The sequence below is a fragment of the Juglans microcarpa x Juglans regia genome, chromosome 8D (assembly GCF_004785595.1).
Source record: "Juglans microcarpa x Juglans regia isolate MS1-56 chromosome 8D, Jm3101_v1.0, whole genome shotgun sequence".
In the NCBI taxonomy this organism is placed as follows: Eukaryota; Viridiplantae; Streptophyta; class Magnoliopsida; order Fagales; family Juglandaceae; genus Juglans; species Juglans microcarpa x Juglans regia.
The window spans coordinates 30,422,188-30,483,135 of NC_054608.1; the positions used below are offsets into that span (position 1 = coordinate 30,422,188).

General features: G+C 32.8%; 6 protein-coding genes across 18 annotated transcripts; 3 read left to right on the forward strand and 3 right to left on the reverse strand.

The window, feature by feature from the left end:
• Positions 1 to 16,110: 16,110 nt before the first annotated feature.
• LOC121243482 (putative nuclease HARBI1) lies at positions 16,111 to 23,558 on the forward strand. Of its 3 annotated transcripts, none has more exons than XR_005936150.1 (5): positions 16,111 to 16,381; positions 21,309 to 21,751; positions 21,831 to 22,056; positions 22,234 to 22,918; positions 23,053 to 23,558. XR_005936150.1 is itself a non-coding variant. In XM_041141594.1 (5 exons), the coding sequence occupies exons 3-5, from the start codon at positions 21,323 to 21,325 to the stop codon at positions 22,743 to 22,745; spliced, it is 1,167 nt and encodes a 388-aa protein (XP_040997528.1). In that variant the 5' UTR covers positions 16,111 to 16,381; positions 16,858 to 17,033; positions 21,309 to 21,322; the 3' UTR covers positions 22,746 to 23,008. The 3 variants fall into 3 exon arrangements, 2 of the variants coding, with proteins under 2 accessions (XP_040997528.1, XP_040997527.1); XM_041141594.1 differs by lacking the exon at positions 23,053 to 23,558 and adding an exon at positions 16,858 to 17,033 and having other exon boundaries at positions 22,234 to 23,008; XM_041141593.1 differs by lacking the exon at positions 23,053 to 23,558 and having other exon boundaries at positions 22,234 to 23,008.
• A 2,557-nt stretch (positions 23,559 to 26,115) lies between these two features.
• On the forward strand, positions 26,116 to 27,171 carry LOC121241811 (uncharacterized protein At3g17950-like). Its single transcript, XM_041139653.1, has 2 exons — positions 26,116 to 26,404; positions 26,547 to 27,171. The coding sequence occupies exons 1-2, from the start codon at positions 26,321 to 26,323 to the stop codon at positions 27,072 to 27,074; spliced, it is 612 nt and encodes a 203-aa protein (XP_040995587.1). The 5' UTR covers positions 26,116 to 26,320; the 3' UTR covers positions 27,075 to 27,171.
• A 1,857-nt stretch (positions 27,172 to 29,028) lies between these two features.
• On the reverse strand, positions 29,029 to 31,832 carry LOC121243449 (putative pentatricopeptide repeat-containing protein At3g15130). Its single transcript, XM_041141564.1, has 2 exons — positions 31,289 to 31,832; positions 29,029 to 31,170 (listed from the first exon to the last, which is right to left on the reverse strand). Exon 2 carries the CDS (start codon positions 31,130 to 31,132, stop codon positions 29,339 to 29,341), a length of 1,794 nt encoding a protein of 597 aa, XP_040997498.1. The 5' UTR covers positions 31,133 to 31,170; positions 31,289 to 31,832; the 3' UTR covers positions 29,029 to 29,338.
• A 675-nt stretch (positions 31,833 to 32,507) lies between these two features.
• Positions 32,508 to 33,364, reverse strand: LOC121243246. Its single transcript, XM_041141341.1, has one exon. The coding sequence runs from the start codon at positions 33,180 to 33,182 to the stop codon at positions 32,664 to 32,666; it is 519 nt and encodes a 172-aa protein (XP_040997275.1). The 5' UTR covers positions 33,183 to 33,364; the 3' UTR covers positions 32,508 to 32,663.
• A 12,238-nt stretch (positions 33,365 to 45,602) lies between these two features.
• Positions 45,603 to 47,128, reverse strand: LOC121241918. The gene is made up of 3 exons (XM_041139776.1): positions 47,022 to 47,128; positions 45,767 to 46,076; positions 45,603 to 45,656 (listed from the first exon to the last, which is right to left on the reverse strand). The coding sequence occupies exons 1-3, from the start codon at positions 47,062 to 47,064 to the stop codon at positions 45,653 to 45,655; spliced, it is 357 nt and encodes a 118-aa protein (XP_040995710.1). The 5' UTR covers positions 47,065 to 47,128; the 3' UTR covers positions 45,603 to 45,652.
• Positions 47,129 to 51,916: 4,788 nt separating this feature from the next.
• On the forward strand, positions 51,917 to 60,397 carry LOC121241976. 11 transcript variants are annotated; one of them, XR_005935859.1, is made up of 11 exons: positions 51,917 to 52,617; positions 53,278 to 53,535; positions 54,555 to 54,797; positions 54,991 to 55,143; positions 55,456 to 56,858; positions 57,480 to 57,570; positions 57,667 to 57,755; positions 57,828 to 57,953; positions 58,118 to 58,224; positions 59,168 to 59,414; positions 60,090 to 60,211. XR_005935859.1 is itself a non-coding variant. In XM_041139841.1 (11 exons), exons 1-11 carry the CDS (start codon positions 52,177 to 52,179, stop codon positions 60,327 to 60,329), a joined length of 3,309 nt encoding a protein of 1,102 aa, XP_040995775.1. In that variant the 5' UTR covers positions 51,918 to 52,176; the 3' UTR covers positions 60,330 to 60,397. The 11 variants fall into 11 exon arrangements, 7 of the variants coding, with proteins under 7 accessions (XP_040995779.1, XP_040995781.1, XP_040995775.1 ...); XM_041139841.1 differs by having other exon boundaries at positions 51,918 to 52,617; positions 59,168 to 59,325; positions 60,090 to 60,397; XM_041139842.1 differs by having other exon boundaries at positions 51,918 to 52,617; positions 57,480 to 57,559; positions 57,674 to 57,755; positions 59,168 to 59,325; positions 60,090 to 60,397.
• The last annotated feature ends 551 nt before the right edge of the window (positions 60,398 to 60,948 follow it).

Sequence of the window (60,948 nt, forward strand, 5' to 3'; positions counted from 1 at the left end):
TTTCCTATATTATGAAAATCGGACGGATCTGATCCGGTTTCGGTTTCGTAATTTTCGGTACCAAATCAAATCGAACCGGACCGATTGGAAAAAACATATATATATAAATTAATTTTATATATTATACAAAATATTGATATATATAAATATTATATATAATATATAATTATATAGTAAATTTGTATATATATCATATATGAAATAATTTCATATTATAATTTATAAATTATAACATAAAATATTAATCTTAAATATGAACATTTGTAATTTATTTGATCATATGTTACTAATATAATTGTATATAAGATAATGTTATTATAATTTATAAAATAAAAGTTGAATCTTAAAGATGAAAATTTAATTGATCATATGCTTTAAACATAATATATATATTAAATTATTAATAACATTTTATCATAAGAAGTAACACTTTATTATATATTTTTTACATTTTAAAAAAATTAAAAAACCGGACCAGACCGGAAACCGGTAAAACCGGAAGTACCAGTTTAGGAGGGTAACCGAGGCGTGATCAATTTTGAAAAATGCAAAACCGGAACATACCGGTTCAGTCCTAGATTTTGACCAAAATCAAACCGGTTACACCCCTACCCCCAGCCCTCTCTCTCTTTCCTCTAGTTTTTCTCTCAGACCCTCTATCCCTCTCGTCGAGACTGCATCCTCCTCTCCTCCTCCTCCTTTTCTTCTCATCCCCCTTCTCGGCTTCATCCTCCACTTTTTTGTCTCCTCCTTCTTGAAGCACTCGTGGTAGTTCCACCATAGAAACCCACTGCCAATTAAGGACATTCGTAACCATGGTTTTGCAAATGATTTTTACTCGTGTAGGATTTTTTTTTTTTTTGTTCGATTTGTTGTATATTTTGTCGTGAATTTTATATAGTTTTATTTTTATTTTTATGTTTTCTTGATTTTTATTTCACCCTCCAACAACCGGACAAGGGGCTTCGGCCTAAGTGTGCGGGGATTCCAGGGGCAAGGTGTGGGAAGGGGCAACCCCACCCCAGAGGTGCTAATAGCATCCCTAATAGCTAAAGTATTTTTCATAAAATAATAGTTTTCAAAATTTTACTGGGAATATATGTGTTAAAAATTAGAAATGATATTTACAATCTTAAAATGTGTAATTTTTTTTACACTTTTTTTTTAAAAAAATAGAAAAATCTAATATCCACATAAAAATCATTTTGCACATCAATTTATAGATAAAGTTTTTCATAGTTTTTGGTCAAAAAAGTAATATTAAAGCATAATAATAAAATGAAGAAAATAGTTAAAATGCAGCGGAAGCAAGCAGCGTAAAAATTATTATGGGATTTGAAAATGTTCAGAAGAGATATTTTATTAACAGTTAAATAAAATATTATTATAATATAAGTTTTTAATATAATTTTAATTTTAATATTTAAAAAATTAAATTATTTATTATATTTTATATAAAAATTTAAAATAATTATATACGATAAAGTGAGATAGTTTAATTTTATTACGTCGGTGCGCAGCTGCATAATCGTAAACACGTGTAAAATGCTAGACCGTCTCTGAAAACGACATATGATCGATCACTAGAGAGCAATCATAACATATTCGAAAAAGCGTGGTTGAGACGTAATTCTCATTGGCAATCGGTGAAATTGAAGATTGATTTTTGTAAATTCCTTCCCTTCTCGTTTTGGTCCTTTCCATTTTAAGAATAAATTTATTATACTTCAGTCGCTATTTATTTTTATATTTCATATTTATAATTTTTTATAAAATATAAAAAAAATTTCATAAAATATAAAGTGTTTTTTATAAAATATAAATATAAAATAGTAAATAATAATTGATAAGAATAATTTTTCTTTTAAGAATGAAACCATTCATACCTATCGATCATGTCTGTAGCATCACCACTCACCAATTGACAAGTTAATGCGAAGCATCCATCTTGAAGTTGATGGGTTAACACAATTTATAGTGTGATATATTATAATTTTTAAAAAAAAAAAACACTAACTATGTTTTAACATAGAAAAATGCTAGGGAGTCTGATTTGGACTCTCATTTTTTTTGTCCGATTGGATATTTTATTTTATATTTTAATTTTTTTTACTTAGTGATTAAGAAAATATCGTTTAATATTATTGTGAATTTTTCTATTTTTTTAACAATATTTAAAAATATTAAAAAAATGATGTGAAAATAAAAATAAAAAATTCTTTAAAATTCTTTAAAAAAATAAAAAATGATGTGAGTATGGACCAAACCTTTGGTTCCTCATTTTCATTCTATGCGTCGAGTTGTCAATATTCTAGATTCTATTTTAGTCCATTTGATGCTTAAAAAGAAAAGAAGAAAGGAGACATTTCAAAGAGGTGGAAACTTCATAGAAATTGTTAAAAACAAGGAGGAGGAAAGTTCATGCAAAAATGAAAGGGGGCTAAAGCCTAAAATGCTAGAAAACAAGGGTGGAAATTTCACTAATGTTACTGCAAATATTCGGAAACTTTCTTGGCTCCGGCTTCTCCCACTCAACTCTCACATCACATGGACCATTTTCTTTGCACTCGAATAAAGCTCTGATACTTTTAAACCTATGGCCTTTCGACTTAATGGTGGGGCCGCCCCCCACATGCTTGACATTATTAATATATAGTACTAATAGCACCCCACGTGCTTCTTACCCACGTGCTTCTTATGTTTTTTTAATTTTTCTACATCGAGATCCGAGTTTTAAGTTTTATTGCAGTTCTTTATAAATAATAGTGAATTGAAATTATGAGATGAGTTCTATGAGTCTCAACTAATATGAAGTTAAATGTATTTAGATCTTAAAATAAATTTAAATGTATGTATAAAAAATTAAAAAATATTGTAAATCTCACGTATAAAAAAGTTTTGAGTTAAGATAAATTTAATGATTTAAAAAATTAGATATTTAAATATTAGAAGAAGTCTAAATCTGAACTGAACTTCATAAACAACCAAGGGTAAAAACATGAGTGTCTTAATATATAATTTTATTACATCTCTTATACATGACAGGTTGTTTTATCTACGATGTTTTGTACCTAAAGTAATTTTATAGAAGTAACATGACTTTATGTATTTTGTTTGATGTATTGTATAATAAAATTAATTTTACAATTTAATATGTCATATAAAATTACGCCAATTTGAGAATTTTTTTTTTTGAAATCATTTTGTGGTTAAAACATTTCTCATTCAGACATTTTGGAGGGAGTGATTCATTATGGTATTTCGATTCACTATCCGAATTGTATAATAAAAGAGTCCTACTAAGTTCATAAAGAGATCTTACCAAAATAACTTCACAAATTAATGTAATTAGATGTTACATTTTTAGATTTATTTTATAATAAAAATATTTTTACAATCTAATATACAACAACCAGACGCATTAGTTTCCCCTTTTTATTTTGTGAGATCCATTTGTAAACTTAATATTTCTTATATTAAAAGGCTCAATAAATATTTAAGGGTCACATTATGTGTGTCGTTCTAGCTTTAGAATTATGATAAAAATGTCTAGGAAATTTGAATCCATAATTTAAATCCATCAACTTTACATACAACCAACGGTAAAAACATGAGTTGTGTAACATATAATGAAATTATTACTTGTTCTAAAAACTTAGATCGGTAGGAATGAGTAGATTTTGCCTCGTTTATTTTTACAGATGAAATAAAATGAGTTGAAATTAAAGTTAAAAGTTGAATAAAATATTATTATAATATATTTTTTAATATTATTTTTATTTTAAAATTTAAAAAAGTTAAAATTGTTTATTTTATTTTATGTGAAAATTTTAAAAAATTATAATAATTAAATGAGATAAGATAAAATAAGTTGAGAGGAATTATTAAAATAAACAAGATTTTAATTATTTATATAACCTTAAAATCCGAGTCATTTCCTTTTTAAATATATTATTGAAATCAAAACAATAATTGTATTGAAGTGATTATTTTTTATTTTTCACGTAAAATATAATAATTTATAGATATATATTTTTCACGGGTAGTAGATCTCGTTCCATTTTATAATATCCATGGAATATCTTGCTCCTCTCATGCAACCATAAGCACTTTTTTGTAATGCTCCTCTCACGCGTCTGACAATTTGTTGTCTTAGGCATGAAAAATCAGTTGATTATTTGCACACACAAAAATTAAAGAATCTCTAATGGGAATCTTTCTATTTTAAATAAAATATATAGTATTTACTTAATTTAAAATGTAAGACATCTTAAACATTTGAGTAATTTTACATATAACCGTAAAGTACGTAAACGCCACGTAATCATTTTGAAAAAGAGTAGTGTCCACTATTAAAAAATTAATTTTTTTCATGTGGGTCTCATATTTTATTCACTTTTTTTAAAACGATTACGCGGCGATTACACAATTAACAGTTACAAATATATTTTCTCTAAACATTTTAATCCATTCCATCTTGATGCCATATGAATAAGGCATCGTTTGAATAGTGAGATAAGATGAGATGATTTTAAATAAAAATTAAAAGTTAAATAAAATTTTGTTAGAATATTATTTTTTAATATTATTATTATTTTAAAATTTGAAAATGTTAAATTGTTTATTATATTTTGTGTAGAAATTTGAAAAAATTATAATGATGTGATGAGATAAAATCGTTTTTGTATCCAAACGGAGTTTAAAATCATCATTTAATTATTTTAAAAAATGCATACCTGATTTTTTTTATTTTTGGAATATCGAACTTCGAGTTTTGGCTTGAAATTGAAATTCAAGATCGTGACCCCAATTTTCGTCAATTTAAAAAATAATTATTTGTCACGTTCTATATATTTTGTTCGTATGAGTGAATAGTACATTGAGCTTGAGTGAACCCATCGTCTTTTTAATAAAAATGAGATAAAAATGTGGTATATAGTATTATAAATTTATAGTCTATTATTATATTAATTACCTGTAACCGGTAGGAAAATTTACTTCGATAGAAGGAATGATTTATTATAGTATTTTCCTTGGACCACAAAAACATAGTTTAGTATGTCTGGTTTGCCTTTAGAAAGTTTCCCAACTATGAAAAAAAAAAAAAAGAGAAGATATTTAACTAAATTTTGAATATTAATGTATTAATATTAGTGTTTTTTGAATGTTCTATTTATTATATAATGGGTCAAAGTATGCTAACATATATATATATATATATATATATCACTTTTCATTTAATAAATTGGCATAAATACACTCTAGACTTAAGAGTTTTGTACTTTACACTTTCAATTATCAAAGCTAGCTCACACTCACACTTTTAGCTTCACTCAAAACATGCATGTGCAATTGACGTACTATTTTATTGGGGGTGTAGAATGTCCCTTTTTAATAAGAAAAATGCTTGGTAGCAGCCACTGTTTGCTGCATTCAAATTGCACACATTACTTATCAAAATGCGGGGCTCCCACCATTTTGCACACATTTTGAATTTTCATTTCGTCCATTTCATTCATTTCCCCCCATCTCCCCGCCTTTACCTTTCTTCCTCCCTCCCTGTTTCTTTCTTCCTATTCTCTCCCCACCCCCCGAGCTTCCGAGAGAGACGACGCTGTGATTTCCAGAGTTCCTCTGCACTACACTGTGATTTCCCGAGTTCCTCTACACTACACTGAGATTTCGAGTTCCTCCCCCGAAGCCCTGAGCTCCTCTGCACTGCGATTTCGAGTTCGCAGGTGATCTTAACGATTTCTTCTTCTTCATTTTTCTTCTTCTTCTTTGAGATTTCTTCTTCTTCTTCTCTAAGATTTTTTCTTCTTTTATAAGGTTTCTTCTTCTTCTCTGCGAGTTCGACACACTCAGATTGAAGCCCTCAATCCACCGACGTGAAGCCCTATCGTTTCTTGTAAATAATCTTCTTCAAGTTTTTCTATGTATTACTCCTTTTTTCTCTGTGATTCTAGGGTTTAGTCATACATTTTTTTCTCTGTGTTTACAACATCTTTTTTTTCCTCTAGGGTTTAGTTATATGAGTTGTAAATTAATGGTATTTTGCTAGAAATTAATAAGGTTGTTTCTGGATGATGCATATCTAGTATTAGCTAGAGATTGGAGGTTGCATTCTATCCTGGCTAGTTTTAGTTTATTATTGAAGGTGGAAAAAAACTAAAACGAATTAGATTTTAGTGGAGGGTGGTGCAATGTAACCTCTTGGGTATGTTGTATATTATGATTTTGGTCATGTATATTTATATATATATATATATGCGCCGTACTGGACATATATTGCTTTGAATCACAAACGTAGGCGATGGATGGTGCATCACCATGGGACTCTAGTCGGGTTTGTTCAAATCAAAGTGTTTGTACAAAGTTTAAGGTAAGTGTTTGTTGAGATTTCTTTTGGAATTCATCTCTGATCCCATGTAGATCATTCTATTCTCACATTACCAATCATTATCTTTGAAAATTGAGGGAAACAATCTAATATATATACCTTCAAAATTTTAGGGTGTTGAGTAACTTTGGAGAGGCTCGGGAAGAAAGGTGCAACATCTTGAGTTAAATTTTAGTCTTGGACTTGCATCTAGAGGAAATATTTTCAAATTTCTAAATGTTTTCATCAATTATCATTTGCATAATGTTAATAAACTTTCAATTGTTGACCAAGGTGTGAGTTCACTTAGATATCATTATTCCAAGTTCAGGTTAAAGGGACAAAGTATCATCAAGTCCAAGTTCAGAGTTATATCGAGAAGAAGCGTGTTTTGTTAAAACATACAGACATGAGTATTTGAAATGGTTTACTCATTTTTACAAGTGCTTTACAAGTGCAGGAGTTCCAGACAGTAATAATTGTGACATGGTGGGAATAAAAACATCCTTTTGATAGGTACAAATGTTATGTTGACTCATGAAGAAGCGTGTTTTGTTATATCAATTATAATTAATTATAATCATAATATTTCCAGTTGAATTGCAGGACCAATCAGACTAAATCACTCAGAAAAGTTTATCAAAGTTCAACTGAAAAGGGACACAACATCATTAGTTACAAGTTCGTGATGATAAAGTGTTGTCCTAGACTTTTTTGCACGTTGTATGGATTAGATTTTGATGAAAATCTTGTAAATTCTATGTTGCTAAATCAACCTGTGTAATGAAAACAGGTTGTGCACTTCTCTGTTTTTTGAGAACTTTTGCCAAGTCTTATGTAGTTGATCGACTATGATCATTTAATTTATAATTAAAGCAACACAAGTCTATGTAGAATTTTTTTTTTGAGATTGTCACGCAAGGGGGGTTGAGGGCTCCTGTGGAGATTATTGGTGATCATTGAAATTATGCATTTATTAGATGTCTTATATAGTGGCCGAAATTTTGAGAAAGAAATAGGTTGTGTTCCCTCTTGTATTGACATTGCTCAACCTGTATAAAATATGACCCACTTGGGCGCACATAATAAACTTTATGTGATGTCGTATGCTACCATAGTTATTTGCCAAAGGGAATATCTGATTCCAAGTTTCCAACAGTCAAAAAAAAAAAATCTGAGTAAATACATACAATTCTTGCACTTATGTATACATACAATTCGGCAAGAAGAACAAGCAAATTATACTAAGCTTTCACTAAGCAAAGCTTTCATATGAATACGACTACCCTGTAGGTGTATCCAAATATATACCATCCATTCTCATTGGAATCAAATAAAACAGTAACAAAATTGCCTGCACTAAATCAACAACTCTAGTGCATACCATAAGCAACAAATATTTGTTCGTAATGTTATATTGGTCATGATGATGGCAAGATCAGCACATCTTGTGTTTGATTCTGTTTTATCTGGTTTTGTATCCAAGCAACAACCATCTCACAAGCAGGGCACATGGCATCACGAATTCTGCTAGAAACTTTGCCCCTGCTCTCATCCACTATAGTCTTGATGCCCGTACTGTGCAAAGACATTCACAAACCAACAGGTTCATCATCTAACAACCATGTCCAGGTAAGTATTATAAATAAATAAATAAATCAAAATGTGTATGAGTTTTACCCCAAAAAAATGAAAAAAAAAGAAAGAAAAAGAAACCATGAATAACCATAAGCATCGTAAGAGAGTGACAAAAACACAAGAATTATGTCAACATAAAATCTTTTGTGCTCAACCTAGCGATTGCCAACATGAGTACCATCAAAAGTTCATGATGCAGCAGGTAATAGGTAATGGAATTAAAATTATCAATAGGGATAATTATAAAAGCATTGCAGAGAATGTTGAAAAGCCAAAAGATTATAAGAATATTGGTTTGACCTAAAATCACGGGAACCATCAAAGGAGCACAAGCCAATCTGGGAGCAGATCTTCTTTGGGTTTGCATGTTATATAGAAATATGAAGGCTGGAAATCAATTTAATAGTAGAATAACAGGAATATTCTGCAAAGAGGTACATAAATTTTATCTGATAGGGAAACATAAATAAGAACATAATAAAATGCAAATATTTACCTCGGCTAAAAGCAAATCAATAATGGTTTGTCTATACTACTTGACAATTGCCTTGCATTGCCGACTAACAACTCCAGAGGCTCCAATTGCATGATTTATCATGGTAATCACAGTCTGCAAGAAAGACCACCATATATATAAAGTAGAAGCATGTATATATAATAATACAAGCCTTTAGGACAGCAATAACATATTTATGCATGTACAAGAACATATTTATGGTAAAGTTAAATAACATCTGGAGTAACTTTGATATAGTGTGAACAAAGCAGTGTATTTTATTTATATTATATTGAGGAGATAAAAGGGAAAAACAGAGGGAAAAATGACAAAAAGAAACTCACCATATGAGTAGAGGCATCATACCAGAAAATAGCGTGTACTGACACAGGGAATGAGAATCATAAGAACAAATACACCTAAATATACCAAGAAACATTAGAGGTCCAAAAAAGAGATTGGCCCAAATAATAACATGGGGAAAAAGTAGAAAAAGAAAAGAAACTTGCTGGTAAACACTTCATACCTACAATGTTTCATCTTGCAGCTAACTGTCCAAATAAAGATAACCAAGAGATTGGACGACTGTTAATGATAGCATGTAGGAAAGACCAGCTAATTAACAAAGAGGACAACCTCATACATCCTCTACAAAGACTAGCTAATTAATAAATGAAACAAGCAGCATCATCTAGAATTTCTGCTTGAATTTCACCAGCTCTTTTTCTGTACCCATAGAAGTTCTGCTAAAACATTTCACCAGCCCCACATCTATAGTCATATCAGTGTGCATGCATATAGAGTCCTCCTCCAATGGCTCACAGCCTGGACAACCATTTGAGATTTAGCCAAATTTACAACACCAAATCTAGAATTTAAAAAGCAAAATTGAAAGAAGTAGCAATGGAGTCAGTTCTAAACTAATGCTAAGACAGCTATCTCATGTCATGCAGTATGAATCCAACTCTCACTGGATTGATTTGCAGTATTTTTTATATCATTAACATATTTATTTACAAATCTCTGCTAAAACAAACAAGTTCCAATCATGTCTTCAAAACTCAAGTTGTTAAAAAATAATAGTTTACGGACCCTGTTTTTCTGGAAAGAACACTGATTTTCTTCAAGCTACAATATCCATCTCAGAAAACACAAAAATGAAATCTTTATATACACATGGAGAATAGTTTACAGACCCTATTTTTCTGGAAAGAACACTGATTTTCTCTATGCCCTAAGCCACAATACCCATTTCAGAAAACACAAAAATGAAATCTTTATGTACACATGAAGAACATAATAGTATGAAAGGAAAAATGGTACAATGTTTACCTACGAAGCTAAGCAAAAAAACAGAGCATGCTGTTGGAACCAATGTTTTGAATATCGTACCAGACACCGTACCGGTCAAGGCACTGGAACGAAATATTTCGGTACCGGTACCGTTTCGGGATAGCGTTTCGGGATAATGTTTCGGGATAGTCAATCTATAAATAAATTATATATATAAATATATATAAAAATTATATTCTAAAATAATAGTCTATATATATATAAATTATATACAAATACATATATATATAAATTATAAATAGTCTAGTCTGAATTGAGGGTTAAAAAATAAACTTGTAGTTTGAAAAAATGAAAAAAAAAATACAGGCCGAAATATCGGCCGGTACAGGCCGAAATTCAGGCTGGTACGGCCGGTACGGAACAGGTATAGTACTTGTACCGGCCGGACGGTCGAAACGAAAAATTTCGGCCGTACCGGCCGGTACGGTATGAAATTTAAAACTTTGGTTGGAACTTCTCGCTGGTTTGGTCCGTTGAATCAGCTCACGTGGAGTGGCGGCACTGGGCGGACGTAGGAGCGTCGCGGGGTTCGCCGCGAGGAAGCCGTCTCAAGGTGGCAGTGAGAAAACCTTTCCGACGCGGGTTGGTGGCGAGGAAGAAGGGTGATTTTGCGAGATTCAAGACTGGTTTCATCCGTTCAACGAGTTGGCGACGCTGGGCTGGGCAGATGGAGGAATGCCGCTCGATCGCATTGATGAGAGAGACGGCATCGCTGGGAGGCGCTGGGTAGAGGATGCTGAAGCGGGTTGGTGTCGAGGGAGGAGGGTGGTCTCGCGGGATGATTTCGAATAGGGATGAAAACTGGAACTAATTTTCAAATGGAGTCAAAATGCACATTTTGATTGGAAAAAAAAACAAAAAAAAAAAAAGAAAAAAAAGAAACAGCCACGTAGCGGCTGCATTTTGTGCACCGCTACAGTGGATGCTATATAGAAGAACTCTTTTAATAATTTTAGGATGTGATGGGCCAATTTTAACAGGTTAATGGTATTTTTACATCTCATTTACCATTAGTTTACTGCTTAGCTATCTCATTTACTATTAATTTACTGTTTAGCTATTATTTTTTCCTTTTGGTATTTGAATTTGGATTAAAAATTCATGAACATAATATTCTTGCATAATATAGAAGAAAATAAATTCAATCAACCAACTTATTCATATAATTTAATTAAAAATAAATTTGATTTTATAAAAATTGACTCAAAGAGCAAACGAACGTTAATTTTTATAAAATTAAATTTATTTTTAATTAAATTACATTATTACGTTGGTTGATTGAGTTTATTTTCTTCAAGATTATGCAAGAAGGTAATGTTCTTGAATTTTTAGTCCAGATTCAAATAGCAAAAGGAAAAAAAATAGCTAGACAATAAAGTAGTATTAAATGAGTTGTAAGGGTATCATTACCAAATAATTAAGATGCAAAGTATAAAATCTTTGATAAATTGATGGTGAAATATATTAAAAAGTAATAGACATGCCAATCTTTAGTCAAAATTTAATTAGGAAATTCTTTTTTTTTTCTCTAATTTAGCTAATTACTTTTTAACAATACCAAATAACAAACTCTTTAAATTTATCACTATTGTATTAAAATATTGATTTTGACATTTTCATTCATTTTAATCCTAATGGTAATTGAAATATTTATTCGTTATTAAAAAAAGTGCATATTAATTTTTTAACGTTCATATTATTCCAACGGATATAATTTTCTAACGGTCTTATTTTTTTAACGGTCAAATTCTTCCAACAGTCATATTTTTCTAATGGATATATTTTTTTAATGGTTATATTTCTCAAACGATTATATTCTTCCACTATAAAACATAATATTGAAACACAACTCTAGAAAAAAAAGGACCAAAACAAAAGAAAAAAATGAGAACATGGAGAAAAAACTAAGGAGTTGCATTGGTGCGAAAAATGGTATGAGCAGGAAGAATTTATTATTATGAAAAAATGATTTGGCCAATCAAAAACGTTGGAATTAAAATTACTCTGCATATGTTAAGTTTGATGTGGATGCATTTTAAGCAAACTAGCCAAACCTTGGCTAAATTTTGACCATGTCTAGTTCACTACTAATGCTAAAACAAATGCGACTTAATTATATCCTTTTAGTAATTGCCATATGCCAATTAATATGTTGGCATATTTAGGGTTGTAAAAAAAAAAAAAAAAAAAATCGATGAATCAGTAAAATCGACCGAACTAGACCAAATAGGTATAGTTCCTAATAATCAAAACTAGCTAGAAACTAGTCCGGTACCAGTTTTGATATTTAGAACACTGGTTCGAACCGAACTGGACCCGTAGATATATATTTTAATTTTTTTTATATTATATATAAAACAATTTGTATATTATATTATATGCTAATTAATATAACATTAAATCTTAATCTTATTATTCATGTTTATTAATCTTATAACATAATATTAATATAACATTTGATATAACATAAAATTAAACGTATAAATTTTAATATAATATTTGATTATGATATAACATTAATTAATCTTATAAGTTTTAATACGACATTTGAGTTTTGTTATAACGTATAAATTTTAATTTTATAACATAAAATTAATATAACATAAAATAAGGGATATGGGCCAATCACTTGCTAAAGTGTTTTTGGAGTATGATTTTGTTTATTCATAAAATTGGAAAAACCAGACTGGACTAGACTGAAATAGAAAAAATTGAAACTTTTAGTTTGGTGGTAAATCAGTCCAGTATCAATTTTTAAATTTTCAAAACCGCTGTATACTAATTCGGTTCTAAAAAATGTCTAAAACCAGACCGGTTACATCCCTAAGCATTTCTTACAATAAATTTAGTATAATTGAGTTTGATCATTTTATTCTTGGATTAATGTTGATATTGAGGCTATTGGGAAGGCCAAGCTCTAAGTTCTTTCCCAATTTCACCTTCTTACTCTTCTTCTTGTAATATATGTTTTTTTTTTTTTGGAGGGTGGGGAATTTTGAATCCAAATTTTCCATTTGAAGAACCAGATGATATACCATCATATTCTTGGCACTATTCTTCTTGTAATAGAGAGAGAGAAGAGCTATATTTAGCTGAAAGCTTGTATAACACTACATATTTATAGTAGATTTTATAATTCTTTAGTGTTAAATATTGGTGCCCTCCTTATTTTTATAAGGAATTTATTATGTATTAGTCACTATTTACTTTCACACTCCACACCTATAATTTTTTCATAAAATATGGAAATATTTTTCATAAAATATGAGAGTAATTTTTTTATAGAATATAGAGTGTAAAGTGTAAAGTAATAAATAGTGACCGATGAGAAATTGTTTTCTTAATGCACACCACTATTAACACCACTGTCTACAAGACATCCAACCAACTGTTCAATCATTGAAAAAATACATTAATTAACAATGTCAACTCAAAATTTGTCTTTTTTTGCCATTAGAAGACAAATCAAATCATTACAGATTGCCATAATCTGCCAACAGTTGCATTATGCTTAATTTATGGGTTACCCATTGTTTGTCGATAAAGAAACAAGCAGCATCAAATTTGAATTGCATATCATGCACTAGTTGGGTAACCAAATGATGGGGAAGGACATGCATAACACATGCTTCAACCTTAAGCCACCCAACTAAGGTACATGTTACAATATTATCGTAAGGAAAATAATGTTATGTTGCCTGAGTTTATTCCCTTAACTTGATCGTTCATATATTTTATTTATTTTTAATTTTTTTTATTTAGTAGTTAAGAAAGTAATTATTAGTATATTGATATTTTTTTTCAAAATGTTTAAAAAATATTGGAAAGAAAAAGTAAAAAAATAAAAAAGTGTAATTTGCACTAGAGGCACACCCAATGGTCAAACCTTGGCGGCATAGTAGCACTACCCATCATCATAATTAAAATATATTCATAATCTTCTAACATATGTATGATAATATGACTCATTTTCTACCATTACATTATAAAATCAATTAGGTTTTATTTACATACTAAGAATATCTCAAATGATCTATAAATAATAGTGAAATTATTTGTGAAATATTAATAAATAGTTTGTGAATAGTGGTGAAGTAGTCTAAGAATATACGAGAACAACTGTGTTCCCAAATAGGCACTTAGTATCGTTGATTTATTGTATTTCTATTATTTACCTGATCCCATTCACCTATAAATAGGGACAGATCTTACGCATTCAATAACATTTGATAATAGAAAGATGTAGCTCTCAAATGATCTCTCCTCAATCTCATTTTTCCATTATATTTTATTTTCTACCGTACTTATGTAGGGTTTCTACGTATAATACCTACGTTTGTATAATATTTTCTATGTGTATTACAATATATCTTAGTAAAATTACAAGTCGTGTTAGTCTGTATATGAGTTTGTTTGCAAATATCAGTCAATGAGTTTTATATTATTTAATAATCCACCAAAATTTCATATTATAGGGCAAATTACATACAGTATGGGCCTATTAAGCCCAACATGTCTCCTGTTTCCTATTGAGACCCAACAATCATTTTGGACTGGAAATTGTCACTGAACTCGGATTGTTAGACAAATTGGGCTAACTCTAGGTTGCCACTCGTTGCTAACCTTCTATTTAGAATGGTCAGAAATGGGCTGGTGTAACTTTCCAATAAAATGCCTCGCCTTGTTAGAAAATGATTTATGCATATTTAGACCCTGTTTAGATGTTGAATTGAGTTGTTGAGATGAGTTGAATTCTTTATAAATAATAGTAAGTTGAGATAGTAGAGTGAATACTGTAGGGTCCACCTAAGATGAGTTTAGATGTTAAGATGAGTTTATGTGTATTTATAAGAAGTTGAAAAAGATTGTAGGTCCCACATGTAAAGAGGTGTTGTGTTGAAAAAAGTTGTAGGTTCCATGTGTAAAGAGTTTTTGAGTTGAGATGAGTTTAGTGATTTGAGAATTGAGTGTTTGGATATTAGATTCAACTTAAAATTAAACTGAACTGAGTTGATCTTAATTCAGTCTAAGTTCCAAATAAGCCTAGCCTTTAGGGTATGCAACTTCCATGCAATTTTTTTGAAAAATTGATCAATTTTTTTTAAAAGAACTCATTTTTTATGGTAGGTTCAAATTTTTCAAAATGTTTATATAGGGTTTGTACAACCTAATCTTGTATCTAACTTTACTCATTTGTATTTTAAGAGTAGATTTTGGTATAGATATTAAAAAAAGTTTTACAATATGATGGATTACATTAAATCATATCAATGTATAAACTTTTTTGTGTAAAATCTTGGTGTAGACCAACCATTTTTGCAAGTTAATAGTGTTGTTCTTATAATGGGATTTTAGATGCTCTCAAAAGGAGCCAAGCAAGACACCCACTATGGGAGATGGTGTAAAAAATAATCTGATGGGAAAATCTACATAACCATGAGAAGTAACAAAATCCAAGCTTTTTCAATTGTGATAGATTAAACACAATATGTTAATCCCATAATAATTTATTTTTAGTGTGCTATAAGATTCATATGCTGTCTATCTTTCTACAATATTGATAAGGGATTTTTATTTTTTTGTTACAAACATACTTATTACCATTTGTTTTTATCAGTCCTCTTTACACAAATTTTCCATTATAATTGTATTGAAAATCAATCAATAAATAAATGCGTGTGTAGAATATAGAGAATGGATTGAATCATATGTATATACACTTTTCTCGAGAAAAGAAGCAAGAAAGATGTGTAGTTTATACAAAAAAATTATAAAAATAAACTTACAAATTGATATGTATTGATATTGTACGCCAAATTATAAAATAATTCTTTTATTATATGATAGATCTAATTATCATATCAAATCACATTTTTTGATAAATTTATTTTTAAAAAAATACTTTAGTCACAGAGAGATTACGTAAAAATAATTTCATAAATTGATGTAGCTTGATGTGATTCTTCAGATTATAAAGTTACTTTTATTATAAAGTAGATCTAACGAATCAGATGAATACATATTAATTTGTGTGATTACTTTTGTATAATTTATTTGTAAATGAAATAATACTTTTTTTTTTTTTTTTTTTTAGCCTTACACTTCTCCATAAAGTAATGGGCTTTCAATCTTGTGCTCCATTGTTTGTATGCCAAGAGGCCCTCTAAAAATCCAACCCATCCCAAAATTCCCACCCTCTCGCTCGCTGACCGGCAGGCTCGCATACCCTATAAATATACGAAAAGGAGTGCTTTTGGTGTAGAAAAATGAGAAAATCACAGACCCAGTCGCTGCTTTCTACACACAGCGGACGTTACAGCTACCTCTAATACGCCATTCATTGCGTTCTCTCTCCATCTCTCTCTCTCTGTGATCGTAGAAACCCTTTTTGCATTGAACTTCTCTCGGTCCTCTCCCGCCCTCTGCCTCGGTTTCTCAGAAGGAATCAGTTAAACGTCGTCTTCGTCGACTCCGAGCACCAAAGCGGCATAGAATACTGTTGGGGACTTTTTCAGGTATGGGTTTAAAGATTTTGAGTAGGCCGTTTGGTTGGCGACAAAAATGTGGGAAAAATATTTTGTTTTGAAAGGAGGATCCCGGATTTTGATTCTTAGATTCTTGGATTCTTTTTTATCCGGGGACTAGAGAGGACAGTAATGGCCGTACTCTACTGTGTGTAAAATGCGCCCTGCTGTTGCTTTCCGATGTTTTTTTTCACGGGTTTTTGGGGAACGAAGCGGAGGACCGTATTTTGCTTTCGGCCAAATGAAACTTTTGGCGTTACAATGTTTTGTTAGTGAATTCTTGTTTGTGTTAAAGGCTATTTCTTTTGACTTTTTTTTGTTCTTGTTAAAAAAAAAAAAAAGAATTTGGTAGATATTACTAATGAGAATCTATTTTTATGTTTAAAATAAAGTCTGTTTTGTGAATGCTTCTTTCTCTGCTATTTGATCGCTACATTCTGTTTCACTTTCTCGTTGGGTGTTTATAGTGGTGCTCGGTTTTTTTATTTGACCACCAATGCAAACCTATGATCACGGTACAATTTTGTCAGTCTTACATTTGCGTACTTCCTGTTGTCGTGCATAATGTTAAAGATGGTTTTGGCTAACCTTAAAGCCTTGGTTCGATGGAAATGAAAATGTTGGTTGGGTTACACTGATCAAGGCAAGTGGTTTTGAGTCATTCTTTTGATATATAAATAAATGAATGAATGAATTAAGTCTGTCCATTTGAACAAGTATTTGACAAGGAATGAGTTGGTTCTTAGTTAGTGGTTTTCATTGAAGGTTTTGTTTTGTTTTGTTTTGTTTTTCCACTCAAGTTTTCTGTCTCTCGTTCTATTCAAAATTCTCTGTTTTCTTTTAAATTTGGCAGCTATGTGGATGCCTACTTGTATTGAGGGTCTAGTTTATTTATTTTTTGGATATGTTTTTCCAATTAATAGGAGAAAGATTTATTAGGTATAATAAGTGGAAACTTTTTCTGTCCCTTTTGAAATACTTAGAACTTTTGACTATCATGAGAAGAGTTATCTTGTTCCTTGTTGATCAGTATCATATGGGAAAAATGGTAGGCTATTTACATTTGAATTGGAAAAGATTTGGGAACTCCAATTACTAACAGATTTAGGATCTCCAACAACTAACACATTTAGGAATGGTAGGTCCAACCTTTATACATGGTTCTCTAGAGCTTAATCCTATAACATGAAGTTATTGCAGCAGAAATCCTAGAGAAGCCTTTGGATATTCCTCTCATGTTCCGATCTTTCTGTTGCTCTCATTGCGACTCTCTCTTTTGTGTCTCTCTTTTTTTCATATTAACTACTAGGAATTTTTCAGACCTCTCAATCAATCGATTTCTGTCTTTTTTTGTTCTCCAAAACTTTGTGATTCCTCATAACCTAAGAATGAAAAAGCCCGTGACTCTTGAAGATTTGAAGGGCGACTCTCCTGCCCTAAATGACTCTTTCAACAGATTCAAAGAAGAGGTCAAAGCTGTGGCTAGGGATGAAGAAGAGGAACTTTTGTTGCTGACAGAAAGAGTTTTGAATGAGTTTATTGAATTCCAAGTGAGAAAAGCGCTTGAGGAGTCATATAGTAGAGAAGAGTCTGTTGGAAGTGTTAATTCCAAGCTGGATCTTGATGCGATTGATAAGGAGGATGTAACCAAGATAAAAGAAGAGGATGCCTAGAGTTATACGAACCACAGACTCTGTTTGGGATCAGCAGTGCCTTCCAATGTATCCATTAGGGAAGCTCTCATGGTTAAATCCTTTCAAATTACTGCATGAGAGCTCCTAACAATTTAATAGGAGAGTGATAGCTGTCGTATATATTTCTTTCAAGATTTTCTACATTGACATGCCCATCCATGTGCAAATTATTATGTCTTCATGTACCATTAGGTGATAATTTGACATTTGATTTCAATGTCTCTAGTAAGTAGTGAAAGTAGAAAATTCTCATGGAACACTATTGAGATAATAATTTTATGGGATTGAATTAATTCAAGTTGAGTTGTGTAGTATGATTTTAACCACTAACAAAGAGGTGTATAAGTACAGATTAAATATCTGGACATTACGTCATTGACCTTTTCAGAAGATTTCTGATTGGCTTTGTCTCAAAGACTTTGCAAGTATTGAGAAGGTTTTGAAATTTATATAAGAGAATTGAAACTGTTGTATGCTGTAATTATCTATTCTGAACTATTGTAATCACTGTTCAGTTGTTAGTTGCGTGTTGGAATGGCACAGACTAATTCTGGAGATTTTCAATTTCTTTTTGGATAATTTTTATCTCACTTAAGCTCACATCCATCTCGTAAAAACCTAGAAAGATGCCGTACACAACCACACACACACTGCCCCTCCTTCTTTCCCCGGCCACACATGCATGCTGAGTGTCCATGCATGGATGTGTACGTGCTTGCATATAATTCAATAGGCTTTCTGTATTTTGGTTGGGTTGCCAAACATTTTGGAGACGGAGTTTGGCTACAGCATCACACTGACATAACTGTGCTGCATGAGCTCAAATGAAGTGGCCTCGTAACTTGGTCTATGGCTGGTCTTAAAGTTTTAAATATTTGGTGCATCAGCCTTGGCTTGCAAACCACTGCATCAACCAAGTATACATGTATGTTTGACTCCATGGGACATTGCCTTTCTAGATTAAAGATCTTGCAAACCCTGAGGGGTAGCTCAGCTGGTCCGGCCTTGGGTTTGGTCCCCAATGGTCACTAGTTCGAGTCCTCTTAGGACCACTGGAGGTTTACCTAGTCGTTAACCTTAGGACCCCATGGGATTAGTCGAGGTGCACGCAAGCTGGCCCGGACACCCACGGTTATAAAAAAAAGAAGAAGATCTTATTCACGCTTTAAAATGAACATCCTGCATTACCCTACTGAGCACTAGATTAATCGAAAAAATCTATTTTTTGGTGAAGTATAATGAAAGAAAGTAATAACGGGAAACAAAACAGATATTTATGTAGAGCTGTGGGGGCATGAAAGCTCTTGAATTTTTCTCAATGGCCACTGTGTTTGCTCTCTTTCTCCTCATAATGCCACTCTCTTAGTTGCCTCCTTGCATATGATGGTCAATTCTAGCATGCGAATGAACTCTAGCATAAATGGCGCTTCATTCTCTCACAAGAATGGGGCAGGGGGTAGGTTGTGGGCTTAAGACGTATCAGGTGCATTTTTAAACTTGCTAATAAAGAAAAAATATGATTGACAGTTCATGTATTAGGAGATTAGAGTTAGAAACATTTTGTGTGTGTTTATTAAGGAAGATAGCTTGTATAGAGCAGTTGGGACATCTTGACCATGTTTGGTTAATATTTTTTTCAAATTTAATCCAAAAAAATCTTTCAATCTCAAAAAATTTTCAACTTTTCATTCCATTTGCTTAGATTTCGGGTGTGGATGGTAAGCAGGTCTATACTTCTTGGTTTCAGTAGGGACTCCTTACAAGCGTTGTTTATAGCCTGTCGTATTGGACTTATGATATACTTTCCTAAAAAAAATTATATTTAAACAAATTTTCAACTCTACACTTTCCCAAACCCCAACACAAAGCATATCTCAAGAAATAAATATTCAAGATTTCCTATCTACTTATAAAAAAAAAAAATGATTTCCTATCTACTTTCACAAAACCCAATAAACAATACATTTGGAAAAAATCCTCAAACATTCTCAAAATTTCTCTTAACCAGCTAGATGCCTTGAGGACCAACATTCCCAAAATTTCTCTTAACCAGCTAGATGCCTTGAGGACCAACATTATACTTCTCAACTTGATTTTTCGTAAAGGGTGGCAATGAAGCAATAATATTTGGGGTATTTTTTCCAGAATTGTTTGGAATGGGTGTGGGAAATTAATGTTGTGTGTCTGTGGAGAGAGTGAGATTATGAATGGTTAACTAGTATGATAGAGGTAGGGAGAAGATCTTGTGGATGCTAGTGATTCAAAATCTGAATACTTGGATTTAATTCTTTAAAAGGTATATATGCTGTTACAGAGTATCCTTATCTGCTTAATTGATAGTTCTCCACAATTTTTGCTTAGGGTATCTAGGGGTATTCAAGTAACCATCCATGGGGCTTTTTTAGTCAGTTATTGAACACATAATCCTCACTGCTTGATCTATGTTTGAAGAGATGTTAAGACTTATAGCCAGAAGTAGTAGTACTTTGGCTTGAATATAGGAAGGTCGTGAATTGGATATCACATTGCTTGGGACGGTGAAGTCTTGACCTTTTTGCCTAATCTTCTCTGGCTATCTTGGGGCCCAGATGTGGCTTGGGCATTGTGTCATTACGTCTCTGTAAACTGTAAATCTTCAAACATGATTTTATTGTCTGGGAGACAAAAGGATGCTTGACTATCTTTCCACTTGCATGGAAGGAGAGTTAGTGAGGGGTGATGAGTTGGCTGTCTCTGTTCTTCTTTAGTTTGTGGCCATTGGTTATGCTGGTCCATTATACATTGCTTCTTTCCTTGAAGGCTGGACTTCTGACCTTGGAGGGGGTGATGGAGTTAGCTGACTCCGTTTGTTCTTCTTCAAACATGTATGCTCTTAAGGAGAATCTTTATGGTTATTCATGGTACTAAGGTTGCTGTTGAGTTCTTTAGTGCATCCTAGATTGGCTGGTTTTGAGGCCAAAATTTCCATAAAGAGTAGCATCAGATCATTCTGCCTCTGAAGAGATGTATAGCCTTTTCTCAAAAAAGTTTTTTTTGGGGTTGTCTGCCTTTTTTGTTTAGCAAACTACTTAGCATAGAATTCCTCCTCAGGTAATGGCTCTGCATTTCCTTTTCTTCATTGTAATAGCTTCTCATCTTTCACTGTTTGTTGATCTCAAAGATGCAATTCTGGATTTCTGATCATCACCGTCGTTACTAATATATGAATGTGTTGTTGGGTGCAGAGGCTAGTTTTGCCATGGAGAGCTCTGATGATGAAAAAGATGGAATCCTTGGGAATTACATTCCAAAAGAACTGGCCCATGGTTTGGCATCTAGTGGAGCAAAATTTGTCGATGAAGTACTTAATAGCCAAAGTGAACACTGCTTGGAAAATTTTCGCATGGATAAGCATGTATTTTACAAGTTGTGTGATATTTTGCAAGCCAAAGGCTTGCTACGTCACACAAATCGAATCAAGATTGAGGAACAATTAGCCATTTTCATGTTCATAATTGGCCACAATCTACGTACAAGAGCTGTCCAAGAGTTATTCCGATATTCAGGAGAAACCATCAGTCGCCATTTCAATAATGTTTTGAATGCAATTATGGCAATTTCTTTAGACTTCTTTCAGCCTCCGGGTTCAGAGATCTTGGAAGATCCAAGATTCTATCCATACTTTCAGGTAACTTGGATTATTGAGTTTGATTGGGTTCTTTTTTTGTGCAATCTTTTTCCTCTCATTATTAGTAATTTTCTGGTAGGATTGTGTGGGAGCAGTTGATGGTATCCATATTCCAGTTATGGTAGGTGTAGATGAGCAAGGACCTTTCCGCAATAAGAATGGCATGCTTTCACAAAATGTTCTGGCAGCTTGCTCATTTGATCTCAAGTTCCATTATGTTCTAGCCGGCTGGGAAGGCTCAGCATCAGATTTGCAAGTCCTAAATTCTGCACTGACAAGGCGAAACAAACTGCTGGTCCCTGAAGGTAGGGTGTATATTGGAATCAGTTGTTTTAGCAGAATGATAGAATGTCATGTTTTGATTTTTGATTTTGATTTTGATTTTGATTTTGATTTTGATTATTTTTTTTTTTCTGGGGAGGGGGCGGTGGGATTTCTTACTTGCATTGCCGAGTATGAAATATTAATGTTGGTGTTGGCAGGTAAATACTACCTTGTAGACAACAAGTATGCAAATATGCCAGGTTTCATTGCCCCATATCCAGGTGTTCCATATTGCTTAAAGGAATATCCGAGTGGCTATCATCCACAAGATGCCAGAGAGCTATTTAATCAACGACACTCGTTGTTACGAAATGCCACTGATCGGATCTTTGGCGCTTTGAAGGCACGATTCCCAATATTGATGTCTGCTCCTCCATACCCATTACAAACACAGGTCAAGTTGGTTGTGGCAACATGTGCAATACACAATTACATCCGGAGGGAGAAACCAGATGATTGGATTTTTAGAAAGTATGAACAGGACAGCACGGCATTACAAATCGAGTCGTTGTTGCCCCCTTTAGAGGCGGAACAACCCATTATGCATATTGATACCCAAGCTCTGGACATTGGCGTTGAAGCAGAACAACTAGAAATCTCTTCACAATTGCGAGACTCCATTGCAACTGATATTTGGAATGACTACATCCATGATTTTTCAGCCATGTAAATCATCTTTGGTAACAGTTTCAGGTTAGGATTGAAATTATTTCAGGATCGAGAACCATATGAAGATTTTGGTTGTGATTCCATGCTGTACATTGGCCCTTCTGTTCATAGAAAGGAAAGATATGGGTAGATCATACATTTCAAACATTGCGTTGTCACATGGTTTCCTGAAAGGTAAAAGAAGTGTCCTTCGAAAAGGATGAAGTTGAGATATATATATATATATATAGATTTTTTTTTAATGTAAATATTTTATTGTATTTTTGGGGGGCTTTGATGCTTGAAATTTACCAAGTGAACAACTGCAGGTGGCGACTGAACAGGAAGTTGATCACAGACTACCTTTCATTACTTCTGAGAGGCCAACCAATCTGTTGATATTGATGCAAAAAGTTTGATCTTAAATTTCTAAGGATCGGTGATCTGTGTGATGTGGGCACGTTAGCCGGTTCGTGAATTTAATCAAGTAAAAGACATGTTTCGTTTGCACGTCTTGAGAATTTCTCGTCGCCCTCTCCGCTATCTTAAATTTTTGAGAAATACTTATAAAGATATTATAAAAAATAATCTCATGAACTGATGTGTCTTTATGTAATTTGTCAGATTATAAAATTATTTTTATTGTAAAATAGATCTAATGAATTTTATGAAGTTATGTAGATTATTTTTATATAATCTTTTTAGCTGGATCTCACCTCAGACCTACACATGATCCCCTAATCCCAATATAACGTCGCCAGAATGGAGTTGGGCCAGCTGTGTGTGGATTGCTCCTGTCCCTGACTGAACTGAACTGTTGAATGAATGCATATACCTCAAGGTTTGTATATACAAGCTACAGACTGAACGGCCAGCCCAAAAAACTCTGAAGTAGTTTACAGTTTACCCCAAGCAAAATCTCTCTCTCTCTCTCTCTCTCTCTCTCTCTCCCCAATGGCTCTTTGTCGGTTAATAGTAAATACAAAGAATCTGTCACTGAAGAATGCTGTGTACCATGTTCATAGGGACCCATTATACAAAAGAATACTGATCCGATCAGGGAACATTCTCATGAAAAGGAACACCTAAGGGGGGTCATGCATGATGAATAATGCCCTTTCTTACCAGGAGAAAGTGGCTTAACTTACAAGGGTTCTTGAATCAATCAGATAAAAGCTATCATGGATTCCTTGTACTTGAATTGATGCATTGTTTTGCATTTTGTGAGACCCATATGCTAGGTGCAGAAGTCCCAGATCACATATGCATTGCCCCACTATTTCAAGTCTTGAAGCTTTCTTGAACATCAAATCAAAATCCAGTTGAGCATGCTGGTCATTGTTGCCCTTACATGGTTCACAAAGGAGATACAACATATTAAAGAAATCTACATGTCGTATAGGGCGTCCCATACTCCATTCATACAGAAGGCGGGACGGGTGAGAAAGACGGTTTGCAAACTTGTATTTTTACTCATCCAATACACTATTGAAGTGAGTTCCACAATAATGAAAAAATATTAGCATTTTAATTTTTTTTTAGAACTATAATAAGCTCTACACCGAGTGGTATGTTGATACATCAAACTTGCAAATAGCAAAACCCTTAAAAATTGCAACACCATAAACTTGGATCATATTGATTTGTTGGGACTCCTCATGCAATGTCAATGAGTGCTAACATGGGCATCAAGCTTTTCACATGAATGGTAGCCCCCAGATTGAGCTGTAAAGTTTTGACATCCCCCTCCTACACGAGTATTGGTTGTTATCATCTCTCACCACACCCCTTATTCCTAAGTTTGGTAACCACCTTCCTTGAGATCACCTCCTTCCTAATGAGACTTTTTCTCTTCTTTTCATTTCAAATAGGACAAGGAATATCCGTTTGGAGCAACCATAAAGTATGTTTTAATATGAGATGGAATGCCACGAAAGAGGGGTGCCCAATGTATAACTTGCAAGTTTTTTCATACGAGTTTCAAATTGTTACTTTGGTTTTTCTACTTTAACAGATGCGGCTGAATACAAATTGAGGCTTAAAGTAAAATTTAAGTGAGTCATTCGTAATTATAATATAATAAAATATAAATTATTATATGGAATATTTTCAAACCTTTCAATAAAATGAGATTTTATTTAAAATCTTTAAATACAATTTTTGTGAATTTATATTTATAACAACAACTTAAAATGAGGTTTCAATGCAGATTTTGTACCTCAATTTAGTAAGATCTTTAAAAAATTGTTTAAAATATAAATAATTCATTGTATTAGTTATAATTAAAAATCATTGTATTAAATATTAAATTTAGTATTATGGAGCCTTGCACACATTGAAAATTTTAAAAATTATTTAAAATTTTATTTAATGAAATGGTTTTTATTTTTTAAAATAAAAATTAAAAAAAAAAACCTTATTTTTATTTTTGAAAGCCTTACATAGGATGAGAGTCTTAGGCAATGGCCTAAATGACCTTACCATTGAGCCGGCCTGATTCTACAAACGATAGAGAATTCATAATCTTCCATCTAAGAAACTTTATAGGAGCAAGTTTTATCACCATGCCAACCCTCTATGGATAATACTATAAAATTAAATTTATAAATTGATGTAATGTCATATGATATGTTAGATCTTTTTAAATATATCACATCATATTACGTCAATTTGTAGATTTATTTTTTTGAAATCTCTTTGTGGCTAAGTATTTCTCTTTTAATAATAACGACAAATAAATCCACACCATAATTTTTTTCCCTCGTTTGGCACCAAGAAAAAAAAAACTGTGATGCTTTTCTTGATATCACTGTTGGAAAAGAATCAAAACTGGTGTTGACTAATGAAGACTATCACAGCTCATAATCATATCTTTTAAATTGAAACCAATCAAGAGAACTAATCAAAAACAGATCCATAACCTTTGACTATGTAATTAGAGAGGTAAAAAATGACGGGGCCTTTTTCCAGCAAGTGGTGTCGGCAGTTTCCCAAAGAAAATACAAAGGATTACTGACTTTTCCAATCAATTATGATCAGTTCTATATAACATGAGAAAATTGTATCTAAATTTTCAGATGAATATTCAACATTTTTAAATTTCAAAGAGAGATAGAAATGATATTTTCCAAAACTGAAGGGACATTTTGAGATTTAAGTCTAGTTTATTTTCACAATTTTTTTATTCTTAATTCATCTTATCTCATTTAATCATTATAATTTTTTTAATTTTTTATACAAAAGAAAATAAATAATTTAATTTTTTTAAATCTTAAAATAAAAATAATATTAAAAAAATATATTCTAATAATATCTTATTCAAATTTTAACGTTAATCTCAACTCGCTCGTCCCATCCGTAAAACCAAAGACGCCGGGCAAAGTGAAAAACTGAACAACAACATTAATCATTTCAAACACAATCTTCTTTCCCAAATGAAACCCAACCATCACTTTTCTTTTTCAATTTTCCCCACAATCCTTGCAAATACTTCAACTACAATACTCCCACATTACATTTATCTTATGTAAAGAGTCACTCTCTGATCTCTCTCTCCCTGGGAGAAGAGAAGATACACATAGAAAGATAGAGAGAGAAATGTTGGATCCAGCAAACAACATGCTGCCTCCCCCCTCATCTCCATCTATCTCCTCCGTTTCTTCCTCCGATCTTGACACCGAGGTACCCCATTAACCAAAAATCTTCAAACCTTTTCAAAATCTCTTCTTTTTCTTTCATGTTGACCAATGCATTCAAATTTTTTCTCTGTAGATTTTGATTTGTTCAGGGTTTTTTTTTCTGTTTTGGGTTATGAATACTGCAGTCTACAGGGTCCTTTTTTCATGATAGAAGCACAACTCTGGGGACTCTAATGGGCGTGAGCTTCCCTGCCATTACCTTCAGAGCCCCATCTCAGCACCGGGACCCCCAAACGTCCGTTTCGGTGTCCGTTTCCGCGGTGTCCCGGAGGGCCAAGAAGCCCAGAAAGAACAAGAACAACGCTCAGCCACCTCAGGCGATGGTAGAGCGGCGGCGGAGGTGGTGGCAGCTTTGCAGGGACAGCGAGGCAAGGCCAGCCTCGCTGGGCGAGTTTCTCGAGGTGGAGCGGAGGTTCGGTGACGGAGCGTTCTTCGGTGCGGCCGCGGCAGAGCTCGAAGGCGTGGTGGTGCTGCAGCAACAGCAGCAGCATCAGCATCAGCATCAGCAGAGGAACGGGAACGGACGGCTGTTGTTCGCCGACGGAAGGGTTCTTCCGCCGGCCACCGATGGTGATGATGGGGCATCGACGGCTGGGGCGCTCTGCAGATTCCCGGTTTCACTCAGTGGGATCTGTAGTGGCGGGGCAGGATAAAATTTCTGTTTTTTTTTTTTTATCCTTTTTATTGGATCTTTTTGTTCATTGTTTTGGAGGGATTCTTCATTGATCGTTAATGATTTAAATATTCTCTTAGACTTTAGTTTATCCATCTCTGCCTCTGCTGCTTTTATATTTATTTGCCCAAAATAAATTACCCTATATATATATATATGTATGGTTTTGGCTTTTGAGGACTTTGCTTTTTGCTTTTTCTCCTTTGATCCTTTTTGGTTGGTTAGAATATTAGCAGTTGATGTTATCCTTTTAGCGTGTGTACACACACACATATATATATATAATATATTATATCACATACTGACACGCATATGTATGTGGCATTGACAAGCGATTTTTCAATGCCAACAGGTTTTTTTTTTTTTTTTTTTTTTTTTTTTTTTTTTTTTTTTTATCAATTATTATTCATTACTTCACATTTTATTTTTTATAAAAAAATCTTCATTTTATAAAAAATACTCTCACACTTTATAAAAAAATTATAAGTATAGAATGTGAGAATGAATAAATTAATGAGTAGAATTCCTCATTTACAAATGAGTACTAATTCATGGGCTCTTTAAAAAAAAAAAAAAAAAAAAAAAGACTTCCTTTTAAACTAGCTAATTTTCCTTACAATAGATAAATTGAGAGACTTTTTGGCTCCTTGGATTATCCTTAAATTTTTTAATAATATCTAAATAATAAGTGACACTTGGAGGTTTGGATACAAAAAATCTTTTAACTCATCTCATCTAATCATTATAATTTTTTCAAATTCTTATAAAATATAATAAATAATTTAATTTTTTTAAATTTTTAAATAATAATAATATTAAAAAATAATATTATAATAATATTTCATTCAACTTTTATCTTAACTCATCTTATCTCAATATACAAATCCCATCTTATAAAAAATTGGTTTCATGCAGGTCTGTACTGTAACAGTAATGGCTATCAAATTTGCTTAGAATAAAAGAAAAATATATATTTTTCAGCTTTTTAAATTAGTAACTGTGTTCAAGTTCCTGGAATTTAGCTCTACCCCAAGTTTGTGGTAGAGATGTCAAGTTTCACTTTCAGATATAATACCCATTGCTTTAGAGTAAAGCAGTGCGGATTTTGATTAAGTTTTTTTTACAAGGCTTTTATTTATTTATTTATTGGGTCTTGAACTTATCAATGCATTGCCAGTAAAGCAAATAACCCAATGTTCTTTTATATTAAACATATCTTTCTTTTGGAGAATGTTAATAAATTGTAAAATCCCCATTGCATAATATTTGGCATCAAAATCCCAAAAACTTGAATAATTGAGTTCAATCACATGATGATTCTTATCCTAAAAAAATTATATTAATCTAATAAAAAAGAAATGTACAAATCAAGGGTTCTTCAGCCTATGGCATCTCCACCTATCAAACTACCTAGCTATGGAGTAAAAGGGAAAAATACACTTTATCTCCTCAAATTATTAGGAATTTGGTACTTTTCATTATATAAACTATCCACATTACATTGTTCAACTAACAAAAAGTTGATGAAAAAATCTATTCATCATCTATTTTCTTATCATCCTATGATATAACATTAGATGATAGGTTCACAAGTGAAATATAATAAATAATTTCTAATCATCTAATACCATATTATAGGATGATGAGTAGCATTACTCAAAGTTGATACACTTAACACAATATCAAGTCAAATTTTAATGAAGAGTATAAAGTGCCAATTTTTAATAGTTTGTAAAAGAAATATGCAAAATGTATTTATCTCAATAAATAAATAAAAAGAATGTATATAGATTACTCACCCTCTAAAAACAGGGACAATTTAGCTGACAGCAGTTTTTTCTGGCTTGGCAATCTTTTTCGTATACCACTGGAAAAAGCACAGAAGGTGAACACTTTCTTTTAAGCAAAAAAAATTTAGAGAGAGAAGATTGCAATTTTCTTGTAGAGTACATTGCCTAAATAGAAAATTTAGAGAGGACGCTACAAATTACATAGTAGTTTGAGGGGATTTGTTTGTGAGCCCCCGGGTTAATTTTGGTTTGTAACTTTGTGCACAAATTGATCAATAAAAGCTCAAACCGGTATTTTAATCAATTTCAAAGAAAAAGTTGAGATTTAAGAAACTCTACCCGATAACCAAAAAATTGCAGAGAAACTGCAAGTCCCTCCCATGCTTGAGCTTTTGGCCATACATTTCAAAAAGAACCAAAGCGCAAGAACAGGGAAAAGTAGAGTGGTCTTCCCTTACATAAATCCTTCAAGTTTTGGAAGTAGGGAATGGTTCTTTTCAATTTCAATCCAACTAGATGCAGGCATTTTCTTCACATCCCTAGCTTCCATTAATTCTCTCAGCATCCCTACCCCATCCCAATTGCTCAAGCCAGCAAACAAGTTGGATAATACTACATAGGTTGACGGATCTTTTCCGTCCAGATGTAATACATGCTCGGCTGCACGCTTCCCGATTTCCATATCACCATATACATGACAAGCACCGAGCAAAGTTTTCCAAACTAGCACACCTGGTTGAAATGGCATTCTTAAAATGAATTCCTCGGCTTCTTTGATACGTCCAGCTCGACCTAGAAGATTTACCATGCATGCATAGTGATCTTCTACAGGAAGGATTCCATAATCACGGGTCATGGAGGCGAATAACTCCCACCCTTCATCGATAAAACCTCCTTGGCCACATGCATAAAGCACACAAATGAAGGTTATGTAGTTTGGCTGAATATCCTTCAGCCTCATCTCATCATAAATCTTGAGAGCTTTCCTAGCTAGGCCGTTTATTGCACATGCCATGATCATTGTCGTCCATGAGACAATAGAATGATCATTCATGGATTGGAAAACTGTCCATGCGTTGTCCACACACCCACATTTTGCATACATATCTAGTAAAGCATTATCTACACAGACATCAATGTCAGTTCCGAGCTTGATTCTCAAGCCGTGAACTTTCTTCCCTTCCTCCAATGAAGCCAAATTAGCACAGGCATTCAAGGCAGTCGCAAGGGTAAACTTGTTCGGTTTTACACCCATCTTCTTCATCTCTGCAACAATCTCAAGTGCTTTGCTTGGTTCTCCACACTGTAGGCATCCTGCAGCCATCTGAGTCCACGAGCACACATCTCTCACTGGCATCTCATCAAAAGCTTTAAACCCTTCAACCAACTTCTGATTTTTCATATACATATCTGCCAAAGAGTTCCCCACACAAATCTCGACACCATAACCATATCTGACAAGCTGAGCATGAACCTGCAATCCTAATTTAAAGTCAGAAAGGGCAGCCAGCCCGGTGAGAACACTGGAAAATGAGAAGCTATCAGGCTTCACACCTTCACAAATCATTCGATAGCAAAATTTGGGCACGTCCGCAAAAGAGAACTGCAAAAACCCAGCCATCATGGCATTCCAAGACACAATATCCTTAGTTCGACAATTCTCAAAGACTTCCAGAGCCCCTGCCAATTCACCATGCCTAATCAAAGCTGTCAGGAAGGCATTCAGCAAGAAAATGTTTGACTCAAATCCCAAGCGAACAACGAATGAATAAAGTTGATATGCCTGCGTCAAATTCTGCACTAACGAGCATGCGTGGAGTGTGCTGACGAGGGTGAATTCGTTGGGCTTCGTTGTTCCATCACGGTGCATACGGCAAAACAGAGAAAGAGCTTCATTAGGACAACCATGTTGAACGAGACCCGCAATGACAGCTGACCACGACACGACATTCTTTTCGGGCATTTCCTCAAACAGTAGGAGACCATTGACCAGATCACCGCATTTAACATACATATTGAGTAAGTGATTACGGAGGAAAAGAGAAAAGGGAAGAGAACCTTTGACGAACTTAGCATGAATTCCTCTTCCGTTATATGAGTCAGATTTTTCTGCATATCTACGCAACAGAGTAGAATAAATTTCTTCCTCGGCTGAGTTTTCAAAACTGTCCGATGCAAAAAACCTTCGACAACATCGAACGAAAGAAGGCAACCTTGTGGCTATAAAGAGAGGAGTTGGACGGGGCATCTATGTCTAGACTTCATGCTCCCGCACGCTGGCATAGCCTGTTATTATGTATTGTAAAACTTGGAATCAATGGGAATATAAATTGTTCACTAACTATGCCCATTCTGCATGAATAGTTGATGAATATCTGAATACTCGAAAGAACCTTTCACCTACCATTGCAAAGGCTGGCGGTAACGTAGAACGTGAACGAGTTTGGGAGCGCTGCCCATATCTTTATCTGTATCACAGTCTGCTACATTATAATAACGAGGACAAAGCTCATATACCATTCCAAACTGATAAAAACAGTAATATCGATCTGCGTATAGGAAGGAGGTCAATAAAATTCCAGGTTGCTAGGGAAGTTCAAGCCCTTTGTAATGATCCAAAATGTTTGGTTAGACCCAACAACAATCATATAACAACCATTTTTCTGAGCTCCCGATAGGCTACGAAATCACGATGCAAAACACAAAACAGCACAAAATAAAATCAGTTCACAACACCTCCGCCGGAGAAAATTCACAGAAAGAACCAAATAGATTCACCAGAAAATCTTTCCAACCAGATTTGTTTGATTTTCTAAAAAAGTTGAGAGATTTTTTCATGTAAAACCGGAAGATAGAGATGATAGGGTGAGGAGAAGTATAAAGTTCGGCCGAGAAACCAAAAGACAAACCGGGCGAGGCGGAGAGCAATGAGCATTGAGCGACAGAGCATGAAAGACAGGAATCAATGGGGTTTATAATGGGCCGAGCCGATCATTAACTTTCAGCCCACTATGAAAAAACAACCATAAATGTTCATCATTTTATTAAAAACTTTGAATTATATCAATTTTAATAATTTAAGGTGAGATATTTTTATAAATTCTATAGTTTTTTTTAATAACTTTAGAGTTTTAAAAATTCATCATACCTCAATTTTGTATCTATATCGTGCTTCTTTATTAATGATTAAACCTAATTAATCCTAAAAAATTAAGTCCTCCATTCAAATAATGAGAAGAACTCTAATTTAGTAAAAAAAAATATTCGTTTGGATAGTGAGATGAGATGGTTTTATATGAGCTAAATAAAATATTGTTAAAATATTATTTTTTTTAATATTATTATTGTTTTGGGATTTGAAAAAGTTGAATTATTTATTATGAAAATTTAAAAAAGTTGTAATAATGAGATGAGATGAGTTGAGAGTATTTATATATCCAAACAAGGCCTAAATTTTCTTATATTATATAGCTATTTTATAACTCATTTTAAAAATAATTAATGTAATAATATTTAGTATCGTTCCATCGAAAATACTAAAACATTTTGGAATTGAGTTTTAAATATTACATAACCAACCATGTTGAGTTTAATGAGTGAGTTTAAATATTATATCATATAAATCGTATAGACATTGAAATATCCGAGAATATCAAAGTTTTCCTCTTTACCTTATTACTCATAATCTAAAAAATAAATAACACAAAAAGACTTGATGAAGAAAAGGAAATTCAAGAAAAAAAAGAAAAGAAAAAGAAAATACAGCTATGTGTGAGATCTCATGATTGTCTACATGGTGTTTCAGCAATAGTCTCCAACGCAGGCTTCCATGATCTCTGCTTTGAGTACCTCTGCAGGACTGGTTCTTGCTGAAGATCATGATCAGTGTCTTGATCACCATTTAATGTCTTGGCTTCAGAAGGAAACATGCAAAACTCCCCAAGCACAGGGAAGATCTTGCCCAAGTTGTTGAAGCTTCCACGCTTTAAAGCCTTGGAAGATCTGTAAGAGAGAGAGCTCATTTCCTCGAGTGTAAGGACCGAGTAGAGGAGCTCCATGGGAAGGAGGAAGTAGAACTGGCGCCGCAGCTCAAGCTCTTCATCTGCTAGAAGGCCTTGAATCCTGTGGCCAACTTTGAGGGTGCTGGATTCGCAGACAAATTGTCCAGGATTCTCTAGCATGAGCTCTGCTGCTTTTACTGGCTTTGTGTAGACTTCAAATCTTCCATCGCTGAATAAGACCTTCACTGCTCCACTTGATGAGATTATGGAAGGAGCACAAGATGTCACATTCCCCATGGATGTGCTTGAGAGAGAGAGAGAGAGAGAGAAGTTTCAAGGAAATGGGTCTTGAAATCCTACTGCAGAGTGAGTCAATGTTGGGCAGATGGGGCGTTGAGGTTGCTATATAGTGTGTATTCTTGTTGAATATGAATGAATTTATGCATACAAGATGGTAGTGGTTGTGAGGGAGAGAGAGAGAGAGATGGGGATTTGCTAGTTTATTTTAAGGAGATCAGATTACAAGTACAGGCAGGCGGGCAGGTGCATGGATTTTCATGCAGAAAGTGTAGGCCAGGTAATTAAAGAGAGTGCGTGTAACTGAGGGACCTAAGCAGCACATTACTTCCGTGCATCTTCTATGAATCACAATCTTCCAAGTTTTTATCTAGATTCGAAAGAAAAATTTTAGACATAAGTTTTACACTCTTACACACCACTTAAAAATATAAGTTTACTCTTTTACCCTCATATTTCATGAAATTAGTGAGAGAGAGAGGGAGTAGAAGTTGGCCCAACAACGAATAATACTATAAGATTCAATATCAGGCGTCTATCTTTTTCGAGAAATGTTTTAATTATAAAAAGATTTATAAAAGTAAATTTATAAACTGACGTAACTTGATATGCATAATACGTAACATATCATATGAAGTCATATCTATTTGTGAGTTTATTTTTATAACTGTAGCACTTGAAAAAGTTAGAGAACAGGAAATCAGGCCAACTGTAATGTATGATATGAATGTTCTCATCAAACTGCATTAATTGCATGAAATGCCAGGGCACATAGCAGTCACCCTAGTCCTGTGATTCCAATTTGTCTTGTTTTTATACTAATTTTCCATTATTTTTAAAGAAGATTGTTGAATTTGTTTATAAAAGGAGCACATGGTGAGGCATGGAGTATAGTTTGGAAAATGTTGCAGAGCTCTCACTTAAGGACACCACCTAACTAATGATTGAATATGGTAAGGAGCAACTTCTTTGATTTTATTCCGTCGAGATGCTCACCTAACATAATAGATTATCCCAAAAAATGCAAATATTTTAAAAGGGAAAATATTCTAATAACAAAGAGATTATATAAAAATAATCACATAAATTGATGTGATTTGATATGATTCATTATATTATAAAATTATTTTTATTATAAAGTACATTTAATAGATCAGATGAAACTACGTCAGTTTATGAAATTATTTTTACGTACTTCTTTTATAGATGTAACAGTAATCTTTAAAAGATACGAAAGGAATATTATGTAACAAGGAAGTGAAGTGTTTTACATTGTAAAATCTTTGATAGGTCTGCAGTCATTGTCTAATGCTATGTTTTCCAGCTTACAAATATTCCATACATGCATTAGATTCTTTTGTATTTTTTTTTTCTTTTTTTGTGAAGAATTTTGGAAATTCAACTTCATCATAAATGATAAAATAGACAACCTCCAGCTATTTGCCTCTTACTCTCTACTGGGCAATCAGGTACTAACTAGCTTGGCTTTTATGTCGAATCACGTAAATTTCTATGCTCCTTTTATTTATTTCTATTTGATTATTTATTATTATTTTATAGATGAACGTAAAAAGTATCATATCGAAGCCTGAATCACCAATGTGAGTCGAGAATTACTCTTTCTCAATTTTCGGTCTATTGTGCAATTTTTTGACATTAACAGGCTATATTTGCTGATCTTGACACTATCAAGTTTCGAACTGCTTTTAGTTCGGTTGAAACCTATTCATATTTTCATCAAAAACACATATATGCTATTATTTTTATTTGAGAAGTATTATAGACATAAAAAGATTACACAAAAATAATTTTAAAATGAGCTTCTTCTTGTACTGAGCTCAAAGTTTTAAAATGACGTAATAATTATTTGATAATTCAGATTATATGAGAAGGTATTGATCTCACCCACTCGCAAAATATCATACCATCAAATTGATTTTTCTTTTCAATATGATTTGGTATTTATCCATGAGAAGTCAAGAACAAAGTACTAATTAATTAGGGAGGAATATTGAGTGGTAGTACAATATATCCACCAAAAGTGGGAAAACATTCATGGTTGAGTTATTATATTTTTAAGTCGGTGTGTAAATCACATAATTCACAACACTTAAATGGTAAATTTTGATTTATAAAAAAATATCTTATAAATTAAATTATGTCACATAAATAATGTGTAGTGTAAAAATTTTAAAATAACGGTACTCTTTAAATTTTATGCTTTTTTTTCGCCAAATTCATTGAAACAATACTTTTTGAACTCTAGGTTTTAAGTAAAAACTTGGGGGCTCTTGGGGTGTAAAGCCGTAAGGCCAGGGTTGCATTAAAGGATGCGTTCAAATAACAAAATAATAGTGATAATGACAAGTGCGTTTAATTATATTGTGAGTGCTTAATTAACTCCAAGTCTTACAGATTTGAAATACTTTTGCGATGAGTGGTTGTAAGAGACTGGGAAATATTAAATTTGCTTGTGAATGAAGAATCTAACTTGGATGTTAATGTTGAAAAATTGCACAATAGGCCGGAAGGGGAGAAATAGTCATTCTCGACCCGCTATAAAAATTTGGGCCTCGATCGGTATGGTTTGGAGCCTCCCAATGGTGGTCCAATATAGTTGTACGGTATTCGTGCGAACATCTATGACAGTGAATGAAAAATATATAAATGAAAAATATATAAATGAAAAATAAAAGAGGTTGAGACACACAGATTTACGTAGTTTAACATAATACCTACGTATATGGGTGTTTGGGGAGAGGAAATCCACTATAACATGAGTATTTTGCAGTCTCTCATAGTCTTTTCTTTCTCATTATACAATAGAAGTCGGAGATCTATTTGCTCGAGAAAATATTATCGTTGGAGCTCTCGTCGTGAGGTTGAAGAAGCTGAATAAGAAGAATCCCTTTTCTTGCCTGGTCTAACCCCTTTTTATCCCTTGCCTTGGGCGTGATAAGGAACGACAACATTTTCTCTTATGTATCTGACCACTTCTCTTTTCTCCACTTTGTTATTTTCCTTTTCGCGGCCACCTTCATTCCTTCTAATATTTTCTTTTTCCTGGTCCTCTCTTTTCTATTCCTTCTTTCTCTTCATTTGTCTTCTAGTGTGAGCTTTTTGATAGGTTGGGTCTGGGATATTTTATCCCCCTTCATTGGACAATTAAATTGTTAAGATGTGATTTAATATGGCATTACAACACAATTTTGTTTGAACTCTAACTCTATATTTTATTCCGTGTAATTAAATAGAGTAATGTTATATACAGTCGTAGAGTGCGCAAGCGTCATGCAGTTGTTTTGAAAAAAAGCGTGACCCACAATTAAAAAATTAATTTTTTTTTTTATGTAGGTCTCATATTTATTTACTTTTTTTCAAAATGATTGTGCAATGCTTGCATACTTACGACTGTAACTATCATTTCTCAATTAAATATTTTACATGTTGGACACATTTATTGAAGAAGAGTTTGGCTCATATGAATGATAAAATATTAAGAAATGATTTCAGTAATTAAAACTACATATTTAATTAAATATTTCACATGTTAAATGTACTCATTGAATGAAATCTGGCTCACATATAAAGAGTATTAAAAAAGTATTAAGCTGTTAGAATAAATGATGATTTAAGATGGAATGTTTAGAACAAATAAATGCTCAGCTTGTTTTGTTTTCTTGTTCTTCTCTTTTTGTCACACAAACAGCCTTGGGATTGAATTTTGAATAACGGCTAAACATGAGTAGTTATGATGTTGGCAACGAGCTTTATTCGTAGTTGATATCTTTACTACAAACACTTGAGGCTTGTAACAAGCTTGATATTGTTGGATAAATGGACCGTGAAGACCCATGGACCCAAAGATCAAACTATAAAAATAGCCTTAAAAGATCTCCTCACCCAAGGTCCATTACAGTCGTAGAGTGTGTAAGCATTGTAAAGTTATTTTGAAAAAAAAATATAGTCTTCTATTAAAAGATTATTATTTTTTCATGTAGGTCTCGAATTTATTTATTTTTTTCAAAATGAATGCACGACATTTGCGCATTCACGAGTGCAATTATCATTTCTCAAAAAGAAATTTGAGTAGTGATAAATATATAGCCTTTTTTTAATTCCATTTAAAATGGAATGGTTATATAAAGTTTGAAATTCAAATAAGATTTTTTTAAATATATATATTTTTTTATGTTGTATGAACTGATATTGTCAGATTGGTTGGTTGTAAAATAGTTGTATATATATCTTATTTATTAGCTAAAATTCTGATAATCCATTCTTATCCTGTTCTTTGAAATAGAAAAGTATAAGAAAACGACATTTCGTGCATCTTTTCATAGAGTTCCGATAACTTGGATGAAAGAAAATAGCTTGGAAAACGCTATATAAGGGTGGAAGGAGACGCTTTTACTAGTAGGCAGAGTAATTTTGGTGAAGCTTGTAGCACAAAGGGATTCCAATAAAATCCATGGGTCGTGTTGAATAATTGTCATCCTTACTCATGAAGTCTTTGTGAAGAATTGAAAATTAGGATAATTGGGTGTTGATAAGTCAATTAAAATACATTAGTACAATATTTTTTTTTAAGAAAAATAATATTTACAGTCGTGAGTGTGTAAGTACTGTATAATCATTTTGAAAAAATGAATAAATATGAGTCTTATATGAAAAAATAATAATTTTTTAATAATAGATTCCACTTTTTTTCAAAGCGACTGCACGGTACTTATACATTACACGACTGCATATAACATTACTCTTTCTCGACTTCCCGAGAATATGAACTATTCTTATTAGCAACAGTCCACCCCCTATATAAGGGGCTAAGACCAGCTAAATTACGATTCCATACCCCTATTGTCAAGAAATACATCTATATTTCTAACTTAAATAACGGAAGTGTACCAAACACATCGAGCCACCCTTTTTCCTTGTTGCAGGTTTTTGGTCGAAGTTAGTTGGTGGTGAAACATGTCTTCAACAAGGTTTTCCTCTTTTTTGTGACTAAATTAATTGATTAATTTATTTCATAACCCTTGAGATATATATATTTTTGAAAAAATTTATTTAGAACATCTTTATTGATTTGGTCAAAGTTAAAAGATGGCTAAGATTTAAATAATCTGTATAAAAAAACCTTACATTGAATTGGACATCTCTAAAATAATTTGAATTTCAGTTACAGTACTTCACCAAATATAGCTAACTACAATTACTTCTTCAAACATTAAAATATTAGTTTCTCACTCCAAGCAAACAAATTAAATTAATTAGAATATAATTAACATTTAACATTTAGAATATAATTATTATTAACATTTAATAATACTTTTTTAATATTAATTTAATTAGAATATAATTATTATTAACATTTAATAATACTTTTTTTAATATTAATTTAATTAGATTAATTATTATTAATTTAATATTTTTTAATATTAATTTAATTAGAATATAATTATTATTAACATTTAATTAGTAAAATTAAAAAACGTGATGAAAATAAAATTAGTTAATTATTAAAATAATAATATTTTATTATTATATAGAGAATAAATAGATAACTCAATGTGAGAATTGAATTTAAATAGAATAGATAAATATAAATTCATGTGATATTAACTAAAATTTAAAGAATCATTTAACCAATCCAATAAGAATGCCCTTATAAGGCTCAGTTCTTACAAATCCAATACATCGTTTATGTGGAAACATTCTATATCAGCTATATTAAGAAATAATTAGTATTTTGAATTTTTTAAGATTTCAATGATCCAGCTATAAATGATGTTATCATAGGTAACAAACCTCTATATCTTTTGCTTGTAACGAGAAATTAGCGAAGATGAATAAACTATAAAGATAAAAAAGAAAGAGAACAATCCGCTGTAGCACAATTGCAATTCTAATCATAGAGAATCCGGGTTCAAATCCCGGCAGCGGAAAATCTGTTTTTTTCTTCCTTTTTTTTTTGGCCTCTTGTTTGAAAAGTACACTACACAACCACCTTGAGCTCCAGCTCTGGCACATTTTCTTTGGGAAATGCTCATCTTCACACTTCAGAGACAGCGAACGAATGAAAACATAGCCATACTTAAAAATGTTTTACAAATATTTTGTATTATAAAAATATTTTATAAAATAAACTTATAATTTGACATGATTTTATATAATATGTTAAATCTATTTTATAATAAAAATAATTTTACAATCTAACGTATCAAATCAAGTAATATCAATTTATAGATTTATTTTTATAAAATATTTTTGTTGGCTTTTCTGCCATAGTGAGCTCCGCCACGGGAAGAGAGAAAAATATCATAGAAGAATCGGTATCGAACCGAACTATTTTTTAGGTAACCTTGCCCTGTGCTGCTTTACTGTGATTATTTCCAACGCTCCTCTTTTTTTTTAGTAGATTAATTATATATACAATCATGTATCATGTAAGTGTCGTGTATTTTTTTAAAAAAATATAAAGTTTATTATTAAAAAATTAATTTTTTTATGTAAATTTTATATTTATTTATTTTTTTAAAAAAAGTGAGCAGTGCTTACGCACTCTATGATTATAAATATAATTTCTCATATATATATTGATTAATTAATTTCGTAACACTTAGAGATGTTTGGATAGTGAATTGAGATGAGATGAGTTGAGATAAAAGTTGAAAGTTGATATAAAATATTGTTAGTATATTATTTTTTAATATTATTATTGTTTTAAAATTTAAAAAAAATTAAATTGTTTATTGTATTTTGTGAGAGAATTTGAAAAAATTATAATGATTATATATAGTGAGATGAGATAAGATGAAATATTTTTTGTATCCAAACTTGGTCTTAAGATTACTGCTAAGGGAGAGCGAGAGACGCAGAAGGGGAGCCGAAAATATTGGAGCTCTGCTCGGCAGGTTCAAGAATAGTGCCTTTTTTTCAGATGAGATAATTGATTTAAAAAAATCTATTTATCATTTTAATTTCTATTATTTCATAATATGATATTAAATAATAAGTTTATAAGTGAAATGTAATAAATAATTTTTAATTATCTAATTCAATGTTATAAGATAATAAAAAAATAATAAAAATTAAAATGATGAATAGTATTAGTCAATTGATTTTACGAAGAACGGGGCCGGGAGAGGAATGAGGGTGCCTTGGCTTGGTTTCGAGGAGGCTGCTAGGTTTCTGCCACATCATTCGGTACGGCATTCGGTGGAAAAATTCAGTGGCCGCAGCTATACTCATATTCAAAGATGTGGTTGGATGCTAAAACAATCATTTTATTTGGATAGCTGTTCGAGCTTTATTATTTACCTTTAAAACTATACATTATAAATAGTTTATTAGTAAAATTATAAATTTGATATTATAAAAAAATATTTATAAATTGATATAACCTGTATATCATATTATAATTAATTTTAATATAAATAAATCTAACACATCAAATTAAATTACGTAAGTTTATAAATTTATTTTTATGAGATTATATTAATCTAGGCACATCTGTGCACATAATAGGGAAATTAAAAGTTTGTTCACACTGTTCACTTTGCCTAGGTATCGGCTCTCGGATCACTGAAGATGTTGGCTCATCTTCAAACACACAAACTTTTCAAAAACTATCTCAACTCATCTTAACTTACAAATCTTACTATTATTCACAAATTATCTCAACCCATCTTATCTCATCTCTCAATTCAAACAGTGCTTACCAATGAAGTAGTAACAGGCATAAAAATGTTTCAAAGTCTTTAAGGGAAAATTTGTTTTGAAATGCGTCTGCTTAATTTTTAATTCACTTATTAATGATGCCCCATTTATTCGGTCCCGTTTGGATTGAGAAGTGATATTAACTCATCATTACAATTTTTTCAAATCTCTACATAAAATATAATAAATAATTCACATTTTTCAACTCTTAAAATAATAATAATATTAAAAATAATATTCTAATAATATTTTATTCAACTTTCAACTTTCATCTCAACTCATCACATCTCATCTCACTATCCAAACGAAATCAATTATTATTATATCATTACTCGTCTCAAAAGATAAATCAATTATTATTATATCATCACTTATCTCAAAAATTTAAACAGATAAGAAATAGCAATTTTAATAATTTAAATTATAACTATATACTACTATACTTCACGTTCTAGGTCATACAACACTCTGTCCACTTGTTAGGAACATTCGAATTGAGACGTAAAGTTGATTTGAAATTTGAATTCAGGTTATTGCTTGAATTCTAAGCTATACCTTGTTAAATCATCGCTTAGAGCATTAGTATTGGATTCATTATTTTCATCTTTAAAATTTGATAAAAAGTACATATTTTTCATAAACCCAAAACCTTTCTATCCATAACCTCACATTAGATTAGCCATTGAATTCATCAAAATAATAATATAATATTATTTTGTTAATAATAATATTTTAAATTTATTTTTTTTCATATTTTACAATTACACTAACTATATATTAATTAATAATTTAATTTGATATTTAAATTATTATTTCCTAACTTAAATATATTGTGGCTCAAAATTGGGAAACAATCATTTAAATAAATAAAATAATGGTTATAGAGTGTGAATAGTGAGTCTTTAAATTTGAAGATGAAGATGAATGTATTGTAGCTAAAAGCTTGACATTTGAGTATATGGTGAATTCAATGCCAAGATTTTAAAGCCAAAATCATCAAATTTTAAAGATTGGACTCATTTGATGAGTCCAATACTAGTACTCTTATGCCATATATTAAACTAAGCTATATATGTTTTTTTTAAAGTAGAGAGAAATCTAATTTGGGGTTGGATTATCTGTTTCAAAGTTGAATTTAATTATACCTATTTATTTATATAAGTTATGAGTAATATCATCAAACGGTCCAGAATTAATGAATCAAAATTAAACAAATTCAAGCTTGAACTGGGGCAGTTAAAGATATTCAAACACAAAACATGCATGCTGACTTATTTATAGGCCTAATTAAGGGAAACGTATTCGTTTCATTTTTTTTTTTAAAGAGCTGTTGTCCGGATTTTATTGAGCATAAAGTGGATTTTACAACATTTATTGAGCATTTAATATTGTTCGATAAATTTACTCATGTAGTCATAAATATTATGGAATTATTTTATGTGTCTATCTTTGTTCCGCTTTAGGTCTTAAAAATTTATGTTACATAGGAAAATGAGTATTGAAACTGGAGATGTTTGGAAACAATTTACATCTTATTTCATTTCATTTTCAAACATCATTCAAATACAAACAATTTCAAACTAGTTATTACAATATTTTCAAACTAATAATTATAATTTTTTCAAACTTTCAAACAAAAAATAAAAAATAATTCAACTTTTTCAAATTTTAAAATAAAAATCATATTAAAAAATAATATTTTAATTTTATAATATTTTTTATTCAACTTTCTCTCTCATTTTTCAAAAGAAAATACTTTAACTATAAAGAGATTACACAAAAATAAAAACACAAATTGACATGGCTTGATGTGCTATGTCAAATTGTAAAGTTACTTTTATTGTAAAGTATATCTAACGGATCCCACGAAGTTACGTCAATTTGTGAGTTTATTTTGTATAATTTTTTTGTGAATGTAGCAGTTCTCTTTTTCAAAATCTAAAAAATACTTAACTCAAATTATCTCACTACTATTTACAAACTGAGATTTACTACTCATCATCTCATACACTACGCACCACACACCATACAACACACTTTTTTTTTATTTTTTATTTTAGTTTTATTCTTCTTAAATTTATTGAATTCTTTTACTCATCAGTCACATACCACACATTTGATAAGATAAAAAAAATATAAAATAAAGTGTAATATATGATGTGTGTGTAAAAATACATGAAAATACATGCTAGAAATCAAAATCTAAGATAGCAATGCTGAAAACGAAAATGGTGAAAAAAATACCTGCGGAAGCCATGTTTGCAGAATGCATATAGGTAGATCTTCTCCTCCTTGCTCCTCACAAATTATCAGCTATCAATGGGGCAAGCCAATGGACATATGGAGAGGAGGAGGGACCTAGCCTCTTATAAAAGAAAACTAATGGAGTCCACCCATTAAAGACTCAAATTAATATGGGTCTATAAAAATTCCATAATCAAGACCCTTGATTTTCCAGGCCTACATACGTAATTATACCACAATATAAATAGGATATAATCCTATATTACTAAGGTGTAACAAACCCCAAATGATCACTCAACTTAGTGGGTTAAAACAAAATATCATTGTGAGCTATATATATGTCTAACCCGTTTTATAAAATGTGCAATCAAATGAAGCCCATATTTAAAATATTCTAACATTCTCCCACTTGGGCAAATATTGATTGCTATAAAATAAAACATGTTTGAAAAATGACTCTCGGGTTAGACTACATAGGTGGCCACACAAATACATAACTCAAATGATAGCACCTTAGAAAACATGATCCGGTCCAACAAGAATATCAACATCGAACATGGAAATCGTTACACCACTTAAACGATGTAAGACTACTCCACAGCTACAAATGCTAATATCCTTATCGACATGGATCCCCATCCTCCGACCAATGTGGTAGTATGTAGTATGAACTTAGCACCAAAGTGATCAAAAACTGTGCTAATTCATATCAGTCCTCATAATGCTTCAAAATGAAGCCATATGTCTCTAAAAGAGACTCATCTTATGTCTTTTGCCTATATATCTCGAGATCATAATGATATTATAATAAAAGACATAAGCCAAATGCATGCTCAAAAAATAGTATATGAATAGGGGAGATTTATTTTTATTGGAAAAGGGCTGCACCCTAAAACAAATGGGTTGCCTACGTACCCTGTAAATGGATCAAGCCAAAACGTAGTTCCTTTTACATAAGTAACTCCCACTAACCAAAAACATCAAAAGTTTCCACAATACCCATATTAGTAACATGTGTTTTAAAAACTTTAGGAGCGAGTCCCTTAGTCAAAGGATCTGCAATCATCGCCTCTGTATTAATTTGCTCTATCTTTGTCTGCCCTTCTTTAACTCTATCTCTGACCACCAAATACTTGATGTCAATGTGCTTGGATCCACTAGAACTTTTATTATTCTTTGAAAAGAATACTGCTGCACTATTATCACAATAAATAGTAATTGGCCTCGAGATGGAATCAACAACTTTCAGTTCAGAAATAAAGTTCCTTAACCAAACAGCTTGGATAGTAGCTCCATAACACGCCACAAATTCAGCTTGCATAGTAGAAGATGCCACCAGAGTTTGCTTAACACTCTTCCAAGAAATAGCACCCCCAGCAAGCATAAAAACATAACCTGAGGTCGATTTTAAATCATCTTGACATCCAGCAAAATCAGAATCAGAGTAGCCTACCACCTCAAGGTGATTTGAACGCTGGAATGTGAGCATGTAACCTTCAGTTTTCTTCAAGTATCTCATAACTTTCTTAGCTGCTTTCCAATGCTCTTGCCCTGGATTCGACTGAAACCTACTAAGAACACTAACTGCATAGGCAATATCTGGTCTAGTGCAAACTTGAGCATACATCAAACTCCCCACAGCACTAGCATATGGTATGTTCTTTACAGATTCCCTTTCAAGTTCATTTCTGGGACATTGAGTTTTGTTAAACTTATCTCATTTTATGATGGGTACATCACCTGGTGCACAATTATGCATTTCAAATCTTTGCAGTACACGTCGTATATAAGCTTTCTGAGAAAGTCCCAACAAACCACGAGCTCTATCACGACATATTTCAATGCCAAGCACAAAAGAAGCTTCTCCCAGATCTTTCATCTCAAAATTAGCAGATAACATTTTCTTTGTTTCATGAAGTAATCCCAAGTCACTGCTGGCAAGCAAAATGTCATCTACGTACAGAATAAGAAAAATAAAGTTTCTCCCACTGGTCTTGCGATATATACACTGGTCCACTGCATTTTCAACAAAACCAAGTGAAGTTACAACCTCATCAAACTTTAAATACCACTGTCGAGATGCTTGCTTCAGGCCATATAAGGATTTATTTAACTTACAAACCAAGTTCTCTTTTCCCTTCTCAACAAAACCTTCAGGTTGTCTCATATAAACATCTTCATAAAGATCTCCATTCAAAAATGCTGTCTTTACATCCATCTGATGAAGCTCCAAATCATAGTGTGCCACAAGTGCCAGGATAATTCTAAAAGAATCTTTAGACGAAACTGGTGAAAATGTTTCATTATAGTCAATGCCTTCCCGCTGAGTGAACCCTTTTGCAACTAATCTTGCCTTCTTTCGTTCAACATTCCCTTTTGAGTCTAATTTACTTTTAAAAATCCATTTGTTGTCAATGGCTTTAGCATCTGGAGGAAGTTCAACAAGTTCCCAAACTCTATTCTTTTCCATAGAATTCATTTCATCTTCCATAGCACTAAACCACTTATCTGACTCAAGACATGTCAAGGCTTGCTCAAAAGTAACAGGATCAACTACATGTCCAATATTAAAATCACTTTCTAACAAATAGACAATGTAATCATTAGGCAATGCAGACCTTCTTTCTCTTTGAGATCTTCTGACTTGTGGCTCAGAAAATGACTCTACTATTGTTGGAATTTCTTCTTGTTGTTCAGGTTCTTCACTAACAATCTCAATTGGCAGAGAAACAGCTCTTTCCTGTACAACGGGAACTGGAACAACAACTGGATTAGGATCAGCAAATAACTCCTTCAATACAGAACTCCCACTGACACCAACATCATTTTCCAAAAATTTTGCAGTAATGGACTCAACAATTCTGGTGCCACGATTAGGACAATAGAACTTATATCCTTTTGATCTATCTGGGTACCCAATAAAATAACCAGGAGCAGATTTTGGGTCTAGTTTCTTTTCAAGCGGATTATAAATCCTAATCTCAGCTGGACACCCCCAAACTCTGAAATGAGCCAAACTAGGCTTACGGCCTGTCCACAATTCAAAAGGAGTTTTTGAAACAGCTTTACTAGGAACCCTGTTTAAAATATACATAGCAGTTTTCAAAGCTTCACCCCATAGATATTCTGGCAAATTTGTTCTGCTCATCATACTCCTAACCATGTCCTTTAGAGTTCGATTTCGTCTTTCAGAGACACCATTCTGCTCAGGTGTTCCTGGCATGGTGTATTGAGGCACTATTCCACACCCTTGTAAAAATTTTGCAAAATCGCCCATATTTTGACCAGACTCATCATATTTCCCATAATACTCGCCGCCTCGGTCAGATCTTACAACTTTAATACTTTTCCCACATTGATTTTCTACTTCCATTTTGAATATCTTAAATTTCTCAAGAGCTAGAGATTTATCATTAATCAGGTAAACATATCCATAGCGTGAGAAATCATCAATAAAAGTTATGAAGTACTTATTCCCACATATGGTAGAAGATAAAGGTCCACTAATGTCGGTATGTATTAAGTCCAAAATACCGTCACTCCTAGTAGAGCCCTTTCTTGTGGATTTAATCAACTTTCCTCTTATACAGTCCACACATGTGTTAAAATCTGAAAAATCAAGAGAGGGAAGTATCTCAACTTTTACCAATCTCTCCATTCTTTCTTTTGAAATATGTCCTAATCTCTTATGCCACAACATAGAAGATGATTCACGGATTAAAGACCTTTTCTTCGCTACATTGGTAACACAAGAAACTTCACCAAAAGAAGCCAAAGACATTCTATATAAACCATCACACAAAAGACCATTTCCAACCAAACGAGAATCATAGAACAATTCAACTTTTCCATTGCCAAACTTCAAAGAAAAACCAGATTCATCAAGTTTTGATATAGAAATCAAATTCCGTCTCATTGACGGTACAAAAAATGTGTTCTCCAAAACAAGAGAAAAACCAGACTCCAAAGATAACTTTACTACTCCTATAAACTCGAACTTCACTTGAACTCCATTCCCTACACATAAGCTCAATTCATTCTCACTTGGCTTCCGTTTGCTTACGAACCCCTGCAAGGAATTCGCAATATGAATACTAGCACCTGAGTCTATCCACCAAGAATTTAAAGGCACATCTACTAAAGAAGACTCAAAACAGACTAAGGCCAAGGAGGTACCTGCCGAGTTCTTCTTCTTCTTCTCCAACCAAGTTTTAAATTTAAAACAATCCTTTTGCCAATGACCCTTCTTCTTACAAAACTTATATTGATCATTTTTCTTCATACTTTCTTTAGGACCACCAGAAGTCTGACCTTCAAACCTTTTACTGTGCTGATTTCGATGTGACTTATTTCCCTTATGGAACTTGGACTTATGATTATGAAAGGACCCCTTGTTTTGTTGTGGTTGAAAAGCTAATTGCACAGTTTCAACAGTCTCACGACGCATCCTACACTCCTCTTGGGCACATACTACTATCAAATCATTTAAATCCCATTTATCTCGCTGAGCATTGTAAGCTACCTTTAGCTGATTAAATTGGCTAGGAAGACTATTAAGAACATGATAAACAAGAAAAGGCTCAGCAATGGGAATTTTGAGGGCTTCTAGCTTAGAGGATATATGTATCATTTTCATAATGTACTCCCTAACTCCACTAGAACCATCATATTTCATACTCATCAGTCTATCCATCAGGTCTCCAGTTTCAGCTTTATCGGATTCAACAAACCTTTGTCCTATGGCATCCAAAAATTTCTTAGCACTATCATTGTCAGGAATAGCTCCCATAATGGAATCTGATATAGAACGTTTGATGATCTTTAAACAAAGTCTGTTTGCTCTATCCCACTTTTGATATTCAGCCACATATTCAGCAGTGCTCTTATCAGTAGGTTTCGAAAGTTCGTCTTCCAGGGCAAAATCCAATCCCAAAAGACCAAGAGCAATTTCTACGTCTCGTTTCCATCTCACATAATTATTCCCAGTCAAAGTTTCAATAGCAGATAATTGACTTGAAATAGAGGAGGCACTCAAAACTGTGGAAACATGAAATAGTACATTTCATTTAATTATCATCCAAATAGATAGCATGCAGTCAATAGATGATATCAAATCTTTCTAATTAATATGAGCTATTAATTAGACAATCCATAATTAAGCTCGGAACCATATGAGCTTCATTACGGTAAGAGCCTTGGTGCATCATTGTAAAGTCACCTTTGGGCTGACTAAACAACATGCTATAAGGTACTCTTAAAACATATCACAAAACTAATTAATAAAATCACATCAGTTTCAAAATACCATCACCTTTAGGCAGAAGGAAATTTCTAGACTAATGTAATCTCATTAACTAATTTACACCATTTTCTAAAATGTCACACACAATAACACCTTTGGGCAAGATATTATGTGCAATAAATTAGGAAAAACAAAGATATCCTTTTTTTTTTTTTTTTTAAATATCAATGAGTGTGCCACTTTGGCGGCTACCACCCACGAATATTTCAAAAATTTTATTTAAAGGAAAAATAAGGATAATCTGAATGCCCATGAATTACAATCACAAAATGATAATAATAATCATCAACTTGATACAATCAAAGTTAGAATTCAAATGTGATTGTGATACTAAAACAGTGTGAATAGATCAAACGTATAAGACAATAGATATGTCTAAAATTAAATATGAATTTTGAAAGCATATATACACAAAATACTTATAACAAGTCACAAAATTAACATGCATCTTAAACATGTTGAGAGAGAGAGTACACATATGCACAGATCATATAAGATACCGACTATTCACCACAAAAAATATTATAATATTCAGTACACTGTAGCCCACAGAAAAATGTGTAAATAATATTCAAAAATATAAAACAGTGTCTTATGATGTTACAAAAAATTTTCAAAAAATATATATAGATATACTAGGGCGAGTACATAAATACTGGAAAAAGAAAACCAGAAAAAACATTGTTTACTGTGCTACACGCGCCGCATGCGCCTACTGCTGCGCGTGGGTAACGATCTGGCTGGAGGTGAATTCATCTTCAACCTCCAGCCGGGTCAGCAAGCGGGTCGCGGGTCTGCGAAACGGGTCTACGGGTTTTTAAACGGGTTTTCTCAATTTCTTGCAATTCTTTGATCAAAAACTAAAATTAATTTAGGGGAAACAATATATAGTGCCCGAAAAACACATATATGATGTTTTAAAACAATGGGTATCTATATTTAAGGAAGATTAATCAAATTTTGAAATGGGTATTAACCCTAGTTTTGTAAAAACTCAAAATCAAAACTAAGCATCGATTAAACACATCTAAAACAAGTAAATAGCATTCCAAAAACCGATCTTGATATGAGTTTGATCAATCGATTATGAAATACGATTTTCTTGCCCAAAATTGGTTTCGAAAATTAAAACAAAAATATAAATGGTGAAACCATAACAGTAAAGTTGCGGAAACAATGAAGAGAAAATAAAAACCCAACCAGATTGAAGATTTACAGCAAATAAAACCTGCGGAAACAGAAAATAAAACCGAAAACAGAACAACAAAATCTGCATTCTTAACGAGAGATTCTAATTCTAGCATGGAGGCTCTGATACCAAATGTAAAAATACATGAAAATACATGCTAGAAATCAAAATCTAAGATAGCAATGCTGAAAACGAAAATGGTGAAAAAAATACCTGCGGAAGCCATGTTTGCAGAATGCATATAGGTAGATCTTCTCCTCCTTGCTCCTCACAAATTATCAGCTATCAATGGGGCAAGCCAATGGACATATGGAGAGGAGGAGGGACCTAGCCTCTTATAAAGGAAAACTAATGGAGTCCACCCATTAAAGACTCAAATTAATATAGGTCTATAAAAATTCCATAATCAAGACCCTTGATTTTCCAGGCCTACATACGTAATTATACCACAATATAAATAGGATATAATCCTATATTACTAAGGTGTAACAAAACCCAAATGATCACTCAACTTAGTGGGTTAAAACAAAATATCATTGTGAGCTATATATATGTCTAACCCGTTTTATAAAATGTGCAATCAAATGAAGCCCATATTTAAAATATTCTAACAGTGTGAGAATAATAGATAGAATTTTCTTTACAAACTATCTCATTACTATTTTTAAAGTTGTCATCTAATTTTATTTCCGAAGCATCCCTTAAGAATTTATGCTGTTTTGTGGAAATCGGGAAAAAACATTAATGGAAGCCTCATATGTCAATTTCCACACACAAAAAATGGTCCTTGACGTTGAAGGATTTTTATTATTTTCCAATTCCATACTTCGTTCTTTGTACATTTGCTGCAAAAACGCACGCAAGAAGCTCTGCACAGAATACTCCAAATGATATTGATTTGGGCAGCTTCAAAAAAAAAAAAAAAAAAAAAAAAAAAAAAAAAAAAAAAAGGGTACCACTTATAGAGATGGGTCACGTGTTGCTACGATTTTTATTGAAATTCTTTATCGAACACTGCAAATCTTTTTTTTTTATTTAAATATTTTTTAAAAATAAAAAAACATATATTTATTTAAAAATATTTACTTAATTATTAAGTAAAAATAAATAAAAAAATTTCAATAAACATGTTATGTGAGCACAATGTTTTCCTTAATTAGCAATTAGTTCTTATTTCTCCACCAATATAATCCTATGCGGATCATATTATTTCAAAATGTTAAACTCATCGAAAAAGTGTTTCGAAGTAATTTTTATTTTTTTATTTTTATTTAATGATTAATGAAGTATGTTTTAATGGTGTTGAAAATTTTTTATTTTTTTAAAATTTTTATGATGATTTAAAAAATACATAAAAATATAAAAAAAATAAAAAAATAAAATACACTTATCGAGACACTTTTTTGATAAGTATAGTGTTACTCTATTTCTAGTACTTTCTTGAGAATTGGATTTGCCTATGGCAATCTAAAGCGTCAAATTCATGCAATTGAAACAACATATAGCATATAAGTAATGAATGCTACGTAAGTTTCGCGGAATTCATTTGAAAAAAAGTGAGATTTGTTATTAAAAAAATAATTTTTTATATATATTTTAGATATATTTAATTATTTTAATTAAAATATATAAAGAGTACATAAAAATGACTGTACATAAAATTTTTATATAAAATATTAACAAATACATAAATATTACATTTATAGACAAGTAATAATAGATATATTTATAAGTTTTGCAAGTACTACACATTCTTTTTGAAAAAGAGTAGAGTCTATTATTAAAATATTAAATTTTTTATGTAGATATTATATTTATTTACTTTTTTACAAAATGAATGTGTGATATTTACTCATTTTAAACGAAATGAGATTTATTATTAAAAAAATAACTTTTTAGTATAAATTTTAGATTTATTAATTTTTTTAAAAAGATTGTGCAACTTGTGCATCATTTCTATATGTGAAATATAAAATATTAACAAAGACATAAATAATGTATTTATAGATAAATAATATTTAATACATTCGTTAATTTTGAAAAGATTATCCATAAATAATTCACGACTAGATTTTAGGAAAATTCCCAAGATGACGTGGACCGATGCATGAGAGAACCAGCAGAGCCGCGGAGGAGCCGAGCCAGCGGTCTTGCCAGAACCATGCAGTACTGCATGCATGCCAGGTGTCCCTCCGTAAGGTCTCTTCTTCATATATACATGTATTATTATATTATATATAATTATTTGTTTAAAAATCACGTTTTCCAAAACGACAAAGCATAATGCGAATCATTATACTCCGTCTCTCTTTCTGTCACTCGACGCGAGAGCCATGGCCGTTTCTCTCTCCCCAATCCCTCCCAAACCCCCCTTCGCTTTCTCTCTCTGAAACTTCCTACCTTCCTGACTCTCTCTCTCCCTCTCCCATTCATACCTATGCGGATACATTGATGTACTTATACTCTGACCGGAGATTGCTTTATGTATTGTTGTCAATAGAAACCGTAATTCTTCGAGAAAAGACCGCCCCTAAGGAATGGCGATTGTTACCGGGGATCGGTACCTGGAGAAGTTGGTGGAATTCATCGAGGGGCAGACCGGTCCGCTGCTTGAAGTTTCCGTCGTGCTGAAGCTCAACCCGGCGGGCTTGCACTACGTGCAGTCGCGGCTAGAGGCGCTGAAAGAGCTGGAGAGCCTGCTCGCCGGTACGCCCGTGGACTACCTCCGCGCCTACGTGTCGGACCTCGGAGACTACCGCGCGCTAGAGCAGCTCCGCCGGATTCTCCGCCTTCTGCCCTCGCTTAAGGTAGTCTCCACTCTCCCACCGCCGTCTCGGGACCCCACGCCGCTGTCGTTGCGCCCCTTCGGTAGGCTTAAGGTTCTGGAGCTCAGAGGCTGTGATTTGTCCACCACCGCGGCCCGAGGGTTGTTAGAGTTGAGGCACACCTTGGAAAATATCATATGCTACAATTCCACGGTGAGCTTGTTTGTTTGTTTATTTATCTGCTTAATTGCTTAGATGCTAAGGGAATGGAAAATTCAAAGACACAATGGGATTTTGAATTTGGATTTGGGAACTAGAATTGTTATGTAGCATACCAGAATTCTTTAGAAATGCTTGAGTTTGGTGGACGGAAAAGCTTCGTTTAGAATCTATACTTATCGTTATAATTTTTTTAAATCTCAATATAAAATATAATAAATAATTTAATTTTTTTAAATTTTAAAATAATAATAATATTAAAAAATAATATTATAATAATATTTTATCTCAATTCAACTCAATTCAGTTCAACATCCAATCGCAATAATGTGATGCATACATAACTCGAATGGAATTTTTATTTTTTTACACCTATTTTGCTTTCTGGTCCTGTAAAGTAAAAGAAGTATGAAGTTCTGAAATTTTTAGTGTTTTTATTTTTATCTTTCAAGAGATGTTACGAAGCACTTATGGTTCTCGAATTTAGTACTATCAATTTACTTTATAGTTTTGTACTTCTGAAATATAAATTTCTCTTTTTGAATTTTACATATTTTTTTTCTTCTTTTGGGTGATATGTGAATTCAATGGTATGATCACTCGGTCTGCTACTGGAGCTAATTGCTTTTTTCTTTGACATTGCGTATAATTTAGGATGCTCTACGGCATATTTTTGCTAGTAGAATTGCTGAGATAAAAGGCTCTCCCCTATGGAACCGGTTGTCCTTTGTTTCGTGTGCATGTAATGGCCTGGTTCTAATGGACGAGTCTTTGCAACTTCTTCCTGCTGTTGAAACTCTTGATCTTAGCCGCAACAAGTTTGCAAAAGTGGATAACCTTCGCAAGTGTGCCAAATTGAAGCACCTGGATCTTGGTTTTAATAACCTTAGATCAATTTCATACTTCAGGGAGGTATTTACTTGAAGCATTTGACTTGTGTTAATATAATTAGCCTAGTAGTACATTTCTCGGTCCATTCTTCAACTTGTTCCCTGTAAGATTCTTGGTCAGAGAGCTCTAGTGCCATGTGTATGTTTTTGTGTATATTGTACAGAGTTTACAAGGAGCTCCAGCCTACAAGTACTCATCTTGAGTGTTTAGTTTTCAATATTAGTTTCAATGAGTTATTTGTGATTATAGTTGCATATGGAAAACACACTTGTGGACAACCCGTGCTTGATTTATCTGGAAATTTAGACTGTTTAAAAAGAAAAAGTAAAACAAAAAGAAAAAGAAAATAAAAAGCTTATTCAGACTGTATAAATGTTCAAACTCTAGGATTTGCTTGCATAGCATGTGGAGCTTGAACTAAATTTGGCTTCTTGTAGTTTTGAGGATGGAACCTTTCTGGTGTTCTTTATTGGTTGCATGGCTTTTTAGAACTCTTTAGGTATTAATTATTACATCGCATATCATAGTAGTTTTTAAGTAGTCAATCATAGATGCAGGATCATGCTTAATAGAGCACTGTACATTTTACTAAACTTGTGGTTTGTCAATGGAGACGAGGAGCATTTCGTGACTTAAACTTGGTATTTGTGTATTATGTCGGTATTACTAGCCCATTGGTAGTTTGAGCTGTGTTTGGAGGAAAAGTTCCGCATGCCACATAATTGTACATGCTAGCTTGGTAATATTAAAGATGTTCTGCTCACACATTTAAAGATTTTCCAACTTTTTTTATGCATGACGTGAAACCAAAATACTGTCATATTAGATTAGTAAAGTTTATCTTGAAATGCTAATAATTTCCCATGTCGGATATTGTTTTACTCATCTGGGTTTATCAATAATTGTTTTTGGAAAACTACCGATATTGAATGGAATGCATCAATCTTTAGCGTGAGTGCCAACTACTTTGCCATTTGTTTTTAAGTTTTAATTTAGGAATTAGCTCTGGAACCATGTACCAATGATGTCGGACTGTGCAGGTCTCCTGTCGTATTGGTAAACTTGTTTTGAGGAACAATGCTCTAACCACGTTGCATGGAATTGAGAATTTGAAGTCACTCGAAGGGCTTGATGTTTCCTACAACATTATTTCCAATTTTTCAGAGATAGATTTCCTTGTGTGCCTTCCATCTCTACGAAGCTTATGGTTGGAAGGAAATCCATTATGTTGTGCCAGATGGTATAGAGCGCAAGTATTCAGCTATTTTACTCATCTAGATAAAGTAAGGCATGGTTTAAATATTTTCCTTTTGTGACATTTTGTTCTTTTCCTGAAATTATGATATACTCCATTGTTGTGTGCAGTTGAATTAACTAATCATAATATTTGTAGCAAGCATTTCATGATTTCTTTCTCAATTTCATTCCCCTACTAAACTCACAATCTCTTTCCCTTTTCTGTTGTATGCTGATTAGTTGAAGTTAGATGACAAGCACATGAGCAACAGAGAGTACTGGCAACGGCAAATTATTATTGCCAGCAGGCAGAAGCGACCTGCCACCTTTGGCTTTTATTCTCCTGCAAAAGATGAAGCTAAAGAAGAGGGGCGGAACATTAACCAAAAGAGGGTATGCATTTATTAAAATTAATAGGGCTATGGAAATCAATAATTGAGTTTTATGATCTAGGTTCAAGGCCCAATATTTGCTTCTTTAATATAAAAATTAATGTGACGCTTGACCCTGCTTTTCTGCTCCATTGGAGAAGTTCAGTGGGAGAAAGTGCATTTGCCAACATCTGAAATGTTTTGTGTGCAATCCCTTTTAAAATCATGTAGTTTTTTTTTGTTTTTAATTTTTGGTACTCTGTACTGGTATGCTGCTTATGCTTCTTTATTAGTATTAATTTAGGCAGTCATCTAATGGTGTTATGTTCAACAGAGAAAGGCATCCCGTCTTGTTTTTCTTGAGAATGAAGAAGAGAACACGTGTATGTATTCTGACCCAGAGTCGGTGTCATGTGATGCTGAGATTCGAAGCAGAGAGGAGAGTGTTCTGTCTGATGCTGAAGCTGAAATTGCTGATTTGATGAATAGGGTTGAACTCATGAAGAAAGAGCGTTCCATTCTTTGGTTACGTGAGTTTAGGGTGTGGATGGATCATGCTTCTGAGAATTTTGTGGAAATAACTAAACCTACTGCGAAAACAATGCATAATGAAAAGGAGAATTATACAAAAAAAAGGTCAAGTAAAAGGTATCTTGGCGATAGTTCGAGATATGTCTCTGACTCTGTTCTAGCTTCTGGAGATGATAGTGGTACAAATATTTTAGAATCTGATAACTCCTTAGCAGATATGTCTATTGTTTTGCCTGCTAATCAATACTTTACCCAAGTTAGTTCACTGGGGAATGGTGGTGGGGTTTTTCTGGCTGGGGGAATTGATCTGAAAGAGGAGCATCAGCAATTTACAAGTTCCCACTCTGATATTTTTGCCATCCAAGGTGCTCATGGGGTGGTTGAAAATGTCATCATATCACCATTATCAGCCATTGATGATATATCAGCGTCTCATTCGTCTTCTGCTTACCCTGGATCTCCCCCTCATTATCAAGAGGGCATTCTTCATCGTCGCCACACCTTAGTCAAGGAAATTTTGCAGCTATCCGCAGATTCTTATTCGGTGGCATCATCGGATAGTAATACCAGCTGTAATGATGATGATTTCTGTAAATCAATATCTGCAGTTGATAAGTCACTGAATGAATCTTATCTTAGGAATATTGAAGAGCACTCATCTTCAATTGATTTTGAGGATAAGGATTTTGACCAAAGACATGAAATTCCTCATGTAAGAGAAAATGGTATATCTTATTCATGTGATGACCAAACCTCCAGAATGCAGAAATCTCCAAATTCAGAACAGTTCCACCATTCACACAACAATGATTTTCCTACTGCTGCTACTCTAGATGATGGACTTTCTCAAATTTACAACCAAGAGGCTGATTATTTGGAGAAGAGAAAAGGCAAAAGGAAATCAAAGAAAAGAGTGATACCACTAGAAGGGGAGAAAAATGTGGTTAGCAAGAAAGAGTCGTTTTTTAAATCTAATGGCAATTTGGATATTCATGGAGCTGAACAGACTTGGACAAATGCAATTGTAACCCCACCAATGGATGATGCTCATAAATTCCCTGGGTCTAGGTGCTCATCACTTGGGGATGATGGTTTTGTTGAGAACTATTTCAATACAAATATTGCAGATCCCAGCATGCATGAAACTTGTCAGCAGTATATGCATTGTGATTGTGTACTTGTTCCTCAATCCAAGTATAGAGAGAGGTGAATATTTATATGTAGAAAAATGAATGTACAATACGTACTATTTTTTCTTTTACTTGGCTAGCCTTAGCTGAATGTATATATGAATGCACACAGTATGTGCTTATGACTAGAAATATACGTCTCTGCATAAATTTGGCAGTTAATATCATCATGAATTTCTTTGGTTGAGTAGCTACTAATTTTTCTTCTTTCTGTTTATGTTATATTTATGGATGAGTCTACTCTTTGCTTCAGTGGTATAAGTAGATGGATTTTATCTTATGAATTTTGCAATTGATGCCATGAATCACCCCTGTTATTTATGTACTCCATGGGGAGATATCCAGTTCTATGTTTTCACCCAAGAACTCTCTTACGCTCTAAAATCAGTGAGATACAGCTGCATTTTGAGCTTTGGAATCTCTAAACTATATTTAAAAAAATTGATATATCTGCTCTCTTATTCTTCTATACTTGGATTAAGTTCTCTAAGATATTGTCGCTCAGAAGGTTATATATACTTCTTATTTGTATTCATTCTATTTGACTCCTCAATGAACCTAACAATATCCAGAGATTTTAAAAAATTTATAGACACAAGTTCTCGTTCTGATGTTTAATTTATATCAATTGTTCCAGATGCAGAGAGGTGGGTCTGGTGCTTAGCAGTGAAAACAAGTTGTATGTTCTGTTCATTGGTGTCGCAGGTGATCAATCAGGTCAGGATATGATTGCAAGAGGTGTAACTTTAATTGATTTTGCAGTTAATGCTGATCAATTGGGAACTTTCTTTTGTTGATTTTTCAGCCTAATGAATGCTGGGCTTATTGCAGGAACTATCATAAGTTTAGCAGGTTGCCACAAAGTTGAAGATATTACAGAGGTGTCAGTTGGTCTCGGACTTCAGGTTGTGAGGTTAGTGATTTCTGGTTCTTTTTATAATCATAGAAGCTGTCATTCTCGTAAAACGGTTTTTTTTTTTGTTAGGTTGTACATTGACAGGGATTCAGAGTACCTGTTTATAACTAGAAGCATCGAAAAGTCAAGGCAATTAATTAGTACCTTCAAAGTTTTGGATTCTTCTGTGGCAAATGATAACTGTTCTTTACAAAGGTGATTTATGGCCCACAACATTGTTTTAGAAATTGCTTTAGCATTATTGTGAGCCTCTGTCCTATTTCTATGCTATATTTTTTTAGCTTCAAAATCTGTAGGTTATATATGCATTTTTCCTTTTCTTTGTTATGATAGACTGGTTTTGGAAATTTAAATGGCAGTTTGGAGCAGGTTCAGGTTGAGTTGTTTGAGAAACAAATTTGTGGAGGTTCAAAAGTGAACTTATACCAATATTCTATGGTGCTATTCTGGTGCAACCACAATGGAGGTATACTTCTCACTAGTTCACCTGGTTATCATTTTTATCTGATGTACCTGAGGATAATTTGATAGCTCACTTCCATTGGAAGAAAAATTTTTTAGTGATTCACGAAAAACTGATTGAACATAACAGGAAGGATTTTGAAAAACAAACAATGAAGAGTCTTGTAAATATTTTTGAAATAATAGATAATATTTAGTACTCATTATTGATTGGGCTTAAGTCACAATTGTTTTGGGATATTTTTTGTTTCCCATGACACCATAGTTGTCTCAATGGCCTCTGTGATTGTATATGGTAGCCTTTTCCATAAAAACAAACTTGACCCTTTTTCTTTCAGCCGATGAGGAAATGAAATTCTGATCTGGATGGGATTGCTCAACTCCATGCAAAGTGGGTGACCTTAATTATAATGGGCTTGAAAAAACTTGCATAATCCATAAAGTTGATGGTTACAATTGTAGCAAATTTTATGCGATGATTCTCTAGACTGTCTATATCCATAGCTGTTGTTTGTTTTCATGGATAGATTAAAGACAGCTCATGCTGATGATCAAGAAGTATTGTTTGGATGCTTGTATCCAATATCTATTCAGATTCAGGAATTAGCGAGAAATTTGTAGGACAGATAAGATTTTGCCATTATTTTGGACTGGATACCCCTTGGATCAGTATACCATCAACAAAATTGTTTGGCAGTTCACTTGTTATATATACTTCTCATGAGTGCGCAAATGTGGAGGAACAGATATTTCTTGGACAAAATAAAGAAACCCACATGTTCCTTTTAAACTCAAGCTTGAGGGACTAGTGCACAACTCTTATTTTTTAGTCTACATCCTACTTTTTAAAGAAGTCATGGATATCTGTTAAAGAATTTATGCTTTTATGATTTGTTTTGCATGACTATACATTTTTCATTTTGGTACTTGCTCTTAACATGTGACAGAGGATATATGGCTTTCAAGATCACTATTTGTGATGGGAATGCATATGCTTGTGTGTGTTGAAGACCTTGTGCACTTCAGCTCCCTTTCGGTGGATTCATCTTGGCCCCCATATTTCTCACTCGATTCATGTTGCTCCATTGTCGACTTATCTGAGATGGTAACTTATTGAATTTACCAATGCTTCTTCAAGATTGTCTACGTTGATCTTATCGAAAAAAGATTTTGCCCACCTTTATAACTTCCTAGGTATATACATCACATCCACCTCAATTGATAAGAGGCGTGATCTTTCTTTTCTTTATCATGATTCTATTACTGCAATTCTGGTTTTGTAGGTGTATTGTGGTGTTTTATGTGTATGGGTGTGTGTTTCTATCGATGAAACATGACATGTTCTATTGACTTCACTTCATAGTTAATGTATTGTTTGGTCTCCAGTAGGATAACGATGTCATAATCCTTAATTGATAACTAGCAAGAGCTCTAATTTATGTCCAGTACTGTTTCTATTTTGCCTACAGTTATATGCATGTTCCAGGTTTATAAATTGCAATACTGCAATTGATATCTGATAAGATTGTTGCCTTTCTTTCCCAATTTCTAGTTTGACATTTATGTTCTTCATTTTGCTGATGACAGCATGTTATAGGGGATTATTATGATCATTGTTAGTCCTCTCTTTCTCGTTAATATCTTGTTGAGCATTCAATCGAATGATGATGTGTACATAGATGGTAGCCAAAGGTTCACGTATACCTTGCTAGTCACGAACATAGAGATCGTTTTTTAATTTTAGTAGCTGTTTTCCTTGTTTCATTGGTTTATTACTTCGTACAGTTTTTTTTCCCTGTTCTTCTTCTCTTCTTGAAGTCATTGGAGGCGTGGAGAATATTTTAGTTCACATCTGAACCTCATTTTTAGGTCATTGAGGCTAGAGAGAGGCTGTGTGTGACATTAGCTCTTAAGCGTGATGCATCAGAGTTCTTCCCCTCTGCCAAAGCTGGCAAGTCAGCTAGCAATTATGAAAAGACAGGTCCAAGCTCTGTAACATGGAAGCTCAGGTGGTTCTCCATAGAGAGTCTGCTCAATTTTGTGGCATTGGTGAAGGCAATCCATGCAGGAACATCATTGTCTCCTTTGCATGTAAGATGTATACCATGAAGCCTTTTTGTTTCTTATGTTTTGTTTGTTTTCTATTCATTTCATTATTATTATTATTTTTATTTTTATCTAGCCTTCAATTTTGTTTTTCCTTCTCATTTCCGTATATAGTTTGTTTAGCAGCTGTAAGCGAGGTGAGTCAATAGCTTTGGTTTGCATTCTTTGATTTGTATTCTTTTAGCAGTAAATTATGCATAAATGTTGTACAGTACACAACATCAAAGGAAATTGATATTTTTCCTTCGGCTTGTCCTGATTTTTCTCATATTTCCATCTAGGAAATTGTAAAGTAAAAATTCTGTGTCTTCGATAAAGATTTGGCTTTGATTTCATGTGTAACTTAATTCTTGTGCTTATTGCTCACTGAAATTATTGTCTATGAGACTAGACTTGTCATACTTGTACCATCGAGAATTAGAACTATGCGTTGTCGTTGTATATCAATGGATTCGATTTTAGTGTTGTAAGATAAATGTATCGAGGCTTGACCGCCGGGTTTGATTTTAGTTTGTAACGACAAGAAGATGAGATCTCACTGTTATGAGAATTCAATTAAAGGTGGCATTATATTTCTCTCAAAGTTGCATATTGTGTTTTCAGTTGGCATAGATTGTGTATG

What these genes read in the sequence shown, in the direction of transcription:
- LOC121243482 (XM_041141594.1), top strand. Translation starts at nt 21,323, where the DNA reads ATGGAGAGCTCTGATGATGAAAAAGATGGAATCCTTGGGAATTACATT. An exon ending in GATTCTATCCATACTTTCAG is followed by an intron (nt 21,752 to 21,830) that starts GTAACTTGGATT and finishes ATTTTCTGGTAG; the next exon opens with GATTGTGTGGGAGCAGTTGA. An exon ending in CAAACTGCTGGTCCCTGAAG is followed by an intron (nt 22,057 to 22,233) that starts GTAGGGTGTATA and finishes TGGTGTTGGCAG; the next exon opens with GTAAATACTACCTTGTAGAC.
- LOC121241811 (XM_041139653.1), top strand. Translation starts at nt 26,321, where the DNA reads ATGTTGGATCCAGCAAACAACATGCTGCCTCCCCCCTCATCTCCATCT. An exon ending in CCTCCGATCTTGACACCGAG is followed by an intron (nt 26,405 to 26,546) that starts GTACCCCATTAA and finishes TGAATACTGCAG; the next exon opens with TCTACAGGGTCCTTTTTTCA.
- LOC121243449 (XM_041141564.1), bottom strand. Translation starts at nt 31,132, where the DNA reads ATGCCCCGTCCAACTCCTCTCTTTATAGCCACAAGGTTGCCTTCTTTC.
- LOC121243246 (XM_041141341.1), bottom strand. Translation starts at nt 33,182, where the DNA reads ATGGGGAATGTGACATCTTGTGCTCCTTCCATAATCTCATCAAGTGGA.
- LOC121241918 (XM_041139776.1), bottom strand. Translation starts at nt 47,064, where the DNA reads ATGAGACGGAATTTGATTTCTATATCAAAACTTGATGAATCTG. An exon ending in ATCAAAACTTGATGAATCTG is followed by an intron (nt 46,077 to 47,021) that starts GTTTTTCTTTGA and finishes AATCTGCTCCTG; the next exon opens with GTTATTTTATTGGGTACCCA.
- LOC121241976 (XM_041139841.1), top strand. Translation starts at nt 52,177, where the DNA reads ATGGCGATTGTTACCGGGGATCGGTACCTGGAGAAGTTGGTGGAATTC. An exon ending in ATCAATCAGGTCAGGATATG is followed by an intron (nt 57,571 to 57,666) that starts ATTGCAAGAGGT and finishes AATGCTGGGCTT; the next exon opens with ATTGCAGGAACTATCATAAG. An exon ending in TTGTCGACTTATCTGAGATG is followed by an intron (nt 59,326 to 60,089) that starts GTAACTTATTGA and finishes CCTCATTTTTAG; the next exon opens with GTCATTGAGGCTAGAGAGAG.